General features: G+C 48.0%; 1 protein-coding gene and 1 long non-coding RNA gene across 3 annotated transcripts; one reads left to right on the top strand and one right to left on the bottom strand.

The window, feature by feature from the left end:
* Nucleotides 1-19505: 19505 nt before the first annotated feature.
* Nucleotides 19506-22967, bottom strand: LOC133373388 (uncharacterized). Its single transcript, XR_009759671.1, has 2 exons — nucleotides 22499-22967; nucleotides 19506-20007 (listed from the first exon to the last, which is right to left on the bottom strand). It is a non-coding gene; the product is annotated as an uncharacterized LOC133373388 (long non-coding RNA).
* Nucleotides 22872-34450, top strand: CIDEC (cell death inducing DFFA like effector c). 2 transcript variants are annotated; one of them, XM_061603036.1, is made up of 6 exons: nucleotides 22873-23024; nucleotides 28763-28846; nucleotides 31029-31170; nucleotides 31271-31420; nucleotides 32269-32456; nucleotides 33870-34450. In XM_061603036.1, exons 2-6 carry the CDS (start codon nucleotides 28794-28796, stop codon nucleotides 34036-34038), a joined length of 702 nt encoding a protein of 233 aa, XP_061459020.1. In that variant the 5' UTR covers nucleotides 22873-23024; nucleotides 28763-28793; the 3' UTR covers nucleotides 34039-34450. The 2 variants fall into 2 exon arrangements, with proteins under 2 accessions (XP_061459021.1, XP_061459020.1); XM_061603037.1 differs by lacking the exon at nucleotides 28763-28846 and having other exon boundaries at nucleotides 22872-23024.
* The last annotated feature ends 30701 nt before the right edge of the window (nucleotides 34451-65151 follow it).

The raw sequence follows: 65151 nt of genomic DNA on the forward strand, positions 1-65151 counted from the left end.
GACTCCACAACGGTCTCCCAAACACAAAGAATGTCCCTTTGCCTATTGACTCTTGTTCTTATGTTCATAGGATACTGAAGGATGGACCGCTGACTCCTCTGAAGGTCAATAAAGCCCCACAGAGCTTCCACAGAACAAGTCTCCACATCACAAAGCCCTGCTGCCTAGAAGGCACCAAAAGCTGCATCAAAGGATACTGGCCCTTTAACTGGCATGTTGTAGCACTCAGGAGCTTCAGTCCGGATCTTCCAGGCTGTGGCAGCTACAGCACGCCAGTGCTAGGACAACTTCTTTTCTCTGCTGAAGGATTGCTATCCATGGTCCTGAACCTCTTACTCCTGCAGTTTGTTCCTGTCCAAGGTTCTGACCTCACTGCAGCACAAAGCTGACTCAGGCAGCCCTGAGCCTGCCTCCTGCCCTCTCATTTGAACTGCAACCTGTTCCCAGCAATGAAGACTGCTACGGATCAGGACACCAAAGGTCCATTCAGCCAAGCATTATGTTTCCAATCAGGTGCCTTTAAGAAACCCACAAGTAGGCTACGTTAGCTAATTAAGAGTGTCAACTCTGAGCTGTCAGATATTGTAAATAATGAAAATAAATCATAGCATATTGAATATTCAGTAACTATCCATCAAACATTCAAGTGTTCAGAGAATACTGAATATCAAAAATTTACAGCAAGGATTTTGGGAAGGAACTTTCTTCAAAACCTTGTGCTGCTGAGGGGAGCCATGGATTCTCTTTGCAGGAGCACAATATTAGGCTTTTACCCAGAGCCCATTAGTTCGCACACACTGAACAAGCCGCTTCATATCCTACTCAGCCTGTCATCAAAGAGGACCTGAAAGTTAGACCTGGGAGTCCCTTGTGGCATCAGCTCCCAGTTGACAGCAGGAAGCGGCCCGTCTCATTTAACAGAGTGTTGGCTGGGTGCGGAAACAGCAGGCATTTTAACTGAGCTTTATAGTTTAACTGACTTTTATCTTCCTTGTACTGAGTTACTTCTACACTGCTTAGAACTGCTTGTCATTAAGTGGCATATAAATTCTCAGATCATTATTATTATTATTATTGCTCCCCCATCCCCAGATCGTTGCGACGTATATTTCCTCCCTCGCCGAGCGACCTACGATTAGGATGTTTTATTACAGTTGCTGACTTCAGATTGTTTTAGAGAGATGTACAGTTGTGCCTGGCTCTGGGATTTTACTCGACAGTGGCTCTCCAGGGTTTTGTCAGGTAGGGGACATTCTCAACCCTACCTGGAGATGCTTGGAATTGAACCGGGAACCTTCTGCATGCAAAGCAAGTGCTTCGCCACTGAGCTATGTCCCTTCCTTAGTTTACCAAGGGCAAAGAAGAAATAGTGTCAATGGCAATTCCCTGCCTGGGGCTAACAGCAACATGGGGGGGGGCTGTCAGGACTATGGTGGGAGAAGAAAAGGTTCTCACAGTGGCCAGCTGGATTTCCAATGGGAAGCTTGCAAGCAGGACTGAGCACATCAGCACTCTCCCCTCCTGAGCTATGCAGCAACTGGCATTCAGAAGCATACCGCCTTCGACAGTGGAGGTTCAATTTCAAGTTGATTCTCTAACATCTGGTTTTTATTCTGTAGGCTCTTTGGGCCTTTAATCTTAAAGGTTATGATTTGGGGAGGAGGAGGATGAAACTGTTCACATTCCATGGTGTATGTGTTTTGGCTTTTTAAAAAGTCTTCTTACCTAGGGAGGTGGTGGGCTCCCCAGCCCTGGAGGCCTTCAAGAGGCAACTAGGCAGCCACCTGTCGGGGATGCTTTAACTTGGATTCCTGCGTTGAGTAGGGGGTTGGACTGGATGGCCTTAGAGGCTCCTTCCAACTCTACGATTATATGATTCTAAGTATATTTTAATACTTCAGCACAGCAGGTTCTAACACTCTGAATGCTGGGGGGGGGGGAAAGGCCAAGGAGCATTTGGATGAACTTAAACTAAACCAGTCCCTTTTGCAAAGGGACAAAACATAAAGTAAAACAAGGTCCTTTTGCAGATAGGATGAGCTTGAACTAGAACTAGTTCCTTTTAAAAAATGAGCTTTCCGAGCCCTGATTCTGGGAAAGGTAGAGAACATAATTAATTAGTGGTGTCTCTGAGAATCCCCAAGATCTCATTTTCCCCTGAGGCTAGGAAGGACCATCGGTCCCCTCTCTGATTCCCATTCTTCTTCCCCCCATTGTGCCGGGGGAACAATACTCAGGGCAAAAAACAAAAGGACAAAGGCTGACAGGCGGCAGAGAGAAAAGGGATGGATCAAAGACAAGCTGGAACAGAGAAGGGAAGCAGATGGTGGCTTTGTCCCAAAAGATGTCAGCCCCCACCCCTTAGAATGGGAGAGGAAGACAGCAGCAGGAAGGGAGCATGAGAGGAATGAGACCTTCTATCCACGGGAACATACAACGGTGCTGAACAGTGGAATGGGCCAAGGAGTAACACGCAGCAGAGACGGGTGGCTCTGAGGTCAGGGGGGCAGTGAATCTGCGCTGGGTTTTCACCAGAACTTTCAAGGAGCTGTCCAAGGTGCTGAAAATGTGGACTAAAACCCAGAGCAGATTCCATTGACATCGGAGCCACGAGACTCCATTGGTAATACCTGTCCTCAGCTCTGGTGCAAACGAAAGCAGTTCCCTTTAGGCCATTTGGCATGGTGCTACTAGCCTCACAGGTTTCAGCCCACTTAGGGGCTAGGAAAGGGGGCTAAAGCCAGGAATCAAGAAGACATTATTTTCTGTTTGGCTCTGTATTTGTCACATGCGGCACTGCTTCTGTTCCGCTGCAGTTCTTCTGCCAAAATCTACGTTATTCATCTCACTGTCCACCGTGGCAAAATTGCGTATCTTAATTCAGTTATGTCAGTTACATTATTACATCATTCCGCCCCCTTCATTTCAATGCAAAGGAAACAGAATGCAAATGGAGGGGGGATGTAATCAATTATGAATCATTTGCAGGCTGAAAGCAGCAGCAGCAACAACAGTATTCACTGCAGTATCTTCCAGGCACGGGACAAAGAAGCCGCACATTGGCCATTTCTGCTCCTGTTTCTGTTTTCATCCAATTTCTCCAACAACCCGAACTGTAGCTCAGTTGGAGGGCACCTTATTTACGTATGCAAGGTCCTAGGTTCAATCCAAGGTTGGACTGGGGAAATCTCCTGTGTGAAAACCTGGAGAGCCACTGCTGGTCAGGGCAGACAACCCTGAGATTGAGAGACTGATGGTAGAAGGTGGCTTCCCATGTTACTGTTAAGTTATACCAAGGGACGTGGCCTCCCATTTGGGGAATAGGTTTCAGCACCATCGACAATTCCTTGAAAGTTCAGACTAAAACACAGAGCGGATTCCACTGCCCTGCTGACATGGAGTTGTCAGCTGCCACTGCTCCAATGAATTTTTATCATGGCTTACTGGCTCTATAACAGCCAAAATCTCCTCTTCTGCCCAAAATTTAAAGGTGCCATCAATAGCTACTAACCCTGCCCCCTGTGTTCTGCCTCCACTGTTGCAGGCAGTATGCTTTCAAATATCAGTTGCTGGAAACCACAGGAGGAGAGAGTGCTGCTGCGCTCAAGTCCTGCTTGGGTTTCCCATTGGGGCATCCTTTTTCAGATCAGGAAGAGCGGGCAGCTGGGGAGGCTGCTGCAGTGTGCTGGAGAAATGTTTACTGGAAAGAAAAAGATGCACATTACCCTTGGCCACTGTTGGAGTTTGGCATATATTGCGGCAGAGTGCAGAAATAAGTCTGATCAGACTGTTGGTTGAAAGAATCAAGAAAGTTAAGGTTTATTTTAAGTTGTTATATGCCTTCAAGTTGATCACGACTTTTGGCGACCCTGTGAATCAGTGACCCCCAATAGCATCTGTTATAAACCACCCTCTTCAGATCTTGTAAGTTCAGGTGTGTGGCTTCCTTTATGGAATCAACCCGTCTCTTGTTTGGTCTTCCTCTTTTTCTACTCCCTTCTGTTTTTCCCAGCATTATTGTCTTTTCTAGTGAATCAGGTCTTCTCATTATGTGTCCAAAGTGTGATAGCCTCAGTTTCATCATTTTAGCTTCCAGTGATTCTGGTTTAATTTGTTCTAACGCCCAATTATTTGTCTTTTTTGTAGTCCATGGTATGCGCAAAGCTCTCCTCCAATACCACTTTTCAAATGAGTTGATTTTTCTCTTATCTGCTTTTTTCACTGTCCAGCTTTCACATCCCTACATAGAGATTGGGAATACCATGGTCACTGCTGGGAAAATAAAGTCATTCTGACCACAGGCATACATGTGGCTATCACAGAGCCATGACACTTGCACTCACAGGAACTATCTCTGGCTAACTAGAAAGGAAGAGGAAGGAAGTAAAGCCTGAGAGGAAAAAACAAACCAGTAGATACTAAAGAAGGAATCAGCAAGGGAAGAATAGGCTGCCTTTCTGTCTATTGCCCCCCGTCCCAGGGTTCAGGTTACTTGTTACAAATGTTGGTCCTTTACTCCCAACAGTCACCTCATAATAATAAATTCAGGTGGTGGAGAGGTTCTGAAGTGTCCTGAGAAAGGGGCAGAAAAATTGAGCCCTCTTTTTCAAAGGAAAAAAAGCTTTCAAGAAATTGGAAGACAGATTCAGCACAGCACTGTCAGGAAAAGTACAGTGACCATCGCCAAAACAAACAAACAATAGCGAATATCTGGAGAAAATTCTGCAAAGTGGTGGTGGGAGAAGAGGAACATCTCAAAAACATTTCTCAGGGGGAAAAAAAGTCTCCTAACAAATTTCAGCTCAGCTCCAGAAGACCTTCATGTGTCTCTGTGCTGGGTGCAAAGGACAGGAGACTCTCTTCACTGACAGGCTAGCAAAGATTTCAGGAGAACATCTTCTACCGAGAGAAGCCAAGCAAAGGGAAGCGTTGGGTGACTGACAAGCCCAGGAGAACTCTCCACGAGTCTCACCTGGGAGAGCAGCTCTTTGAAGACGGCAAGAGACTCAGCTGCAGCTTTTGCATGGGTGGGGTGTGGGATGCGGGATGCGTGGGCGGCATATACAGAGAAGGATGGACAAGCAGGAAAGGAGCATTAATTGCCCGTGTGCTTGGGAAAGCTAGCAACAGCTGATGCCTCTTTCTTCGGCATCTCCCTTGGGGGGTAACTTCCTGGAGGGGAGCTCTTCAGATTTGAAGCTGCTCACCACGATTATTTTATTATTATTTATTATTTAATTTAATTTATATACTGCCCTAAGCCAAAAAGGCTCTCTGGGCGGTGTACATAGAAGATAAACAAGAAAATATATGAATAGAACAAATATAAGAAAATCAAAAAGCAAAACAAACAAAGAACAGAAACCAAACAACATCAGAACATACCAGCAATGAAACACTGTTTTAAAATACACTACAAAACAATTTCTTTAAAAAGAATATTTAAAATTTTTAAAATTTTTAAAATGCCTGGGAGTATAAAAAGGTTTTCACCTGGCGCCGAAAAGATAGCAGCGTCGGCGCCAGGCGTACCTGCACGGTTGGAGGCGGGATGCCATGGAATGCCAGTGGCTGAGAACCACATACAGGGAGAGTGCAGTTGCGCTCAGGTCCTGCCTGCGGGCTTCCCACAGGCACCCGGCTGGCCACTGTGAGAACGGGGTGCTGGACTAGATGGGTCCCTTTTGGGCTGATCCACGGTCGGAGGCAGTACGCTGAATCTCAGTTGCTGAGAATCGCAAGTGGGGAGTTGTGATCAGGTCAGCATTTGGGCTTCCCATAATGGGCATCTGGTTGGCCTGGGATGCTGGACTAGATGGGCCGCTGGCCTGATCCAGCCAGCTCATCTGATGTTCTTATGCTCTTCTTACACTCTTTGTGGCTTCCTCACTGGCAGTCCGACTCTCGCCTGTCTGATTTTCGTGGGGGAGCAGAGCAGCGGATGTCTCGGCCGCCACAGCCTGAGCGAGCGGGCAAAATATATAGGACAGCGGCAAGTTTGGCACATGAAAAATTCATAAGGTGGTGGCTGCCTTTTAAAATAACAAGGAAAAAGTATCAAATTAAAGGAGCTCAAGGTGGCATACAGCCATAGAATCATAGCAGAGCAGAGAGGGAAGGGTTCCTATAAGACCATCAAGTCCAACCCCCTGCTTGATCCAATTTCCCCTCCTCCTCCAGCTCCCAATTTATCTGGAGAATGTACCAAGGCCAGTTGGAGATTATGTAAACCGACTGGGAAATATGCACAATTGCCTCTTCATGAAAAGTTAATGTGCGCATTCTCCATGAAGCCCTGTGAACGTGCACAATGGCCGGTCACCATGCATGTTAACCACTCAAATTACATTCCCCTTAACGCACACACACACACACACACACACACACACACTACTGTACACAACAAGGTTCCCCCAAGCACATTGATATCATCTTCTTTGTCTAGTGCAGGGGTGGCCAAACTGCGGCTTGCGAGCCACATGCGGCTCTTTGACATATATGTGCGGCTCTTGCGGAAATATGTTGGCTGAGTTCCTTTTTGCATTACAATTAATATAAAAGGTAAATAAAAATTTTTCAAGCTTTATAATTGTGCTGGAGAATCAGTAATCGTACAAGCCGGTGCTGACAATGTTAGTTTTAGTGGCCGTGGCTTGCGATCGCGTGATTATGCCGTGTGTGGCTGTGTTGCGGACAGTGAAATTAGCGGAGTGTTAACGTGATACTGGGTGCTGTAGATTAAAATATCTCTAATTTTATTGGTTTACATATTTTCCTCCATGTTTTGACCAGATATTTACTAAGACAAATAAATATCATTAAAATATCTGTTTTTACCCCTTTTATTTGCATATTTTTCTTAAATGTTTCCGTAGTTCATTACTGTATTAAATATGTTCCATATAGTTAGAACAATAATCATTCAGGATTTTGAAAACATTTGGTATAGACATGTGTACTTTGTGATTATTGAAACAAATACAAATTAACAGTTTAAAAACTACATACATGAATAAATATTATTATGTACATATATTTCTTAATATTTATATAAAGTTTTTGTAACAAAATGTGCATATAACAATAAAAACGTGTGTGTAATATTTGTTCATGTCTTGTGGCTCTCAAATATCTGAAGTTTATTGTATGTGGCTCTTACTGTAAGCAAGTTTGGCCACCCCTGGCCTAGTGGCAGCGTTTGGGCTCCAAAACAGCCATCGGCACTCGCCACCCACTTTCACTATTATAAGGAATGATTTACACACTCACACATAAAGAAAAAAAATATCACTGGAGTGTCCAGGCCTGTCCTCTCGTGAGGAAACGTACTCTGCTATGAAAGACAGCTTCCAGAACGTTCTACTGCTCGGGGAAACCACAAAACCACAACAAAGTCTCTCACTTGCCCTGGCTTGTGTTCAGTAGGACTGACATAGCCGCTGAGGCTTAGAGGTGTACATTGGTACGCAGCTGGCACCTTGTCTTGTCGTTCGGGGGCCATTTGTCAAGAGCAATCAGCTCATTCCGGAGTGAATGGTATGCCGGTTCCCACATGCTGTAATGCCTTTGTTGTGTCCGATTGGCAAGAAATTGAGGGGCATTTTCCTTCCCTCTCCGCCCCCCCCATTCCTTTCCTTCCCTCTTTGGCTGTCCTGATTAATTTGTGTACTTACTGCAGGAGCCTGGGTGTGAGCAAAGAGCTGGCATAACAAACGAGTGGTGGGAATTGTGCAAGGTGAGCAATTCCTTACTGTACAGAAGATTAGCCCCTAACTAGACGTAATTGGACATGACGTTAGATGCCTCTGGTGAGGCATGCATTAGAAAAACCCACAAATGGAAGTGTTATGTCAGGGGGGTGAGATGAGAGAAGAAGCTCAGCCACACAGTCCGAGATAATAGACTGGACCAACTACAGCGATAGACAAGGAGCTGCACATTGTGCAATATCTATGCGCGGGTTGCCAGCTCATTAAGGAGCTTTCAGCTGACTAATTGGTCCATTATATGCATATGTATATCTCCAAATCCTCAACTGGTACCACAGCCAGGCTTTGAGAGGCACCTTTATTGGTAGCGATGCCAGGAAAACTCATGGCTCCAGCATGTGCCAGGACGCAACAGTTCAGTTGCCTTGGGAAATGCAGTTTTCCCAAGAGCCCCTGACCTTGTAGTTGCCCTTGGGGAAGATCACATTTCCAATGGTTCCCTGTGCCTTCTTTCCTGCTCTTAAGGATCTCTCAGTGTTGGTTCTCTCCACTTCTCATTCTTCCAATCTTAAATTCAGTTCTCCAGAATTCTTCATCAATTTGTTATTTTCTTTTTTAAAAACCCTCATGAAAATTCTCCAGGACTTTAGTGTAAATTTCTCATAATAAACACATTTTTGTACGCAGTTTTGACTAATCTACATCTTTTTTGCAGGCAATTTTCCCTGACGTAATGCATTTCAGAACGTTGTTTTCACTAATATGTTCATTTTTATGAGCACTTTCCCCTAACATATGCACTTCTGTAAACATTGATTGGAGAACTTCATCGCACAATCTGGGTAAGCGAGAAGTTTGAAGGATGGCTGTTTTTCAGTTCTTGTATCACTTTGGAAGGTGTGAACCTGATAGATTTAGCTTTGAATGAAAACTGAATCAAATTTGTCCCCCATCCCCTATCCATAGTTCTCCCAACTGCTTGCTGCAGTTGGATGAGTGACCGGGCAACAGGCTTCAGGGAGAAGAGGTAGGCGGAATAGAAACAGTGGTGGCTGGTCCATTAGGGGCTCACGGGGCACTGCCCTACCAACTTCAGCCTGCCCTCAGCCACCCCCACTTGCCCGCCTTCCTATTTGCAACCTGTACAACGGGTGCCCTGGCTGCCGCCTCCCGCCTCCTCAGTCCATTGTAGAACTCAGCAGGGAGGAAGATAGGGTCAATGCTAGCATTAATTGGCTCTGCCTGTAATTGGCTCTGGCTCCACCTCCCGTTGGGCTCTCTGCTTTCCGCCCCACCAGTCCCAATAGGCACCAGCCACCACCTAACTGATTAAGCAATGTGGTATACATTCAAAAACTCTATCCAAACACTGAGTTATGAATGCAGATGGTGTGTGCTTTGTGAATGATTTATAGGTACACATGCATGAGACTCACTTATGAAGTGCAAGTTATCCACTTCCAAATTTATTGAGCAACCTTGGTGAAATATGCAGAGAAATATATCCTTTCCCTCTGAAGGGCTCCAATCAGCAGGAAAGGACAAGGAAGCATGCTAGAAGACTCTTCTCAGTGGCTAACACACTCCCTGTTCATGCTAATTGGTTCATATGATGCTGGAGACTTAGGGACCCTGCTCCCCCCAAAAAGCAAGGGGCCTAAGACCCCTCGAGACCCCGGACAACTGCATCCCTGGTGTTAGCTGGGGAGAGGAGGGTTAACCCTTCTCACATACAGGCCCCGGAAAATTGCCCCTGTGCAGCAATTAGGTGCAGATAAAAAAGGTCTATGGCAGCTTTTCCCAATCTGTGGGTCCCCAGAAGATGCTGAACTACAATTCCCATCAGCCTCAGCCAGCATGGCCAATGGTCAAGGATGATGGTAACTGTAGTCCAGCAACATCTGGAGACCCAAAAGTTGGGAAAGGGTGGTATGCCCAATTGCTGCATGAGGGGTATTTTCAGTGGGGGGGGAGAGAGAGAGAAGGGAATGAGAGAAAGAAAATGGGAGGGGGTCTATATGAAATCTCACATTGCAATAAATTGACATAGGAAGCTGCCTTATACTGAGTCAAACCACTGCTCCATCTAGCACAATATTGTCTGCACTGGCTGGCAGAATCTCCCCAGGATTTCAGGCAGAAGTCTCTCCCAGCCCTACCTGGAAACTGAATATGGGATCTCCCACATGCAGAGGTGATGCTCTACCACTAAGTTACGGCCCTTCACACCATTGGTCTCTCTAGGTCAGCATTATCGACTCTGGCAGCAACTCTCTGCAGCTTCACATGGGAGGGTCTCTCCCAGCCCTACCTGGAGATGCCAGTGGGGACTGAACGGGGGGCCTCCTGCATGCAAGGCAGATGCTCTACCACTGAGCTACAGCCCTTCCCTATTTGTCAGTCTTGAAGACCCCATAAACAGTTCTTCATTGGCTTGGGGTTTTTGGTGGTTTGCTGCATCCGACTAACACAGTGACTCTTCTAGAAGCAAAAAGATGGCACTCACAGCCAAAGACCAGCCCTTCTCCAACCTGGGGCCCTCCAGATGTTGCACACGACAACTCCCATCAAGCCCCAACCAGCCCAGGAGGATACCAGGTTGCGGAAAGCTGCACTAGACATCAGAGAGCCCATAACTAACTAGCCGAAGTCGGCATTAGAATTTGCTAAGTGAATTAAATGGACTCAAGATTCCTTTTTTGTTGTTCCCAGAGGAAATGGTTCTCAACATTCATCAAAGGAAACCCAAGATTCACTTGACTCACCAGCTCGTGGACTATTGGCATGTTTTTCAGGCTGATTTGGCTTCCAGAGGAAATCAGGATCCGCTTCACCTTCAAACGGCACACTTTCCCAAATTTTGCCATGCAGTTCTTCCACCGAGCAAGGTTTACAAAAATGCATACATTCATGGAAATCATTTGTAAGGATGATTATATTCGTGAAAATAACCTACACGAATGCACGGCATTGGGGAAAATTGCTTTGCAAAAAAGTGTACCCTTGGCAAAATTGCTTACAAAGATGTGTCGACGAGGAGAAAGTTGCTCTAAAATGCTGATGGATTTTCATGAGGACTTGTTTTATTTTTTAAAAAATTGCAAACTTATGTGGAAAGGTGGAGAATGAAGTTAAGAGTGGAAAAATAAGAAAGGGAAAGAAACAAAACAGGTTTGTCCATCCCCAATGGTTAGACGCCTACAAGATGAGTTTCTTTTGATTTCAGCTCTGCAAAGAAAAATAAAACTCAAACCAGTTGCTTCTGCTTCCAGGCTAGCTACCTAGCCAGCCCAGACCCTGGCAGGATTCCCAGGCTATCTCTCTCCTCTCTCACACACACACCTATCTCCGTGGCTGGATTAGGAAGCAGCCAGGATTGTGTGACAGGTACTAAATCCTCTCTGTGTATGCACGTCTAGATTCAAGGGGGTGAGAATGTGTATAGGAATAAGTAATACATTCATAACCCACCTTTCCTCCAAGGGGTTTAAGGTGGCGGACATGGATTTTGCCCTCCTCATTTCATCCTCACAACAACCGTGCGAGGTAGGTTAGGCTGAGAGACAGCAACTGGCCCAAGGTCACCCATTGAGTTTCATGGCTACGCAAGGACAAGCGTCTCCCAGGCACTCTAACTATTATGTCACCCTGGCTTCCTAACTGCCACACCACACTTTCTCTCTTGCTGCCATGTTGTGCTTTGGACATGACTGGCGGCCCTTTTGAAAGGTGCCTCCCAAATCCCAGATTACTCAGACTGACAATGAGGTGATACCTCAAGAGGAATAAGGGAGAACAGAATTGGCACGATTGACACACAGCCCTGGTTACCTTGAGTAATGTTCTTTTATTCTCTTGCACACCCACCCACGTAGACGCACGTTCTGCTTGCCTTCTTGGCAGGTCCGCAGACACAGAACAGCCAGTTCTTTCATCCCCATGTCTTTCCTCTTTTAATGGGAGAGACATGAGCTGCCAGAGAAAGGCTGCATTGCCAGGGGTAGAGCCACCAGAGCAGGTCTCTTTCTGCATTACGCGTTGCAACCTTGCTATTAAAACCAGCCGTTGGGAAAGCATGTCAAGTGAAACGTGGTGCGGCCACACAGATTTATGTGTGTGGCATCATGCGCCAGAGCTAGATGTTCCTTTAAATTTTACTTGTCATTTTTACAAGAAATTACTCTTTAGCCTCCTTAAGATTGCCCTTCATAAAGGGTTGCGTGCCAACCCAAAACTCGTCGGGCTACAATAAATCATCTTCATTACTTTTCCAACCCTGCAGTTCGTTTTGTTTTGGCACCTCGAGGACTCCTCCCTCTCACTGGCCTGTGCGCACAGACTTGTGTGTCTGTTGCAATGTTTGTGCAGTTGCTGGATTCCAAGCCAGGTCACTTGTTGGTCAGGTTGAAGAGGGCCGTAATGTTTGGGGCTTTCAGAACCTTGGAGAGCTCCTACACAAGAAAGACATTGCTCCATTAAATGTCAGGCTACAACTGAGCACTTAAATACTGAAGTATGTCTTCTGATTAGTTCAGCCACACCCCAGGGCTGAGAGATAGCATGAATTTAAAGGGACACAGCCTAGTAATAGTAAGAGAAATAGTAATAGTAATAAAAGTGTGTTAATGTGTTGAGTTAACATCACGAGCTGTCTTGGGCAAAGGTGTAGTCATCAGCAGTCTCAAGGGGTCTTAAGACCCTTTGCTTTTTTGGGAGCAGGATTCCAGCAGGGTCCCTATGTCTCCAGCATCCTAAGAGCCAATCAGCATGAAAGGGGAGTGTGCTAGCCACTGAGAAGAGTCCTCTAGCATGCTTCCTTGTCCTTTCCTGCTGACGTTCCTGGGGGAAAGTTATATTTTTAAAGGGAAGCTAGAAATGGAATAAAATAACACCGCATCTTTCCTCCAGGAGCTCAAGGGGGCCCTAAATCGTTTAAAGCAAAAAGTTTAATATGATTGTGATATCAAGTGCCTACGTTTTTATGACCTATACATAAAAGATATTTCATTATACAGTGTTTTGCTTTTATCCATTAGCCATGTTCAGGCATTATAAAAGCAAGGTCCCCAATGGTGTGGCAGGTTCTACTCACGTTCAGGAAAATGCCCCCCAAATCCTCCTGCAGAGGTGTCCCATTCAAAACAGGAACGTTGGAGTTACTAGCTACAGGCCGGACACACATGGGAACATTGCATGATGCACCCCCTGTCCCCACTTGTAAACATTGCATGTTCTGGCAAACACTGAACCCAGCTATTGCAGATGAATATTGTAGAATTTGTCTGACATGGTTCAATAAGTTTGGCATTTTAGAGTGCACAGTGTTTGTACACTCCCTTGATGAGAAATGCCCCAAATGCTTCAGGAACCTACTCGGTTCTGCAGCAGTGCCCTTTCTTTTTCTGACTTTTTCTACAGTTTTTTTTTTATTCTCTCCATTGTGCATTTTTGAAGGACCTCCCCCCCAAACCTCCCCCCCACGTCCTGGGCGTTGCCTCATCAGCTACAGAATCGTTCTTTTCCTCTCCTATGCGTTATGATCCAACGCCAGTGTGGCTCAGTGGTTAGAGTGTCCGACTGGGACCTAGGAGGCCAGGATTCAAATCCCCACTAGGCTATGAAGCTCACTGGGTGACCTTGGGCCAGTCCCTGCCTCTCAGCATAACCAACCTCACAGGGTTATTGTGTGGATAAAGTGGGGAAGCGGAGAACCATGTTGGCACAGCACCTTGAGCTCCTTGGAGGAAAGGTGGGGATATACATGTGACAATAAAGAAATAAAATAAATATATAAATGTGTCCCACTGCCTCAATGTCTGTTTGGCCCCTTGCACACCTGGGCATGTTCCAGACACAGAGGTGCTGCCCAACGTCAGCGCAAAATCAAAACATTAACTCAAAATAAGGCCTGTTTTTATTATTGCATTTTTATGCAATGTCTACAGCTAGAATTCTGAGATGTGCTTCTGCATAAAAATGGAAATGGACAGCCTTCAAGTCGATTCTGACTAATGGCGCCCCTATGAATAGGGTTTTCATGGTAAGCGGTATTCTGAGGGGGTTTACCATTGCCTCCCTCTGTGGCTGAGAGGCAGTGACTGGCCCAAGCTCACCCAGGGAGATTCATGGCTGTCTGGGGATTCCAACCCTGGTCTCCTAGGTTGTAGTCCAACACCTTAACCACTACACCACACTGGCTGTCACAGGGCAGTTCTAACCCACAGCTGCTGCCTGGCTGGCTTAACAGAGGGGCAGGGCTGCCACCACCACATCTACAGGCCTGCCAAGCATGCCAGCTGGCGTGGGGGAAGGCTGGGGGGCAAGCGGTTTTCTGAGCCAGCCTGGAGCAGGGGCAATGAATAGACCCATTCCTGGGCTTTTTGCTGCCTGCTGGCAGCACATGAAACCCACCAGCGGGTACAGACGGAAGGATCTGTCCATTTTGGTTCCTCTTGTGCTCTCCTTTCTTCAATCTTTAATTCGGTTCTCCACCTTTCTGCAGCAATATGCAATTTTCTTTTAATCCTCTGAAAATCCTCCAGCATTTTGGCGCGAGTTGCTCATCGTAAACAAATTTTGGATGCAGTTTTATCTAATCTACATACATTTGCAAGCAATTTCTCCTAATAAAAATAATAATAATGCAGCCTTGTATGTTATTGTTGTCAATATATTAATTTTTTTGCACACACATCCCTAATATATGCATTTGTGTGAACATGGTTTCGTTGGAGAACTGCTTCACAAAATTCAGGTACGTGCGAATTTCAAAGGATGGCTCTGTTTCAGTTCAAGTATTGTTTTGGAATTTGTTAGATTCAGTGCTTTCAGTGTGAACTGAATTTAATGTCGCCCGCATCCCTACCAGTGGAACTTCCACCCACCGGCATGTTCAATTGGCAGGAAGGGGAGGTCCATACCAGCAAATGGAGCTGGCTGAAGCACTTTGGAGAGCTTCTTGAAAGTTTGGACTAAAACACAGAGTGGATTCCACTGCCCCACTGACACGGAGCAACCTGTCACCACTGCTAGCAGAGCAAAACTGGTGTCACTCTACAAGCAGAGGCTGGGTAAAGGACCCCTCTGCCCAACCCAACCCCCAGCCCAGTCCAAAGGCGGTTTGGATTGCTCTGTTATTTATTTCAATTTATAGACTTTAATTAAAAAAAGATCTAAGTGGTTTACAGAGTAAAAGTCATCAAATCACAAAGCTCAGTTACCAATACAACAAGATACAATATCGCAATAAAAATCTAGAGCCAAAAAAATTGGGAAAAAATACTACACATGAACCGCCAGGAACTGTCCGAACAAACAAATACATTTTTAATGGGGGCCTAAACGACATCATGGCTGGCGCCTCTCAGATTGTTTAAGCACCTTTGGAACTGTACCTCTCCGAGGGGAATAGGAGTCGCCCAATATCCCTCAGCACCCTTAACAAACTACAGTTCCCAGGATTCTCTGGAGGAAGCCATGAGTGTTAAAGTTGTATCATAGCGCTTTAAATGCTTAGTGTGGATGCACCCATTTTCAGAGATCAACGACACATTCCAGCCAGGCAAAAAGGGTCAAGGAGGGTGTGAAGTAAGGCCAGTGAGGGCTGATGCCTGGGGAGTGAGGGAATGGCCTCAGGAGAGACCCAAGGGCTAGAGAGAGGTGGAGATGCTTCAAGGGCTGTGTTCGGCCCCCTGGGCCCAAGGTTCAGCACCCCTGCAATATAAAACAGCTCCTTATGGTGTAGAGGTTATGGTGTTGGAGTAGGACCTGGGAGACCAGTGTTCGAATCCCCACACGCCGTGAAGCTCAATGGGTGACCTTGGGCCAGTCACTGCCTTTCAGCCACAGAGGAAGGCAATGGTAAACCCCCTCTGAATACCGCTTACCATGAAAACCCTATTCATAGGGTCGCCATTAGTCAGAATCGACTTGGAGGCAGTCCATTTAATTTTTTTTCATATATTCTCCAGGCATCTCCCTAGCACAGATCAGTAAGATAATCTCCTACATTTTTCTTGTCTCACCGCCTTCACTTTATATCCCCAGCTGAGTAATTAATGCTCATTTTTGTTTCTTTGCTTTAATTAACAAACATCACAAAGGCCCCCACCAGGCGGCCTTTGATCTGCGCCGATTCCAAGTCAGAAAGGCCCCCGAGGTCTCTCTACCCATCGAAAGGGAGGGCTTTGGTCACCAAAAGAACTGCAAAGGCATCGCAGCCTCTTCTGTGCTTTTTGACTCTGATCTGTGGTGCTTCCAGAGAAGTGAGCCCAGGAGAGCAAAAGAGGCCAGGCTCAGCCCTTGGTACACTCAGGTTCCAGGACAGCGACTGACTTGTCCTGTCAAAACGTGCCCTTGTGAAAAATCCAATGGAAAGATCCACTGGAAGAAGGGGAAAATTAGAATTCCCTCTGAAGCAAGAACAGGGTAGCATTAGGGCTAATGCATTTCAAAGGGTAGCTGCAAGGAGTGTGCATTAGGTAGGTTCACATTAAAATGTTAACCAAACCAAACCTCTCCCTCTGTCCTAGCTGCTCCTGGCCCAAGGTGGTTATGAGAGAGGCTGCTCTTAGCAGAGGCTGAAGACTGGGTCACCAGACCTCCCAGCTGAGAGCGCTGACCGGGACACTTGCTCCAGATCATCAACCTGCTCTCCACCTTATCTCCTGGACTTAAAACGTTTAGTCGCAGAAGTGCCGTGCGCTCTCAATTAACAGATCACACATTCCCCCCCTGCTCTTAAGTATCTTATATTATTGAAGACATTTTCAGAGCCCCAGGCTGAAGCAGGGGGAAAAAAGCCTCACACAATTGTACACCGAGGCAGAAATGGTGCCAATTCCAGGAATGATTGGGTCAGATAATCCATAAATCAAGTCAACTATTTCCTCATCTCTCCCTCTCATTGGCTGCTACCCTTCAGAACTGTCAGCAGAGCACGGCGGCTGGCCTCGGAGTGAGAGTAGGAGGCCCTGCAGGAAAGAGCCCTGGAGAGTCCTTGTTGCATCATCGGGAATGGGAGAGAGTTCACACGCACACGCACAGAGGGACTGAACCATTATTGGGGCAATGGCCATAGCTCAGTGGCAGAGCATCTGCCTTGCATGCAGAAGGCCCCAGGTTCAATCTCCAATGGCATCTCCATTCAGGGCTGGGAGAGAACCTGAAACCCTGGAGAGCTGCTGCCAGTCAGTGTAGACAAGACTGAGCTAGATGGACCAATGGTCGGACTGGGTGTAAGGCAGCTTGCTATGATCCCCTGATCCCCAGGCACATTGGGAAGCAGAAATAATCTTCAACTAGGGACAGAGGAGAAATTCAATTTGGTTTACATTTAAAGGTGATCTTACCTAATTTGCACTTTCCAAAAATAAATAAATATGCAACTCAGAGCACAGCAACCCTTCAAAATTCATAATTTTGCAGTGTAGTTCTTCAGCCAAGTAATTGCTGCCCTGGGCTCCTGCTGGAAGGAAGGGCAGGATATAAATCAAATAATAAATAAATAAAAATAAATAATGTGTACAAAAATGCAGATACTAGAGTGGAGTGTGCATCTGCTTCTGCTCACTGGGGCAGAGTATTGCCAGCATGTCACCCCACTGCTGAAAGGATTGCACTGGTTACCAGGCTAAGTTCACGGTTCTGGGTTTGGTGTACAAAGCCCTACAGAGCTTGGGACCAGGATACCTGAAAGACCGTCTTATCCCTTATAGATACCCAGTAAATCACTGCTCTCTGCAGGTGAGGGCCTCCTGCAGATACTGTCTTATCAGGAGGTCCGTTCCGCACAACATAGGAAATGGACCTTTAGTGTGGCGGCACTGACCCTGTGGAATTCCCTACCCTTAAATATTGGACAGGCTCCATCTCTGCTATTTTTTTGGTGCCTACTGAAGACCATTCTCTTTCAACAAGCCTTTTAAGTAGAGACCTTATCCCAGTCTGCATCTGTGCTAGAATTGCTTTTAAGATTTTTTTTAAGATGTTTTGTTTTAAAGGATGTTTTGTTGTAATATATTTTAAAGTCTGTTTTTATGAAGTTTTAGGGCGTTTTAGTGTTTTTGTTTGCTGCCCTAGGCTCCTGCTGGGAGGAAGGGCAGGATTATCAATCTAATAAATAAACGATAAATAAATATAAATGCATATATTTGTGAAAATAACACACACAAATGCATTATATTAGGGGAAATTGCTCTGCAAAACTGCACACGTTAGAGAAAGGTGCATATAAAAATGTGTACACAAGGAGAAATCTGCTCAAAATTGCTGATGAGAAATTTCATGAGAATTTTTTTTAAAAATTGCAGAATGAAGTGGACAAGCTGAACTTGAGACTGGAAAAATGAAAAGCCAAAATGGACAGATTTATCCATCCTTCTCTCACTGAGGGCACTGAGAATATCCAAGGCTACCGCTGAAATTTCCGTCTTTCTCAGGGAAACAGGGAGCAACCAGAAACATCCGCAGGCCAGATTACGAAGCTGGGAGCAGCCTTTAAGATGAAATCAAATGGAAACTGGGGGGGGGAGGGGGGGAGGTTTGAATATAATACATAACAAAAAGATTTCTTGGCTTGTCTCCTTAAGTTGTGTGTTTGCTGGCCATTGGCATGGTACTGTTTCTGACTCTATGGCTTGCTCTGGGAAGGAGCCAGGCTGTGTGTGTGTGTTCAATAATTAAATGCACTATGTCGGATGTGAGCCTTTGGGCAAGGAAGAGGTGTATTTCAATCAAGCGACTCTGCTCCCTCCAGTAGATCACGAAAAGAGACAACTCTCTCTCTCTCTCTCTCTCTCTCTCTCACACACACACACACACACACACACTCACACACACACTCACACACACACTCACACACACACACACACACACTCACACACACACTCACACACACACTCACACACACACTCACACACACACACACACACACACACACACACACACACACACACACACACACACACACACACACACACCTTAGCTCCCACTGAATCAGCAGTTGCTGGGGAACATCAGAAGAGCCTGCTGGATCAGGCCAAAGGGGGCCCATCTAACCCAATATCCTGCTCTCACAGTGGCCAACCAGATGTCCCAATAGGAAGCTCACACACACAATCCAAATGGAACAACACGCTTACCCTGCTCGCGATTCCCCGCAACTGGTATTCAGAAGCATCCTACTTCCAACCTTTGGAGAGGGTGATTGGTGAGCCTTGGGCAGGGGGAGGCTTTTTCAGCCTCAGGGCTGGATGGAGAACCGGCCCACCATCTGCAGACATCTGGCCGGGGCCACCCAGCTGCCAACCACCTGACACCATTATTATGACCTCAGATGAGAACTTCCATGGGCTCGCTGTCTGTGCTTATCAGCTGATCGACACTATCAGCAAGCCCTGCTTGCCAAGGACCAGTCAGGACTGCAGTTGAACCTTCCGAATGAACCTTCTGAATGAGCTTTTTTACCTGCCCCACACCTGACGTCGAATATCAGGTGTGGGGCAGGTGGACATGATATGGGAGGGGGAAATGGACTCATGGGGTTAATTAGGACCTCTGCCAGGCCAAATTAGACCCATGAGTTAGTATGGCCCTGCTAACAATAATAGTCAGAGGCCACATGTTCAAATATAAGGGGTTTTTGGGGGGGAGGGTGACACTTCTTTTAGACTCATCTTGTATCAAGGGCAAGAGTCCCCAAACTGTGATCTGTGAGCTTCATTCAGGTGGTCTGGCCTTGCCTGTGCATTTGGGGCAGAAGATGGGACTTTGCGCAGCCAATGCATTAAATCTTCGTTTTTATTTTTAATTGCCTGTTTATTGCTTCCTTTATTTCTTGCATTACAATCTGAATCCTGTGGTAAGATACCAGCCCGAGAAGCACCTTCTAAATGCCAACAGAGAGATCCGATGGATTGTGACATTGTCCCTTGCAACAGGCTGCATCCAAGGGCAGGAAGACTCACCTGTCGGGGAAATTGCTGTTATTTGAAAACCAGACACGAATCGCTGTCACTGGAGCTGACAGAGCAAAGGCAGAACCGGCGGAGAGTTATGGAGAAGCCACCGGTGACTCCGCGGTTAAAGGTGTGCAAAGAATTGTGGCTGAAGATTTACAAGGACAAGGAAATGACTGCCCCTTCTGAATCCGTCCTTGACACCCAGAGGGCTCTGATCGAAGGCGTGCAAAAGGGCTCAGGCGTATACTAGCCATAAGATACATTTTTGTGTGATTCACTCTCACTCTCTTGCCATCATATTCGAGAGAAATCCCTCGTCTCCCATGATTTACGATCACCTTCAGAAAGAAAGAAAAAAGGAACAGCTTTTTAAAAGTGCAAGGAATCCAGTAATGAAGTTCTGTATTAAATTTAAGAAGTAATGTCATCTTTCCAACATAAAGTGTAATATTAATACACACACACACGAAGTTAAGGACTGGGCTTGTTCAGTGCTATTGTATGGGTAAGAGTGCCTCCTAGCAAGCGATCCTAAGCTGCAAGCAATGGACTGTAGCTCAGTGGCAGAGCATAAGCTTCGCATCCCAAAGGTCCCTGGTTCATTCTCCAGCAGCATCTCTAGGTAGGGCTGGGCATGTCGCCTGCCCGATAGCTCGGAGAGCTGCTGCCAGTCAGAGTTGACAATACTAAGCTAGATGAACCTGTGGTCCAACTTGGGATAAGACAGCTTCCTCTGCTCCTGTGTGATAACAGAAGTGCCACAGCTCCATGACAGAGCATCTTTGCACACAGAAGGCCCCAGGTTCAACCCCCAATGGCATCTGCAGGCAGGGCTCAAACACTGCCAGCCAGTGAGGAAATTATTAAGCTAGATGGACTCAGTGTAGCGAGTGGCTTGGAAGCAGAGCAGCTGAGTTGCATGAAAAAGAGTCCAAGTTCAATCTCAAGCAGCCACAGGTAGGGCTGGGAATGCCCCCCTTGAAAGCATGCAGAGCTGCTGCCAGTCAGTGTAGACCACCCCGTGCAAGATGCATCAATGGTATGACTTGGGACAAGGCCACTTCCTATTTGTTTATTTTATTTTTATTTATTTAAAATATTTGTATCCTGCCCTTCTGCCCTACAATAGGACGCTCCGGGGGGCATAAATTCGCACACGTACATGATACACAAAACGTTACAGTAAATTAAAATACATAAAGTACAATTAAAATACATAAAATACAATATGCATATATATATATACACATAAACATACACGTATATATATATATGCATAGATACATGGGGGAGTGATCCTACGACAGGGGAAGGGTCATAGTTCAGTGGTAAAGAATCTGCTTGATATGCAGAACATCTCAGGTTCAGTCCTCAGCACCTGTAGGTAAAGCTGAGTGAGATGACCGTTTGAAACTCTGGGAAGCAGGTGCCAGTCAGTGGACAGTTCTGAGCTGGATGGGCCTGACTCAGTATAGTGAAAGGCCGCAGCTCAGTGGTCTTGTTGTTGTTATGTGCCTTCAAGTTGATTGCAACTTATGGCAACCCTATGAATCAGTGACCTCCAAGAGCATCTGTCATAAACCACCCTGTTCAGATCTTGTAAGTTCAGGTCTGTGGCTTCCTTTATGGAATCAATCCATCTCTTGTTTGGCCTTCCTCTCTTTCTGCTCCCTTCTGTTTTTCCCAGCATTATGGTCTTTTCTAGTGAATCTGGTCTTCTCATGATGTGTCCAAAGTATAATAACCTCAGTTTCATCATTTTAGCTTCTAGTGATAGTTCTGGTTTAATTTGTTCTAACGCCCAATTATTTGTCTTTTTCGCAGTCCATGGTATGCGCTCTCCTCCAGCACCACATTTCAAATGAGTTGATTTTTCTCTTGGCTGCTTTTTTCACTGTCCAACTGTCACATCCATACATAGATATCGGGAATGCCATGGTCTGAATGATCCTGACTTTAGTGTTCAGTGATACACAGTGAAATGCACAGGATGATAGGGAATCTTTAAGAGTTTTGTAGAAAAAGAGTGAATTTTGGCAGATGCAGCTACAGGGGTGATTAAAAAAACTGCCACGCCCAAAATTCCCTCAGCTACAAAAACTCTTAAAGGTAAATGGAGACTCCAGCATGACTTGGCCAAATTATAACTAACAAATACAAAAGTTTGATTGGATTCATTTGGGTCTGAATAGAGACAATGGGTTTCCTGTCCCTCATCAATGTTCATTCATTTAGCAATTTTCTATTATGAATTAAATTTCTCTCTTGCCCGTCCTCCCAAAGGAAGCTCAGGGTGGCAAATAGATGATAAAGCAGTAAATGCTAAGATGATTATATTATCACCAACAACTGCAGCTCTTGTAAAAGGTCCCTGTAAGCTTACTTGCTTACTTTTAAGCACTAACTTCATTGATTGCTTTTTGCATTTCAATGTCACTTATTTTATTTCTTTATATTTAAATCTCATTTATAGACCACTTACTATCTACAGATGTCAAAGCAGTTTATATAGTAGATGAAGATATAAACACACAATATGTACAATAGGTTATAGTCAATGTCTGTCCTACTCAGCGTAGACCCATCAAAATCAATAAACATGAGTAAGGCACATTAATTTCCATAGGTCTACTCTGAGCAGAACTTAGTTTGATCCAACCCAATTAAAAATGCCAACAATATCCATTTGTGTAACAACATCCATATCTATGAATGCAATATCAATATAAATAAAATTCAGAGAGCATCACAAGGCATGATGTAAAACCACAACCAACGTAAAACACACTACAGTATTCATTCATACATACTAGTCAATAAAAAACTTACGGAATCTCTGTGTGTCTCAGGTATACACTGATGTGCTTCATGCATCTGATTAGTAGACTACGTAGCCCATTTACACCCCAATAAACCTGTTAGTCTTTCACTAAGATGCAGCAAGATAGCCTGTGCTCTTTTCCTCAAGAGACTTACAGTCCCTCTGTTAAGTCTTAAAGGCCAAGGAGCCCTCCACATCTGGGGACCATCTCCTGAGTGCCGGTTCCTTTTCTCTAAGTTGCTCCTTAATCCCTGCTCAGGGCCATCTTTTGAAAGGGCCAGGTGTTCCTTATCCTCTGACACTGCCTAGACATCCCTGCATGGGAAACAGGTTTAAAGTACTGGTAATCCTTTCCACTTTGAGATGAAGTAGCCTTGCCCTGCCCTAGATTTCACCCTGTTTGTTTACAGGAGATTAGCTTCAAGGGGGTGGGGAGGTAGGGCTTGTCTGGGGATAAAAACCAAGCCTCTCTCCATCCTTTTGAGTAATCAGCTAAATATTCTAGGTAGAAGCAGCACCAGTAGCAGTGGCTTGGTAAGTAGGGGGCTGCTGTGTGTATGAGTTACAGAAGGTGAATAATTTGTGAGTTTCCTAAGCTCCAGTGATTTCTTGTTCTTACAGCATTGCTAGTTGACTACAGAGATGGTGTTTTTTTTTTTACTTCTGGGCCTGTTTTGGGGCTGATAGCCAGACCTTTAGTAAAGCTGGAGTACAAGCTGCCAGTGCTCTTTCCACTAGTGTGAGGGCTCTAGCTGGTGGCCTTCATGAAGATATTTGTTGTTGTTATGTGCCTTCAAGTCAATCATGACTTATGGCAACCCTATGAATCACTGACATCCAACAGCATCTATTGTGAACTAACCTGTTCAGATCTTGTGCGTTCAGGTCTGTGGCTTCCTTTATGGAATCAATCCATCTCTTGTTTGGCTGTCCTCTTTTTCTACTCCCTTCTGTTTTTCCCAGCATTATTGTCTTTTCTAGTGAATCATGTCTTCTCATGATGTGTCCAAAGTATGATAACCTCAGTTTCATCATTTCAGCTTCTGGTGACAGTTCTGGTTTGATTTGTTCTAACACCCAATTATTTGTCTTTTTCTCTGTTTCAAGAAGTTAAAATATTCAACAAAGTCCTACTAAGAGGAGACCCATTGAAATTAATGAACCTAAATAGCCATGTCTGTTAACTTCAATGGGTCTACTCTGAGTAGGGTAAGCACTGAGTATCACCCACAATTTAAAACAAAGCAAAAGAATGGGGGGGGGATGCTCCTGAACATCTTCATCTTGTGTGTCACAGGCAAGGGTTAAGAGGTGTGTCTTCAGCAGGCGACAGAAACTGCATAATAAAAGTAGTTGTTGTTACATTTATCTCCCACTTTTCCTCCAAAGAGCTCAAGGTGGAGTACAAACACAGTTCTCCCACTCCTGATTTTATCCTCACAACAACCCTGTGAGGTAGTTCAGGCTGAGAGGCAGTGACTGGCCCAAGGTCACCCAGTGAGCTTCATGGCTGAGCCGGGGATTTGAACCCTGGTCTCCCAGGTTCCAGCCAAACACTAACCACTACACCACACTGGCTCAGGGTGGCAATCACTGCCTCTTTCCATAGCTTAACACTGTGCTGTGTGTAGAAGTGTTTTCTCTTGCCTGTCTTGAATCTTCCAACACTCAGCTTCACTGGATGTCCCCAAGCTCTAGTGTAATATGAGGGGGAGGAAAAAAATATCCCTACCCACTTTCTCTGCGCCGTTCATAACTTTTAAATTAAATTTTAAAATGCACTATATATTGGATGTCTTTGAGTCATACACATCCTGAATTATTTCACCATTTCGTATCTTCTTTCCTTTATGATGATGCTTTTTGCAATTACCTGTCTCCAGTGACCTGGCATTAACCTTATGCGGTGGCTGTGTGTGAATTCTACCAAAATGAAGTGCAATCTATATAGATTGTGCCATTTGCATAACTGCTGCTTCTTTTATTCATGGCTTACTTGCTGGTACTTACAGCGGAGGGGAACACTGCGACTTTGGCCCTAAAGCACTCAGAACCTGCTGGGATTTAGGAACATCAGAAGAGCCTGCTGGATGAGGTCAGTGGCCCGTCTAGTCCAGCATCCTGTTCTCATACCTGCCAACCAGATGTGCCAATGGGAAGCCTGCAAGCAAGACCTGAGTGCAAAAGCACTCTCTCCCTCCCCCTCCTGTGGCTTCCAGCTACTGGTGGTCGGAAGCATGCTGCTTCCATCCAGGCAGAGCCCTCACATTTCCGAGGTTATCTCTTTCAGCCATTAGGACTAGAAACTTGACTTTAGTTTATTTATTAAATTTATATCCCACCTTTCCTTCCAGATGGAGCCCAGGGCAGCAAAAACTGTAGTTCTTAGCACAACAGCTGTGATTCTGAGGTCTGTAGCCAATACCACATTCTGTATCCTTCGTGGAATTTCAAGCCTGATACCTTTTATTTAAAGGGGGGGGAATTGTTGCATATCAAAATGCATGCAGAAGAGGGCTATTGCTGAAGTTGGGCAAATGAAGAATGTTAACACACGTCCTTCTCTGAGACAGTGTCTGGCTAAAGTTTGAGGAGTACATAGTTCACGGCCCTCCTGTGACGGGGAAGGAAGGAGTCTACAAGTCAGGACTTGTGTGTTGGCTTTAAGTAATCTGGAAGTGGTAGCTCAGCTTCCCAGGGTGTAAACAGAGGTCTCATTCTTGCAAGAAGCAGACAAGCGGATAAGGCTGAGTTTGCACACTGCACCGTCCTCAGGCTGCAGGTAAGGGCAATGGTAAAGAAAGTTTTTAGACTCTGGACTAGATCTTATATTCCTGCCCACCCTAGATAGTAATGTGCAGGACTGAATCCAGTTTTTTGTGAATCCTTGGGCAACAGAGAAATCGCGGGCAGGGGGTGTTTACATTACCTCTTTCTGGGGAGGAGGAGAAATTTGATTCCATTCACATTTAAGACACAAACTTACCTAATTCTCACTTTTCAACACAATAGGCGAACCGAAACCCAGCCATCCTGTGAAATATGCACGCCTCTGAATTTCTGCAAAGTTCTCTAGCCAAGGAATATGTACCAAAGAAATTGCATATACTAGGGTAAACTGTGCATATAAAGTTAGATATTAAAGAAGAATAACGTTTAAAATGTATTGGAGGAAATTGCTTTGCAAAAATATGTATATTAGGAAAAATGGCATACCAAGACGTGTATATTGGGCAAAACTTGCACTAAAATGGTGATGAATTTTCATGAGGAGTCTCACCCCAAGTCTGCCTTGAAAGTGCCTCTAGCTGAAGCAGCCTTTGCCAACCCGGTGCCCTCCAGACTCTTTGCCCGGCCGTGCTAGCTGATGGGCATTGTAGACCAGAGGACACCTGGTTAATGCCGGCTGAACTAAAGGCTTGCATAAATGAATGCTCCTTTATATGGAAGAGATTTGCTACAGATATCTAGCATGTTGAAGATAAGCCCTGGCTGCTGTTTGTTTTAATTTCTGACTTGCCCCCTTTACCCTAAGGTCCCCAGGGCACAGCTTTCATTGTGCAATTTACACATAAGTAGACCTACATGGTAGTCTTTTTACAAAGTGTCATCTGTACAATCCCAAATTTCAGCCAGTTACCACTTACTGTTTTCCTTCTGGAAATGCAAGAAACCACTTGGGGCATAAAACGTCCCAGGAATGCATTTGGGGGTGTATCTACTACCCCAGCCAACGTTAGCAGATTGGGGTAGTAAAAACACCCCATAGTTTTTCATAGAAAAATGATCGGGGAGAGGTCAACAAAGAGCTCTGGAGTCAAATGCACAGAAATATTTCTTTCTCCTCTGAATAAGCGTTTCTGGCTCAGGGTGTTTGGATATTGTCAAGCACACTTCATCAGACACCCCAGCCACAAATGTTATCTGCAGTCAAGATATCAGCCTGCCACACTTTAGAAATCTCATTGGAGTAGAAAATAACCCCCCCCCTCAACATTGGGTGAAGGTTAAAACAAATCTAGGCTTTGGTTTCTCAGTCCTGTAGTGGATATGTCTTGTGTGGTCAAGTGTGGGAATGGCTGCCTGAATAGTTTGTGGCACAGGGCTGGACTAGATGCCCTTGCGATGCCTCATGTAGCTATGCAATGACTCTTCCTTCACCTCCACCTGGAACTGGGGAATGCTGCTTTGTATGATGTCACCACCAGCTCAGCAGTCTTCTCCTTTGGCCTAATTTCCCAACGGCTTCTGACTCTTCCAGAGCTCAGGCAGCCTGACACAACAGGCTGGCAAGGCCTTCTGGCCCTGTTGGCAACCCCACCCTTTCCTGTTCAAAGGGCAGCTGAGGCCTTGGCTCTTTATAACTGGAGGGAGGACTTGGCACAAATCAGATATAACTGGGAACGGCAGAACAGCTGGTGAAAGTAAGTAAAACGACACGAGTGCTGCTCCCTTCTGGGATTGTGGGTGCTAGGCCAGATGGCCAGGCAGGAGTTATTTTTAAGAGAATGGGCTGTAGCTCAGTGGCAGAGCACCTGCTTTGCATGCAGAAGGTTCCAGGTTCAGTCCCCAGCATCTCCAGGTAGGGCTAGGAATGTGCTCCTGCCAGTCAGTGTAGATGATATTGAGCTTGATGGCCCAATGGTTTGACTCAGTATAAGGCAGCTTTCTATGTTCCTATTTGGGGTGGGATAGCATGTGCCCCCTCATTTTTATTGGCTGTTCTAAAGGAGACTACCTTATCATGAAACGTTCACTTGTTTTTTGGTGTTGGCTGGAGAGAATTTCTCTCTTCTGGCATGCACAGATAAATTTGGGGGTGCACAACAGTGTGGTGTAGTGGTTAGAGTGTTGAAGTATGACCTGGGAGACCAGGGTTTGAATCCACACCCATCCGTGAAGCTCACCGGGTGGCCTTGGGCCAGTCACTGCCTCTCAGCCTCAGAGGAAGGCAATGGTGAACCCCCTCTGAATACCGCCTACCATGAAAACCCTATTCAGAGGGTCACCATAAGTCTGGATCGACTTGAAGGCAGTCCATATCTTTTTTTGCACAACAGGCAGTCTTTCTACCTGAAAAGGCTGCGTGTTGCATTTTTGAACACTAATGCTGCCCCACTGAAGGACTGGACTGACCTTGATTTATTTTTTTTAATATGAATGCATTTCTCTTGCTGTTCCGACATCTCTCTCTTTCCTTTTACCATCTTTGTTTTTAATGTTTTTAATTGTTGTAAACTGCCCAGAGAGCTTTGGCTGTGGGGCGGTATACAGATGTAATAAATAATAATAATAATAATCTTGTACACTTATTGAAACAATATATTATTGGGTTAGTAAGCCAGTACCTGTGTCTGAGAGCAGTTGTTCGTGGAAATGACTTCCTGTATTAATATGAATTTGTTATGCTTATCCTCAAACTTTTTGACTGCTTTTCCAATTTATCTCAATTGGCTATGTGCCCCCCCCCTCGGGTGGCCCTAATAATGTGTCAGTACAGGGCTGGGGAACCTTTTTTGGCCTGCTGGGCCAGATCGTTACCTTACCACCACCATGGGCCAGCTTTGACAGATGGGCAGGGACACCCGCCTGCCAATCACTTGATGTTGTAAATTACATAAAGATCATCAAGAGTTTAACAACAACCCTGGAAGGTAGACCAGCAACTGTTAAAACTTAGCACGGGGAAGGCTGTTAGCAGCAGCTATTCTGTAGCATCCTGGCAAGTGCCAGATTTCCTGGTTCTTGGCTCATGTTTTCAGCTTGCTTCTTCTTCTTCTTTGATTTATATCCCGCCCTTCCTCCCAGCAGGCAAACAAAAGCACTAAAAACATTAAAAACATCATAACAACAAAAGTTAAAACACATTAAAACAAAACATCTTCAGAAACATTACTCAAGAAAAGCTATAAAACATCTTCTAAGATTAAAAACATTTTAGAAAAAGAAAGTTTAAGAACATATTAAAAAGCAATTCCAACACAGATGCAGACTTCTTATCTCTACAGCGGCTCTGTAGGCTTGGCCGCGTGCCATCTAGGAGCTATCCTCCCAAAGGGGACGTCGCAGATAGATGGTAGGTAATTCCTTTTTCCATGCAGAAGGTCCCAGGTGCAATCCACAGCCGCTCCAGGGAGGGCTGCCTGAAATCCTGGAGAGATGCTGCCAGTCAGTGTGGACAATACTGAGCTAGCTGGACCAATGGTCTGACTCCTGTTTAAGGCAGCTTCCTATGGACATCTGCTAAGCAAGCCTTTTCTCTCTCCCTAAAGCTTGAGCCAGCAACTCCGCACTTTCTCAAGGATGGACTACGCAAAGAAGTCTCTGTGCCTGCTGTCTCCACGGTCCCTCTCCAAGTAAGTACCTGTAGGGTGGTCCTCCTGATTGAAGGTAGCTGGCTAGGACTCTGCCCTGAGCAGCAATTGGAGGAGATGGCCCAAGGACTTGTGTGATCAGCACAGCATCGGTGGGGATTGCCTGAGATTTTTATGTGTGTGAGATTTTGGAACACTGCAAAAGGGAACGCGGAATATACCATGGAGATGTTGGACTTGCAGCATTCATGATGCTTCTCGTCCGACGTGGAGGTCTCTGCACATTTTACCAGGCACAGAGTGCATGTTGCCTCCTTGAGTGATTACTCGAATTTTCAGCAGATGGGCCAGATGCAACGTCTGTGAACTTCAACATCGACCGAAGCTGTCCAAGATTTTCACACATGAGCTGCCAATATTTCTCTGTTGGGCAGATAATGCTCTTGGAGTTGAAAACTGCCACAGCAGTTACCATGTAGAGGAGTGGTTTTTCTCGCCCCTTGTCACTTGATTGCTTTGCTTTTGCTTTTTAAAAAACTGTCCCAGGATTCTAGGGACAGGGTGGGGAGAGTTTGGTTCCCACTGAAATGCAAAGCTACCTAATCCAAACCAAAGACTCAGACCCAACCGCAGCTCTGCTTTTGAAATGTTGCTTTGCAATGCTGTTCTCTTCCAAACTGTCTGCAAAATGTGTATGTTAAGAAGGAAACGGGCTTCAAAAACAGTTCAGCAGAAATGTGTGTTGTGCAGCAATATAAATGTTTACAAATATTTCAATAACATGATTGCTTTCGATGCATTGTATCCCTTTCCAACCATAATATAAATATATCAATATTAGATTTAGAGTAGAATTATTCTGGGCTATCTTCCAAGGGCAAAAGTGGGCAGAGTAACAAATGTGGAGGACAAGGCTTTAGTGGCTACTAGCCACAATGGCTATGTTCCGCCTCCACTATCTGAGGCTTCTGAACACCATTTCTGGAAACTGCAGGAGGGGAGTGCGCTGTTGCTTGTGGGCTTCCCTTAATGAGTATCTGGTTGGCCACTGTGAGAACTAGATGGACCGTTGGCCTCATCCAAACAAAACTCTGTATATTGAAAGAACAGTGGTTGCAGACCAGGGTTCAAATCCCACTGAACTGGAAAGCTCACTGGCTGACCTTGGGCCAGTCACACTCTCTCAGCCTAACCTACCTCATGGGGTTGTTGTAAGGGTAAGATGAGGAGTGAGAACCATGTATGCCACCATGAGCTCCTTGGAGGAAAATGGGGTATAAATGTGATTATTCATAAATGGTACACTAAAATCCTGGTGAATTTTTATGAGGACTTCTTTTTCATTATAATAGGTTGCACCCAGCTAACTTTTACTCAGAGTAGACTTATTGAAATTTATTTTATTTATTATTTCATTAAACTTATAGACCGCCCCATAGCCGAAGCTCTCTGGGCGGTTCACAAGACAAGAAACATCAGAAGTACAATAAACCTATAACAGTATAAACACATTAAAAATTTAAAATGTTAAAAAAATTAAAACAATATCCACACATACAAGCAAGTTAAGAGCATGTTAAAGCATGTTAAAAGCATGTTAAAAAGCCCGGGCGAAGAGAAAAGTTTTAACCTGGCGCCGAAAAGACAGCAACGTTGGTGCCAGGCGTATCTCCTCTGGGAGATCATTCCACAGTTCGGGGGCCACCACAGAAAAAGCCTTTTTCCGCGTCGCCACCCTCCGAGCGGGAACTCGGAGGAGGGTCTTTGATGATGAACGTAGTGTACGGGCAGGTTCGTAATGGGGGAGGCGTTCCAACAGGTATTGTGGTCCTGTGCCGTGTAAGGCTTTATAGGTCAAAACCAGCACTTTGAACCGGGCCCGGAAACAGATAGGCAGCCAGTGCAAGCGAGCCAGAATTGGTGTTATGTGGTCAAACCGTCTGGTCCCCGTGAGCAGTCTGGCCACTGCATTCTGCACCAGCTGCACTTTCCGAACCGTCTTCATAGGCAGCCCCACGTAGAGCGCATTGCAGTAATCTAATTTGAGGTTACCAGCGCATGAACTACTGAAGCAAGTCATATCCATTAATTTTAATAGGTCTACTCTGTGTGTGACTAAGGTGGATACAGCTCAGTCATCTCAAACCCATGCACATGGTGGCAAATGGCACTTAAGCCTGGAAAATGAGCAACTGCAATTGACACATTCTGTCCATCCTTACAGGTGCGTCTCCGCTAGTGCTTCCATGACTCAGCAGCTCTTGACCAGCCCTGCTCCTCGTGCCCGGCCTTACCGAGTGAGCAACTGCGATCGCACCGTGCGCAAGGGGATCATGGCCGATAGCCTGAGGGATCTGCAGGAGAAGGTGAGTGATTCTGAAGCCCTCTTCCCGAAGCTAGGTGGTGGTGATGGAGGCAAAATGTGGCAGCAGGTGGCTTTTCAACCCCAGTGTTTTCTCTACCTAGGTATGCAGTGCTCTGCTCTTAGCAGGCGACATCTCTGTGGTCCTGGATGAAGATGGCACCATCGTAGAGACAGAGGATTTCTTTCAGATGCTGGAGGAGGGCACAGTCTTGCTGGTGTTGACCAAGGGACAAACATGGAGGCCAGCCAAGGTGAGCTGGTGGGCCTGAGCCCTCTGCTTTTAAGGCCTGAATAGGGAATTCTTTCCCTGTTCTCCTAGGTCATAAACAGTAGAGTGGTGACAAATCCAGAAGTGCAGTGTTCCTTCATACTAGTCATGCTGCACCCCTGTCATGCCATGCCCCCTTTTCCACTTTCTCTCATCCCCTTATGAGCCCACACTCTGCTACAACAGACATCCCTAGTAGCCAATCAGCATGAAAGGGGAGGCTGTGTTAGCTACTGAGAAGAGTCTTCTCAGTGGCTGACTCGCCTCCTTTCACTCTGATTGGCTCCAATCTGCACAAAATGGCAAGAACTCTTCTCAGTGGCTCACATGTTCCCTTTTCATGCTGATTGGCTCCTACATAGGTACCTGGTTGGGACCCCGCTCCCAAAAAGGTATCAGGTCTACAACCCTGGATGACTATACCACTGGTCATAAATTGAAGGGTGGCATTTTTTAAAAGCAAACACTGAAGAGATTTTATCAAAACCAGGCATGCTCTTTAATATATGAAATAGCAGAGAAGAAAATAAGCATGCATGAGGTGTTGCAATGCTGAAAATGGATACTAGTTAATGCCAAGTTTGATTTTCTAGCTTTTCATTTGTACAAAATGTGTACTCTTTGCTCTGTAATCGTGAGGGCTAGATACCTGACTTCTGTGAAATGAAAGCTGTGACTTTGGAAAAGAGTGAAATCTAAACAGTGGGTGCTTTCAGACTGAAGGTGTGGACTATAAAATGGCTCAGCTTGCAACATCTGGCTGGGGTTGTCATAGGCGTTGATGGTTCTGAGGGTTATTGTATTCATTTCTGCTTTTTTTCCCCTTGGCAGACGGCAGGCTACCAGCTTTCGCTGTCCCACAAACCCAGGCGGAGGATTGATGTGGCCTGTGTAACCTTTGATCTCTACAAGACCAACCCCCAGGACTTCATTGGCTGTCTGAATGTCAAGGCCACCCTCTATGGCACTTACAGCATGTCTTATGATGTACGATGCTATGGAGCCAAGAGGATAATGAAGTGAGTTATCTTTCTGTCTTTCAGCCCTGCTGGATTACGTGTGCCAGGGATGGAAAGTAATTCAATTCAGTTTGCATTTAAAGGCAAATCTACCCAATCCACACTTTCTGAAACAATGTGTGAACTAGGGATGGGATCAGTTGGCCGGTGCCTGTTTGAAAGCATTCCATCGACCTACCAGGCTGGCATCGATTAGAGTTTGTTCTGTAGCTGTTAGCCAATGCTTGTGCAAAAAATATTGACATTATCAATTTTAAAAGGAAATATCGATAAATTATTCTCATAATCAGTGCTTTAAAGACAGACTTTTCAAAAAGTCGGTGTTCAAAATTTTATTTTATTTATTAGATTTCTATCCCGCCCTTCCTCACAGCAGGAGCCCAGAAAAATAGCCACAGAAATTCGCTACATTAAAATCTGATCCTCGGCAATTCAGAATAAGTGAATTAATGGAAAATTCAGTACCAAATATGAATGGGGTGGGATTCCAGCACATCCCTGGTGTGAACTGAAGCACAGCCTTCCTTTGAAATTTGGACTCCAAATTTTGGGATGCAATTCTCCAGTCAAGTAATGTGTACAAAAATGTGCATATTTGGGGCAAAGCGTGCATACAGATGAGCTGTTATGGAAAATGGCATGCAGACACACATTCTGTTGGGGAAAGTTGCTTTGTAAAAATGTGTATATTAAGCCAAACCGCATACTAAAATGTGCATAGTAAGGGAAATTTCACTGATGAATTTTCATGAGGACTTTTTTTAAAAACTGTCAACTGACATGGAAAACTGAATTTAAGATTGGAAAACAGAGAAATTAAAATGGGACAGATTTGCTGAACTCTGACGTCTGGCCATTGACCCTGATGGTATTAACCCTATTGGAGAAACTTTGTTTTTAGTTATCCATTTTTACTTTGCACTTCCCTGCCTCCTGTTTAAAAACAGGGCTCAAGATGGTTTCTGAAATGTGGGCATCAGAATGTTGCAAATGTAAAGAGAACATCTTCCTCAAACACTTGAGCTATTAGTGCTTGAATTGTATGGAGAAATGTTTAGGGGGGAGGCTTATTGAAATCCACCGACACCCCCCCCCCAGTTTTAGCCAAACCATGGTCTTCCTGTAGCGTTCTTGAAAAACAGTCGCTAAGGGGCCCCCTTCTGGCATTTTTGTTGCACAAGCATTGGAAGATAATTGAATCCAGTGTGGTTGCACCCCTGTCCCCTTTATAAAAACTGAGCTTGAACTTGAAGCGTAGAATTGTGTCCTGAACATGCATATACAAACTCTCCATTCCAGTGTATCTCACCTGTTCTGAATTCCATCTGAATGTAAGCTTAAATGTAAAAGCCCCCCCCACTTTATATAACCAAGTCCCTAACAATCTCCCCCCTGCGGTTTTGGTCTTTCCAGGGAGGCTTTACGCTGGACCCTCTTCACCATGCAAGCGACGGGTCATGTGCTGCTTGGCACTTCCTGTTATGTGCAGCAGTTGCTGGATGCCACAGAGGAGCAGAAACAGGAAGATGCGTCGCCTGCATGCCTCCTCCAGCCTCCTCTCATCAGAAGGATGCTCCAGTGACGGTGGGCATCTGTCCCGCTGCTGTTTTTATAGACTCTTTAAGCTGACAACTTTTTGCATTCCCCCACACGCACATGTAACCACATGGACTCGGGTGATGTGGGACCGTGAACACTCATATCCCTGCCTGAGTGCCTGGCAGAAAGTGTTGGGACATCCAGGCAGTCTCACTGCTGCTGTATTATCTCGTTGACTCACGGATGTATATAATGCTGTAATGTACTATTATTATTTGCCAAGAGGCCCTGCTTCAACTCCTGCACGTATGCTGGCTGCTGGGTAGGGCCCAGGTTCTCCTTCACTTACACATATTTATATAGAGATGGGATGTTAAAACTGCATGCTGCCAAGTCTTGTTTGCATAGGGTTGTGTTGCATTGTCAATAAGTGCATTAAAAAGAATTTTCTTAAACCCGTGACTCTTTTTCTTCTGGCGTTCGTACTGCAGCGGCAGCCAAGGTGGTGCCCTTCAGATGTTGTGGGCCACACTTCCCATCGCCCCTGACTCTGTTGGCCATGCTTGCTAGGGATGGTGGGAGTTGTAGTCTACAGCATCTGGAGGGGGCCACCTTGGCTACCCCTGTTTTACAGAGTCGCATGTTGCTGCCAACTGGCATGATCACCAAGGAGTAGGTAGGGGTGAACCGGCTTTTGTGATCTGTGCCACTTTGTAATTGACCTAATAAGTGTGTGTGTGTGTGGGGTGAATCTATCAATTTTGGGGTGTCTCTTTTTCCCCTCCCCCCAAAAATTATCCTTGGGAGGGAATAGTGATTGCTTTGCAGCTCCAACTGTTTCTCTCCAATGCTACTAGGTGGGTGGGATATGTCTGTGTCTTAACTAGTAGCCACCAGGTCCTCAAAAGCCATTGATGAAACATGTTCTAGACTTAGTTAAGCCAGCTTCAGCTAAAGAACAATGGAATGCAGGACAAGGCCACATCTTCTGTGGGTAGCCCTTGCCCTGTGGTTTGCCAGAGGCTAACTGTTGCTACATCTGTAAGTCAGCTATTCTTCCAGCTGTGTCAGAGAAGCACCATGTTCTTCCCCCCAAGGAAATGCATTCAGTGCATCCAAAGGATATATAAACTTATTTATGGCAGGGGAAGCACACTGTGTCCAACATGGATTATTTTTGCCTAATGGGTTAATGTTGGCCAGTCTTGCTTCATTTAGAGGTGGTTAAGGGTGATGTAGTTAAGGGTGATGTAGTGGTTAAGGTGTTGGACTACGACCTGGGAGACCAGGGTTTGAATCCCCACACAGCCATGAAGCTCACTGGGTGACCTTGGGCCAGTCACTGCCTCTCAACCTCAGAGGAAGGCAACGGTAAACCACCTCTGAATACCGCTTACCATGAAAACACTATTCATAGGGTCGCCATAAGTCAGGATCAACTTGAAGGCAGTCCATTTCCAAGGATGATATCGCTCTTGGTGGGCAATTTCTGCTTGCAAAATGCAAAACATGCAAGCTCACCAAAAGGGTTTATACAAACTGGGCAATTGTGGCAGCCATAAGAGTTGAGTCAATAGATATTTTAGCTGGCATCTAGGTGATAAACCTATGATTTTAAATTTGCTTCAGTTTGGTTCCTTTTGCAAAAAGGCTGCTTGAGACCTGATGGAAAGAACAGCTGAAAGAGTCAAGTTCGTCATCTCAGCTGAGATAAAGGTGCCAGTCATATGCCCAGGACACGACCTTAGGCAATCCAATTAGGTCGATCCAAAAGTAACTGTAATCATTTGGTCCTCGGGAGAGGAGCCCATTCTTTAATGCTTTCTCTTATCAAGCTAACTGAACAGTGAATACCACCATCTGTCTCCACAAAAGAAAAGCCCATCACCCTGACCACAAGACTCATCATCAGTATGGAAATTGAGGAACAACACGTCCCTGCTCCAATCTATTTTGTTTTAAGGCTTTTGTTCAGGAAGGTATAAAAACTGGATGCCTAGAACCATTTTCTGTTCTGGCCGCTGTTTGCTCAGTTCCACTATGAAATTGCTTGCTAAATCTGTTCAGCAGCCAGAACGCAGGGGTCCACTCCCCTGCTTTTCCTTCACTATCTCTGGCCCCCTGCCTGCTGAAACAAAGGCCAGGTGATTGATGTTGGGTAATGGCCGAGATTAGCTGTGGTGCAGTACTGGCAGCGGAATGGAGAGGGGATGATTTACCTGTAAAGGAGCAGCCTGTTCCCCTGCTTTAAATCACTGAGACTTCAGGCTTGGTAGAAAATAAATAAAGGTACTTTATTTATAGAAATACACAGTTGACAGGAAAGGCAATTTGGTTCTAACTAAGTTGGAGGTTGAAATAGCCAGGGTTGGTCATTGCCCCCATGCTACAGGAGAGAGAGACTCAAAGGCAAGATGTCTCCGCTCCTTTTGGTGGTCAGAGAAAAAGGAGGAAGGTGAGGTTGGAAGGAGTGCTCAGCTTCCCTGAGGGTATCAGTTTACCAGTAGTGTAGTGGCAAATTCAGAAGTGTGGGGTCCCTTTGCGACAGTCATAGCCACACCCTCCCCCCTTTTCCTTTTGCTGCTGGGTTGAGAATGAGACCCTCGTTAATCCGTTCTCCCAGAACAACACACATCCCTAGGGGCCAATTAGCATGAGAATGTTAGCTACTGAAAAGAGTCTTCTCAGTGGCTGACTCACTTCCTTTCACTCTGATTGGCTCCAAGCAGCAGGAAAGGACAAGGAAGCATGTTAGAAGACACTTATCACTGGCGAACACACTCCCCTCTCGTGCTGATTGGCTCGCAGGATGCTGAAGACATAGGGGCCCTGCTGAGACCCTGCTCCCCAAAAAGTAAAGGGTCTAAGACCCCCCCAAGATCCTGGATGACTACACCCCTGCAGTTTACAAGGATGGAAGATTGGCAGATAAGCACAGGCCAGATGGACAGACTATCTGGCATGCAGACTTCAACCCCCCAAATCTGAGTTGCAATCTTCCACACCTCCAGCAACTGACAGGCAAAATTTAAAAGGGATGGCCATAATAGCTGATGGGTGTTTATAGGGACCTGCTTTGAAGGTGGGCTCCCAGTGTCAATCACCTGACTGGGGAGCGTGAGGCATACCTTCAAAGAAGCTTGCTCTGTTAGTGCAAAGAGGTCTGCATTGAAACCCCTGGCTTAAAGATTTTTAGCAAGCGGTTTCAAGACAAATCACTTCGTGCCAATGGTGCAAGCCTCTCTGAAGGTATGGATCCCACCACCGTCAGCGATGAACCCTGCACTGCATGCTAACTGCTGATGAGGGATGATTGGAGGGGGAATGGAGAAAGCAGCCTTATATACCAAGTAGGGATGTGCGAGAATTTTGATTCAGTTTGCATTTCAAGCAGAATTTATCAAATTTGCAATTTCCGAAACAATATGAGAATCAAAACACAACCATCCTTCGAAATTTGCATTTATTAGAATTTTGGAATGCAGTTCGCCAACTAAACAACATTTACAAAAATGCATATATTAGGGGAAAGTGTGCATAAAAATGAATACACAAGTGACAATAACAGGCAAAAAGGCATGATGTGATGAGAAAAGGCTTGCAAAAACATGTATCTTTGTCAAAACTGCTTACAAAAATGTGTTTATTTGGAGAAATTTGCACTAAAATGGTGGAGAATTTTCATGAGGATTTTTTTTTTAAATAATATTTGCAGATTGCTGTCGGAATGTAGAGAACTGAATTTAACGTTGGAAAAATGAGAAAGAGAGAGTACCAAGACAGACAGATCTTCCCGTCTCTGGAGGGGAGTGCTTCAAGGGGCTGGCAAGCTGGCTGGCATCCTTACCAAAAGCACTTCTGTTATCAGGGAAGCTATGCTGCACCATTTTGTTGCAGGTTCTACTAATAGTTCTTCCTAAGTGTTCTCAGTTGCACAAACAGCCACTAAGAATCAAGAGGTAGTTTGGAGGGAGCAGAGAGAGAGAGAGCTGGCTAAATTGAGCCTCCTTCCCTAGTAGCTTCAGAAAGCAGAATTCACTCAGGCTGTTTAACACAGCCCTGGATTTCTCTTCCCCGTGAAGCCCTTCACTCAGACAGACACAACCCTCTCCTCTAGAACCGCTACAGCAAAAAGCTTCCAAGCATTATCCTGTTTACCAAGCCAGGGAGAGGAAATTTCCACCTACAAATCCACCCTTGCATATCTTCCCCCCTGCTCCCTTAATTCAATTTACATGCAAGGCAAGCCCCACCCATCGCTGACTACTAGGCAATCAAAATTCTCACAGGTGGCTGGGGAATTAAGCCAGGGTTGGTGAAAGGTAAAATCTAGGTTTTCTTAATCTAGGTGCCATGATGATGGTAGTTTATGGCCTAATCCTAGCCTTGTTTGCTCGGAAGGAAGACGTAATCCTAACCCCACTTACCTGGGAGGAAGAAGCCCCACTGAATTCAATAGGACTTACTTGTGAGTAAGCACGTTTAGGATTTCATTTTTACATCAGGGGTGTTTAATTTGCTGGCTGAACTGCTTTTAACTTCCTAGTCTGCGGCTGTTCTTAACTATTTTTTCCATGCTGTTTTTATATTACTTTTACGATTATTAATTTTTTAATACAGTTTAATGCCAAAACAGGTACTAAGTACTTCATCCAGCACATTTATTGCTAGGGAATTTGCTCCCACAGGAGGCAGTGATGGACGCCAGCTGGGCTGGCTTTCAAAGAAGATGAGACAAAATCATCAAAGATAAGGCTGTCAACGGTTACTAGTCATGATGGCTCTGGGCTCTCCAACGCTGGAGGCATTCAAGAGGCAGCTGGACAGCGACCTGCCGGGGGATGCTTTAAGTTGGATTCCTGCACTGAGCAGGAGGTTGGACTAGATGGCCTTGTTGTCTCCTTCCAACTCTATTATTCTATGATTCTAAGCTCTGCCTCTACTGTTGGAGGCAATATGTCTTTGGACACCAGTAATGTAGCGGCAAATTCCATCCAAGCAAGCAAGAGGCCTGATCACAGTTCAAGGAGACATTCCAGCCACGAAAAAAAAATTAGGAGTGCAAAGCAGGGCCCACAAGGGGTGTGCCTTGGGGAGAATTCTGGGGGCCTGATAAAGAAGCCTGGAAGGTTGCATTTGAGCCCCGAGCCTGAGATCTGTCTCTTGGAACACATGTTGAAGCACGGGTACGCAAGCTTTCACCTTTTACAAAAATCTTTTCCAGACAGGAGGGCGAGCTGGCGAGCTGCCTGTCTTTGCCGGGCATATCCTTCAAGGACTCTCTTCTGCTGATCTCCAGCAGACCTGCTTGCTCTGGGGGAACAGAGTCAGGGCTTCTCTGCCTAACCGAAGGATGCATCCTCCACACATTCCAGGAAGTGTTATTAACATTCATTAGTGCCAAGGGTGGACTTTGCCTAGCAGGACAAGACAAGTCACCAGCGAGGCAGATTAAGATCTCCCTCAGCCCTGCCTTCAGCCTTCTGCTGTACGTTACCCGCAAGGGCTTTAACAGTTACCTCACTCATTTCCAGCATCTTGAATGCCTTGGAGAGCTCTAGAGGTACATAGCCGCTAAGCAACAGCAGGGCCTTTCCCGATTCCTCTCGTTTGGTGGGGATTGATTTTTTTTTAACCTCTCGGGATGTAATTTGTTCTTTTCTGGTTCACGCAACACAAGGGCAGTATATCTAAATAGACAAACTTTAGCCAACCTGGGCCTGCCAGATGTTTTGCATGACAACTGTCGGCTACTGCTGGCACAGCTAACGGTCTGAGAATTGTTTTTGTTTTCTTACATTTATATCCCACTTTTCTTTCATTAAGGAACCCAAGGCGGCATGCATGTAGTTCCCAGGTGGTCTCCAGGCACTGACCCCAACCTGCTTAGCTTCAGCAATGTGGTGGCCTCATGCGCCTTCAGAAAAAACCCTGTGGCCAACTATGATGGGAGGCGGAGTCCAGCAACATCTGGAGGGCCACAGGTGAACCTCATTCCCACTATACTTTGGCTATGGGGCGGTATATAAATACAATAAATAAATAAATAAATTTAGGGATGGGTGAGAATTTCGATTCAGTTTGCATTTCAAGCAGAATTTATCAAATTTGCAATTTCTGAAACAATATTAGAACTGAAACAAGGCCAGCCTTCGAAATCTGCATTTATTAGAATTTTGGGATGCAGTTTGCCAACTAAACAACATTTACAAAAATGCACATATTAGGGGAAAGTGTGCATAAAAATGAATACATGAGTGAAAATAACACGCAAAAAGGCATGAAATGATGAGAAATGGCTTGCGAAAATTTGTACCTTTGTTAAAACTGCTTACAAAAATGTGTTTATTTGGAGAAATTCGCACTGAAATGGTGGAGAATTTTCATGAGGATTTTTTTTAAAATCGCAGATCGCTGTAGAAATGTAGAGAACTGAATTTAACATTGGAAAAATGAGAAACTGAGAGAACCGAAACAGACAGATCTTTCCATTCCTAACGCCATTGCATGTCATCTATGAAACACCAAAATGAAACCGCAGATGGCTTCAAATACAAACACCCAACATTCAGGGATGATCTGACAAACCACCAGGCTTTCAGGAAATCTCTGGGCAAATCAACATTGTCAGAGGAGGATTTCAGGGACCAGATTGGTTTCAGGGTAGTCCAAATGGAATCCTGTTATGCCGGTGAATCTGCCTCATTTGCATGCTTTGTTCTTATTGTCAGACTCAAGGGGTGTTTGGCTTGCTGGATTCAGGCCTTCATTTGGACTGCAAATTTCTTGTAACCTCTCTACCCTGCCCCCGCCCCCGGGGAGACTTTAGGAACAGCTGTGAGCAGCCAACAGGTTAAAGGAGACCTCATTCATTCCACTGCGGCTGAGTGCTGATTGCACAGGTGTCTCCCCATTGGAGCAATTAATTGAGTGAAACGTGAAGCTAATTTTAGCATGTTGATACAAAACAAAGGCTCTCAGACAAGGGGTGGGCGGAGAGAGAGATGATATGACATGACATGCTGGCAGCATTTTAGCTGAGCGATGGTGGCTCTGGGCTCATGGACGGAGGAGGAGGGGCGTCTGGTGCCCACCGGGACTAGTGGGGTGGAAAGCAGGGAGCCCAACAGTAGGTGGAGCTGGAGCCAATGAAAGGCGGAGCCAACTAATGCAGATGGGCGAGTGGGGAGTCTGCAGGGAGAGAAGAGGGGTGAGAGCAGGCTTGGAACAGTTACTTTTTGAACTACAACTGCCATCAGCCCCAGCCAGCATCACCACTGGATTGGGCTGATGGGAGTTGTAGTTCAAAAAAGTAACTTTTCCAAGCTCTGGGTGAGAGGGCAGGGAAATCACACGGGGAGAGGAAATGAATGGAGCAATGGGAGACAGATAGGGAAGCCTTCTATAAACGATCACTTTAGAACCTCTCTTTCATAGGATCTTGAATTGGCTTTTTAAAAAATCGTTATTGACTTTGGCTGCAGTCTAACACGTGCTCACTCAGAAGTAAGCTCCACTGGGTCCAATGGGACTTACTTCCATGAAAGTGTGTATTAGATTGCAGCCTTTGTTAGATAAATCCATGGAGGAAAAGACCACCCAGGGATGGCTGGTGCTCACTGAGACTGGAAGGGCGGAAGGCAGGCAGCCCAACAAGTAGGCGGAGCCAGTGCCAATTGGAGGTGGAGCCAGCTAATTGTAGTTCTGTCCCCATCCTCCACCCTGCTGAGTTCTACAAGGGGAACACTGAGACTGGCAAGGCCACCCCCTGGACCTGCTGTAAGTATGAAGACAGGCAGCTGGGAGCTGGCTGAGGGCAGACTGAGGTTAATGGGAGCAGTACCTCATCCGCCCGACTGGGCAAGCCATTACTGACTGAGACACTGTCCCCCCAAGGAACCAGGCTCATACACATCACTGGATCCAGGGGGCAGGCTAACCACCCAAGCGCTGGTTTGCACCTCCGCACAAGTTACGTGATGACTGCAACACCAGGCTGCAGTCATTTGCAAGCAGATTTTATTTTTTAATATGGCTTCATATCTCATCCACGACAATGCTTTGCAGCTGAGTCATTTCAAACACCCAATGCCCGGTTGGGTAGCGTGCTGTAAAGCAATCCAAAGACACCTCGGAACTCTCCAGCACCCCTCCCAAACGACAGTTCCCAAGATTCTTCGGTGAAGGAGTGGCGTCACTAGGGTTGGTGTCACTCGGTGCGGTAACTCATGGTGTCACCCCCATGGACCTCCTCCCATACCAGACCATACAGAATCCTTAGTAATGTTTTTTGTACTAATGTTACTCGTAAATCATAATTCCTGTATATCACTGAATGTAATGGCAATAGTATTGACATAAATAACTAGCAAAATTAAAATTACACCTTTAAATTACAATATCATATGCACAGCCTAAATGTATTTACATTTATACATAGTTTCATGTGGTTAAAGTGAAAATTCGGTAAGAAAACAATAGAATTCAAAGTAAAAACGTTTAAGAACTACATCAAAATTATGTTCATTTTAACACAAACACAATTCTTTGTTATGTTTACTCAGAAGTCCCATTAATTTACAGCACAATCCTAACCATGTCTACTCAAAAGTAAGTCCTAATGAATTCAATGGGGTTCACTCTAGGTACATGGGATCAGCATTCCTTTACTCCCAGAAAAGCAAGTATTGGATTAAAGCTTTCATATTGGAAAGGTTTTCAAAGCACTGCCCTCTCCAACAGCCCAGGGTCTGACTGCATGCTACACACAAGAGAAAAAACACCTTTAACCCATATTCTCATTATGTGGCCCTAGGAAGATCTATTGCCTTGTTAAGCTGAGTTGGGACTCTGAAAAATGCTTGTCAAAGTTGACTTTGAAAACTGGGCAGCACTGTTCCTTCCCACTATACCACAACCCATGTGTCTGCGGGTATAGTAGGTCAGAGAGCTCTCAAACACTACAACAGCCTTCCCCAACTTGATGCCCTCCAGATTTCTTTGCACTACAGCCGTGGTGGCTGGGGCTGATGGACTCAGCACAGAGACCAAGTGAAGTCTCTGTGTTTTCCCAGCTCAAGACCAGACTAACCAAGGCTAGCTCCTGGGCTGTTGCTCTCCTACCTACAAGATGATTTCCACCCAGGTGAGCAAGGGAGGCCTAACCCCTCCTGAAAGGGCATCAGCAGCCAGCTGTTCCTATGGCACTATGACCAACTCTTTAGTCATACAGATGGGTTGCTTCTTGACAGACTTGGCCAGAGCTATTACATTAACAAAAATACTGGTTTGGCCAAGGCAGCAGGTTCCTTCTGCTATAGATTCCAACCTTACAGATACAGAATCACAGGCTTGGAGGGGACCCAAACACATCATCCAGTCATCATACTAGCCTATCCAGCTATACAGAGAGGGGGGTTGTCAATGGGTTATCATAGGGAGCAGCTAAAAGTGCTTATTGACCCATGCACCAGCTATGTCACTGGCCCTGATTGGCTCAGCTATGCCTGGTGTGGGATTACCCCAACTTTCCTAGCATGGCATATACTGAATTTGAACCTGGGATGCTTGCATGTAAAATATGAGCTGTTCCACCTCACTAGGGATTCTCCTGCAGCCCCTATGCTCCTAGCATCTATGACTAGGTCTTGTGGCTGGATGAAAACAAATGCCCCATCATAAGTCTGCTGCTGTGGCTGAGTGATTAGGGAATGCTCTGTGGAGCTTGTAGTGTGGGTTCAAGCCCTTGAAGGGCCCTCTATTTTGCCTCTGACATTGTTTTTGCCAGGTGCATAAAGTGTGCATTTTCCCCCATCTCTTTTTTTTGGGGGGGGGGGCTCAAGTTGGGATTTCCACCTGACAAAACACTCTGGAAAGACAGCCTGGAGAGAATGGTTTCTCCAGAGGGGCATACGCCTGTCACCTACCTTGATGTCCTTCTAGTGCCAAGTAAATATGTTTTTCTAACAACGCTGTGAGGTAGGGTTGGTGACTGGAAACCAAGGCAGCTCACATTAAGAAATAAATCCCTTTAAAATCCAATAAAACAAACATAAATAGTTGCAAAACAGCTTAAAGAGGCATGATTCTGAATTTTGGGTTGGTTGAATGAAGTTAATTTTTTTATTTTTAAAAAATATTTTATTAAATTTTCACAAAAGACAACATATAGCAGGTTGTATTAACTTGTACAAACTTCTCTAAGGTAAACAACAATGTAAAATACAAATTTATGCAGTGTGGTTCTTTGAAAATGTAAAGTTATCAAATTCATTGGAGAACATTATTCATATTGTAAGCATCTTGCTGACATCAACGTTTTTCTCATAATACATGTACATAACCTCTCCACATAGTCCCATGTGTACATGGAGGATGAACGGTCCCTTCTTTCTTGTTAACAAAATTGATGAAAGGAGACCATATACATCCTCTCGTATACAAGAGGCAGTAATCAAAACCTTATTAAGATGGCACTGGACCCCAGTTAGACTCTCTCGTATTACAGGTCAAATGTCACCCAGAGCTTGGAAGATTACTTTTAAAAAGTAATAAATTACAGTTACAATTACTTGACCAAAAAAGTAGTAAATACTGTTACAATTACAATTGCTCTGAAAGTAACTGATTACTTTACTTTTTCTCAAAAGTAATCACTACAGTTACATTTCAGTTGCTTTAAAAAAAAAGCCTACAATGTGCTGGCCTTGGCTGCTGCACATCTAAGTAGCCTAAAACAATATTAAAAATAAACACACACACACACACACACACAGAGGGGGTAGTAGAATAATTTGTTTTATCCATAAGATTAACAGAATGGCATAACAGAATCTCACTGATACCCCAACACTTGAAATCAAATTTTACACTTGAAATGCTGCTTTTATAATACATTCTCACAATACTGCTCACTCAGAACTCAACAAAACCACATATTAGTTGCTAATTAAGATTGTACATCCGGTCAGCTTGAATGATGACTCATAAGTCCCCCCCCTTTCCCCCCCCATAGTAAATTGTGGCATACTTCACCTGTTTGGGCAATTTGTCCTAGAAGCTTATAGGCGGCAAATGAACTTTGGAGCCTTTGCCTTGTAAAAGAATCTAATGTGGTCTGATGACAGCAGGCCTTGTTGTTCCAAGAAAGACTTCAGGGTTCTGTTGCACGTGGTGGGTCCTGCCACTGAGAAGGGTTTTTGAACTAGATGTCTCTTTCAAGCCCCCACATCCCCCATTACTACACTTCTATTAATCACTTCCTCTTCAACCCAATCAGTTACTGCTAATGACTGTGCACTTTTTCCTGTAAGTTAAAATCACCTCGTGGCTCATGCCTTTTCCGTGGCAAGTAGGAGGGGCAGGGGGTGGGAAAAGGAGAGTAGCACTATTTGCTCAAAGCAGCTGGGAAGAGACAGGAGCAAACTTAAGGAAAATGGAGGGGGGCAGGGAGAGAGAGGAGCTGCACACCAAACCATTGAATAAGGAGAAACAAAACAGAGAGAAAGATGGGGAGGACAAGAAAAGGGGAAAGAGCAGGCCAAGTGAAGAGCTGAGGCAGAAGGAGAGAAAACTTTAGGGCAGTTGTACTTAGGAAAACTCATACAGTATCCAAGGGCTTGAGGTGGGGAATTCACACTACAAGAAAATGGCCTGGCTGGCCTGCTGCTGCACTTTTAACAGTCTGATCTGCAGGCATCAGCAGGTGTAATTTTTGATGGCATAACAATTAACCTGATTAGCAGATGGAAATATTTCAGGCACAAACACAAGGGCAGTTTTTTTAAAAGCTGCTAAATCTAGAGGTGTATCTTTCATCACTGATCTCTGGAAAAATATTCTCTAACACTTAAGCCCAAACAGCAATGCTGTGGCACCATCCCAGTGATTTGTAGAGGCTGGGCTGTGACTCCACAACCATTTAAAACAGGCAAAGTTCTACTTAAAGTCAGTTGCTCTAAAGTTACTTTCAGCTGAAAGTGCACACCTTGATCCTAAAGCTATAATTGGAAGAAAGACTCCTAGATCTTTTCTTACACATTCATAGGATAGTGGACTACAGTCTGAGCTTAAGCACAGTCAGGTCAGGATGCACCAGGGCTCAACCCTGGAAATTTCTTCTCTGAGGCCAAATCCTGGACACAGAACATGTTCATTATTATTATTTATATCCTATCATACAAAATGCTTGCAGCAAGTTGCAAACGTCATTAATCAGTTCTATTTAAAATAGGGAAGGAGCATAAGGTGCAAAAATATTTTACAAAAATATGTAAAAAGGAATGCCTCTGAGTATTATAGAGTGTCTGTATCTCACCTGAGGTCAGCTACACATATTACATAGCAAAAGCATATGTCCTCCTCCGCTCTACATACTGTGGGAAGATATGATCAATCCTATTTCCCTGGCACAGGTACCTGCAACCATACATACGCATAGACATAAGTAGCCCTAAAATAAAGCAAAGTAGTTGCCTAGGGCAGTGAATTTAGGCATCACTAAAGATAACTGAGAAGGAAATAAGTCTAAAGCAAAGGCAGATCTCTTGCGAGATCCCACTGAAGTTAATGATATCTGTGCAGGAGAAGTTTGCAGTCATTTTCTAGAAGGAGATGGGAAAGGGGAGAGTTTTACATGAAAGGTTATGCCTCATTAAAGAGATCCATATTTTTCTTCAACTGGTTCTGACAGAAGTGAACGTAGTTTTCTTTCTCTCTCACTTCCTTTACCATTTTGTGCCATTCCTTCATTTACCAAAATGAGCTTATTTTTTCTGCTAATTTCTTTTAGGCAAACTTGCACCCCCCCATCCAATCCCAATGATCTTAGAGCCCCCAGCTGTTTCACCATTCTGTCTTGTGGCTCACCCCACTGTTCAGAACAGTTTTGCCTAAAATATAATAGGATATACATGGGTGCAATGGCACCAATTCATGATCTTTTAAAATTTTCCAATAAAAATCTGAGCCTGCTTATGGAAAGCTTAGTACTGGATGAGGCACAAAACTGAACTGATAAGAAAAGCAAGTGTCCTGGCGAGGATACCTTTTTATTCTCAAGGCAAGTCTGGGGCATTTTGGATGCATTCATGCCTTGTTGTGAGGAAATTACAGAGGCTTGTACTTTCAGTTATTTTACAGCCCGTTCCATACTTAAGTGTTTGAAGGTAATCCAATTTATTCTAAGTGGTGTTAAATTGACTCAGATCCTAGTATTCATTTAAAATGGGTTGCAGTTTGAGCTGTTGGCATCATTCTCTCATGAGGTTTGAAACTCTTCCTGCTTTATTGCTAGATGATAAAACAGGGCAGGATTTGATCCTTTAGAAATGCTGCTTGACGCTGCTCATCTAGCTCAATGGTAATGTCTTTTTTTCTTTTGGCGGTTTGTGCTTTTATGTTGCACATCTTGCCTGGGATCTTTGCCCATCATTGCACTCCCCACAATTACAAACATCCAAATGGAATGTAAAGTAGACATCAGTGTGCTGTTCTGTCATTGTACACCAACAAATGAATTTTGCATGTGTGTTTGTTAAGAGTTCAGTTCTGTTTGCTCAGGTATAAGATTTGACTCTTCTGTAAATGCACAGCTATAGATGACAATGCACACGTCTTCAGTGTATTTTGTTTGCTCCCCCCCTCCCCGGAATCATTAAAGTTATCAAGACAAAGGATCATTGTTGGACTTTTTCCCATCCACCCTTAGGATATCAACTATGATGTATCCTCATCTTTAAATGTGGGTATGCCACAAATCACACACAAAGTGGAGGGCAGGGGGAAATTTAAGCAGCAAATGTTACATGAGTCACAGGGGCTAGATACATAGGAAGCTGCCATATACAGAGTCAATGGCTGCTAGCCACAATAGCTTCATTCTGCCTTCACTGGTGAAAGCAGTATGTTTCTGAATACCAATAGCTGGGAATCACAGGTGCAGAGAGTGCTGTCGCACCCAGGTGCTGCTCAAAACCTTCCCATGGGCACCTAGTTGGCCCGTGAGAACAGAATTCTGGACTAGATGGGTCTTTGGCCTGAACCAGCAGGGCTCTTTGTACGTTCTTAGGCCATGGGTCCATCTAGCTCAGTACTGTCTACACTGACTGGCAGTAGCTCTCTATGGTTTTAGTCGGGACATTTCCAGGCCTACCTGGAGATGCTGGGGACCGAACCTGGAGTTTTCTGAATGTAAAGCAGATGCTCTTACCACTGAGCTATGGTACTACCTCCCCTGCTCACAGCTTACCTCCCTGTGGTGGGTCCCTCATCTAGCATTTATCCACCCGGCTTCTGTTACCACAAATAAGTCCAACTCAGAAAAAAGAATTAGGACAAAACAAAAAGAGGGGGCAAGTTCTGGTGCTCAATGAAGCAAAATGCTTTATTGTAGGTCTTTACATTTCTAAGGTAAGAACTCCTTTAGGAGCTATTGACAGAAACAATGGACCACAATAGTACAGTGATTCTCAAAAATACAAGTTACATACATACTATAGGAAGTTTACATGTTCCAAAAACCTTTTACAACTAAAATCTAGCCATCCTGAACATTTAAACACATCAGGCTTTTAAATTTCAAAATAAGAACGGGGGGGGGGGAAGGAAACATTTACCAGGTACTAAAATCAAACCTTAGGCATTAAATGTAACAAATCTTACATTTTTCTAAGTATTATACAGCCTAACATTTGCCAAATGAACAGAAAAAACTGCCTGAAATGAAGGTAGGTACATGGTGCGGCGGCGGCAGGAGGGGCGCTGGCGGCGGCGGCGGCGGCAGGAGGGGCGCTGGCGGCGGCGGCGGCGGCAGGAGGGGCGCTGGCGGCGGCGGCGGCGGCAGGAGGGGCGCTGGCGGCGGCGGCGGCGGCAGGAGGGGCGCTGGCGGCGGCGGCGGCGGCAGGAGGGGCGCTGGCGGCGGCGGCGGCGGCAGGAGGGGCGCTGGCGGCGGCGGCGGCGGCAGGAGGGGCGCTGGCGGCGGCGGCGGCGGCAGGAGGGGCGCTGGCGGCGGCAGGAGGGGCGCTGGCGGCGGCAGGAGGGGCGCTGGCGGCGGCAGGAGGGGCGCTGGCGGCGGCAGGAGGGGCGCTGGCGGCGGCAGGAGGGGCGCTGGCGGCGGCGGCGGCGGCAGGAGGGGCGCTGGCGGCGGCGGCGGCGGCAGGAGGGGCGCTGGCGGCGGCGGCGGCGGCAGGAGGGGCGCTGGCGGCGGCGGCGGCGGCAGGAGGGGCGCTGGCGGCGGCGGCGGCGGCAGGAGGGGCGCTGGCGGCGGCGGCGGCGGCAGGAGGGGCGCTGGCGGCGGCGGCGGCGGCAGGAGGGGCGCTGGCGGCGGCGGCGGCGGCAGGAGGGGCGCTGGCGGCGGCGGCGGCGGCAGGAGGGGCGCTGGCGGCGGCGGCGGCGGCAGGAGGGGCGCTGGCGGCGGCGGCGGCGGCAGGAGGGGCGCTGGCGGCGGCGGCGGCGGCAGGAGGGGCGCTGGCGGCGGCGGCGGCGGCAGGAGGGGCGCTGGCGGCGGCGGCGGCGGCAGGAGGGGCGCTGGCGGCGGCGGCGGCGGCAGGAGGGGCGCTGGCGGCGGCGGCAGGAGGGGCGCTGGCGGCGGCGGCAGGAGGGGCGCTGGCGGCGGCGGCAGGAGGGGCGCTGGCGGCGGCGGCAGGAGGGGCGCTGGCGGCGGCGGCAGGAGGGGCGCTGGCGGCGGCGGCGGCGGCAGGAGGGGCGCTGGCGGTGGTGGCGGCGGCAGGAGGGGCGCTGGCGGTGGTGGCGGCGGCAAGAGGGGCGCTGGCGGCGGCGGCAGGAGGGGTGGCGGCGACGGCAGCGGAATGAGAGGCGGGGTGGTGGGTGGCAGGAGATGTGGCAGCGGCAGCAGGGGAATGAGAGGTGGGGTGGTGCCGGGGGGCAGCAGGAGGTGTGGTGGTAGCAGTAGTGGCGGCAGCGGGGGAACAAGAGGTGGGGGGTGGCAGGCAGTGCAGCAGCAGGGGAACGAGAGGCAGGGGTGGCAGGAGGTGCGGCTGGGGAATGAGAGGTGGGGTGGGGGCGGCAGGAGGTGCAGCGGCAGCAGGGGGAATGAGAGGCAGGTGGGGGGCCACAGGAACTGCAGCAACGGTGGGGGAATGAGAGGCAGGGTGGGGGTGGGGGTGGTGGGGGCGGTAGGACGGGTGGTGGTGGTGATGGTGGTGGAATGAGAGGTGTGGTGGCGGGGGCAGCAGAACATGCTGTGGGGACAGTGGGGGGCACAAGCAGCGGTGGGGGGTGGCATTCCCTCTGGGGTATCTGTGCCATTTGAGATCGGATCCGTATTACAAGGGCTATTAAGACGAAGACCAAAAAAACTTGCCATATTAGAATCACCACAATGGGGTGCATTAAAAGGTTTAGACCTCCTTTGGCGCCTTCTCCCCAGCCAAACAGGGAATCCCACCATTTATGTGCCCCTATCTGTTTGATCTTGGCTGCTATATTGGTAATTGTATGGCACTCGTGTTTTATCTGGAGTGTAGGTTGCTCTCCCATTTGTTTAACTGCTTCTAATTATTTCTGTAACATAGGATGAGAAAGTAACTTCTGGAGATCAGCTAGGCCATACCCTAATGCAATGGGTTTGAGGTACTGAAACAAATCTGGATTAACTAATTCTCTGGATGGTCCATACAGGGACTTTAAATGAAAATCACATCCTACTATTTCCTCAATACCACAAAAGCATCTATTGATATATCTTAGCATAGTTTGTATATAATACTTATCAATAACAGCATAATCACAAAACATTCTAAGGCACACACACCCATGTCCAGAATACACAATGGTTGAACTTGACTCATTTCTTAGCATGAAAGAGCAATACAATACATTAATTGTTCTGAGAGAAAAGCAATCTTGATGGGATTCCAAACTATCATCTTCACAAACAAATCCTAACTTCTTATGATGTTGACAACCTTTCACATTAATGGTTACCCATCTTGCATGATTAATTATGGCCCACTGATGAACTTCCTGGGCATAAAGAACTAAATCTTGATCTACAGTGATTCGCAATGGAATTACAGGATATACAGTAATGATTTCAGACGCTTCTACCATTACAATAGACAATCTTAATGCATGATTTTGCTTATCATATGTGGCATTGACAAGGCTCCACCAGTCTTCCAATTTTCTTTCTCCCTTGGACACTTGACGTCAAATTAGGAACCTAATTTCCCCGGGTATAAACCCACTATCTGTCATGTGAATAAGTTCCAAAGCCACTGTATGGGCCCAGTTCTACATTTGGGTGCATGTAATGGCCAAGGAAATATTCTGTTGTAAGGACTGCATGGTATTTCCCATGTCATGATAATCTTTTTCCATTCTCTGTTCCCACATTGGAAGTAAACTGGCTATGATTTGGGGGGTTTCAGTAGTCTTTTCCAGAGCCCTATTGATAGGTTCTGTCATCTTACTTATTTCTTCAGTGGTATAATGTAATTTGTTGGCTAATATTTCAATATTGGTAGCATCCAGAAAAGCAGCTTCAGTACCCAGCCACCCTGACAAATCCCGCTTATTTCTCTTCCCATTCTCCCCCTCCCATAATTTAACCCAATGATCCCATCCTCTATTACTCATCTCTAAATAGGATGCACAAACAGGGAATTCCTTTGCAATGTTTAATTTCTCAAATGAGACTACCACTTCTTTAAGTGCAGTCGCTGGTTTTATCAATAATTGCTGGGGGGGGTTCAATTTAATCACATGAGATCCGACAAGAGGGCTCCTCAAATGGCTTAATTCATTAATTTTTTTAATAAGGGGATTCAGTGTTATGATTTTCTTAAATGACAAACCTACTTCCAATCTATAAAACCCTGGTGTGCTATATTTCTCAATAATAGAAACATAACCTATTGACTTAAAAGGAATATGATATTGTCCATAATGGCAGTACTTTTCCTGGATAGGCATTATTCAGTCTAGAGGACCGACAGTGTGTATTTTGGTCACGTCCACAAGTCCACTGTACCTGTTCCAGTTTGTTATAGTTCTGGGATATTCTTGCCCTTTTGATGAAATAAGGACAAGAGCCAGTTCATCAGTAGGTCCTCTTTTCTTGGCACTTGCCACAAAAACCTGGAAGTGCAAAGGTGATCCCTCCCCCCGAGTGACCATAGAAATCCATAAAATGTTGCAAACGTCTTCATATATCATGTCGCTGCCTTGGGACATTTCACCAAATCGTGGGGTGCAAGAAATCTTGGTGTCCACAGAAGAATCATGGCAAAAATGAACTTGCTGCTTCTGGTGCATTTAATTAATCGTGACTCCTCACAAGCTGCACTCTGTGAGACAGGTAGCTGATGGAGGATATCTTTTTCCAGTTGTTGTCTCCTGGAAGCATTACTCAATAACCCTGGAAATCGACAGGCCATCTCCACCTCTGGGTCCTGATAACAGATCCAAGCATTTGCGGTGATGGGCTCGATGCCAGTATACTCCAGGACACCTGCCTTCCACTCTGCATGTGCTCCTAAGATTCCCCATATCATCAACAGGATAGTGGGCATGTTCTGGTGCTTTAAGAAAATAACACAAAAATTATTATGTTCCCTCCCCCTCCCATGAGTCAATCCATTAATTTGCCCAAGACATTCCTTACCCAACACAAATAGTCACTGACTCCTTAACCTTTCCACTGTTTTTCTACGTTTCTCAAACCTTCTGTCTATATCCTGTATGCCTCAATCTTAAAACTACCCCTGTCCAATGGGAACTGGGGTTCCTTCCACATACCACCCTTTACTAAAGGTTATGTCACTATGCTTTTACCTGCTATAGGGAAGCTTAAAACTTGCATCTGGCCCATAAAGGACCCCGCTTCTGGCCCATAAAGGACCCCGCTTCTGGCCCATAAAGGACCCCGCTTCTGCCCATAAAGGACCCCGCTTCTGGCCCATAAAGGACCCCGCATCTGGCCCATAAAGGACCCCGCATCTGGCCCATAAAGGACCCCGCATCTGGCCCATAAAGGACCCCGCATCTGGCCCATAAAGGACCCCGCATCTGGCCCATAAAGGACCCCGCATCTGGCCCATAAAGGACCCCGCATCTGGCCCATAAAGGACCCCGCATCTGGCCCATAAAGGACCCCGCATCTGGCCCATAAAGGACCCCGCATCTGGCCCATAAAGGACCCCGCATCTGGCCCATAAAGGACCCCGCATCTGGCCCATAAAGGACCCCGCATCTGGCCCATAAAGGACCCCGCATCTGGCCCATAAAGGACCTTGCATCTGGCCCATAAAGGACCCTGCATCTGGCCCATAAAGGACCCTGCATCTGGCCCATAAAGGACCTTGCTACTGGCCCATAAAGGACCTTGCTACTGGCCCATAAAGGACCTTGCTACTGGCCCATAAAGGACCTTGCTACTGGCCCATAAAGGACCTTGCTACTGGCCCATAAAGGACCCCGCTTCTGGCCCATAAAGGACCCCGCTTCTGGCCCATAAAGGACCCCGCTTCTGGCCCATAAAGGACCCCGCTTCTGCCTCATAAAGGACCCCGCTTCTCACCCATAAAGGACCCCGCTTCTCGCCCATAAATGACTTTGCATCTGGCCCATACAGGACGCCGCTTCTGGCCCATACAGGACGCCGCTTCTGGCCCATACAGGACGCCGCTTCTGGCCCATACAGGACGCCGCTTCTGGCCCATACAGGACGCCGCTTCTGGCCCATACAGGACGCCGCTTCTGGCCCATACAGGACGCCGCTTCTGGCCCATACAGGACGCCGCTTCTGGCCCATACAGGACGCCGCTTCTGGCCCATACAGGACCCCGCATCTGGCCCATACAGGACCCCGCATCTGGCCCATACAGGACCCCGCATCTGGCCCATACAGGACCCCGCTACTGGCCCATACAGGGCCCCGCTACTGGCCCATAAAGGGCCCCGCTACTGGCCCATAAAGGGCCCCGCTACTGGCCCATAAAGGGCCCCGCTACTGGCCCATAAAGGGCCCCGCTACTGGCCCATAAAGGGCCCCGCTTCTGGCCCATAAAGGGCCCCGCTTCTGGCCCATAAAGGGCCCCGCTTCTGGCCCATAAAGGGCCCCGCTTCTGGCCCATAAAGGGCCCCGCTTCTGGCCCATAAAGGGCCCCGCTTCTGGCCCATAAAGGACCTTCCTAATGGCCCATAAAGGACCCCGCTTCTGGCCCATAAAGGACCCCGCTTCTGGCCCATAAAGGACCCTGCATCTGGCCCATAAATTATGCTGCATCTGGCCCACAAAGGGCCCTGCTTCTGGCCCATAAAGGGCCCTGCATCTGGCCCATAAATTATGCTGCATCTCGCTCATAAAGGACCCTATATCTGGCCCATAAAGGACCCCGTTTCTGGCCCATAAAGGACCCCGTTTCTGGCAAATAAAGGACTCTGCTTCTGGCCCATAAAGGGCCCTGCATCTGGCCCATAAATTATGCTGCATCTCGCTCATAAAGGACCCTATATCTGGCCCATAAAGGACCCTGTTTCTGGCCCATAAAGGACCACGTTTCTGGCAAATAAAGGACTCTGCTTCTGGCCCATAAAGGACCTTCCATCTGGCCCATAAAGGACCCCGCTTCTGGTCCATAAAGGACCTTCCCACTGGCCCATAAAGGACTCTGCTTCTGGCCCATAAAGGACTCTGCATCTGGCCCATAAAGGACCTTCCATCTGCCCCTTAAAGGACCTTCCCACTGGCCCATAAAGGACCCCGCTTCTGGGCCATAAAGGACCCCGATTCTGGGCCATAAAGGATTCCCCCTACTGGCCCATAAATGACTTTGCTATGGCCCGTAAAGGACCCTGCATCTGGCCCGTAAAGGACCCTGCATCTGGCCCGTAAAGGACCTTGCATCTGGCCCGTAAAGGACCTTGCATCTGGCCCATAAAGGGCCCTGCTTCTGGCCCATAAAGGGCCCTGCTTCTGGCCCATAAAGGGCCCTGCTTCTGGCCCATAAAGGGCCCTGCTTCTGGCCCATAAAGGGCCCTGCTTCTGGCCCATAAAGGGCCCTGCTTCTGGCCCATAAAAGACACTGCATCTGGCCCATAAAGGATCCCGCTTCTGGCCCACAAAGGACCCCGCTCCTGGCCAATACAGGACCTTGCTTCTAGCCCATAAAGGACCTTCCTAATGGCCCATAAAGGACCTTGCTTCTGGCCCATAAAGGACCCTACATCTGGCCCATAAAGGACCCTGCTTCTGGCCCATAAAGGACCCTGCATCTGGCCCATAAAGGACCCTGCAGCTGGCCCATAAAGGACCCTGCAGCTGGCCCATAAAGGACCCTGCAGCTGGCCCATAAAGGACCCTGCAGCTGGCCCATAAAGGACCCCGCTTCTGGCCCATAAAGGACCCCGCTTCTGGCCCATAAAGGACCCCGCTTCTGGCCCATAAAGGACCCCGCTTCTGGCCCATAAAGGACCCCGCTTCTGGCCCATAAAGGACCCCGCTTCTGGCCCATAAAGGACCCCGCTTCTGGCCCATAAAGGACCCCGCTTCTGGCCCATAAAGGACCCCGCTTCTGGCCCATAAAGGACCCCGCTACTGGCCCATAAAGGACCCCGCTACTGGCCCATAAAGGACCCCGCTACTGGCCCATAAAGGACCTTCCATCTGGCCCATAAAGGACCCCGCTTCTGGTCCATAAAGGACCTTCCATCTGGCCCATAAAGGACCTTCCCACTGGCCCATAAAGGACCCCGCTACTGGCCCATAAATGACTTTGCTATGGCCCATAAAGGACCCTGCATCTGGCCCATAAAGGACCTTCCCTCTGGCCCATAAAGGACCTTCCCTCTGGCCCATAAAGGACCTTGCATCTGGCCCATAAAGGACCTTGCATCTGGCCCATAAAGGACTTTGCTACTGGCCCATAAAGGACCTTGCTTCTGGCCCATAAAGGACCCTGCATCTGACCCATAAAGGGCACTGCATCTGGCCCATAAAGGACCCCGCTTCTGGCCCATAAAGGACCCCGCTTCTGGCCCACAAAGGACCCCGCTCCTGGCCAATACAGGACCTTGCATCTGGCCCATAAAGAACCTTGCATCTGGCCCATAAAGGACCTTGCATCTGGCCCATAAAGGACCTTGCATCTGGCCCATAAAGGACCTTGCATCTGGCCCATAAAGGACCTTGTTTCTGGCCCATAAAGGACCCTGCATCTGGCCCATAAAGGACCCTGCATCTGGCCCATAACGGACCCTGCTTCTGGCCCATAATAAACCTTGCATCTGGCCCATAAAGGACCCTGCATCTGGCCCATAAAGGACCTTGCTACTGGCCCATAAAGGACCTTGCTACTGGCCCATAAAGGACCTTGCTACTGGCCCATAAAGGACCTTGCTACTGGCCCATAAAGGACCTTGCTACTGGCCCATAAAGGACCTTGCTACTGGCCCATAAAGGAAACTGCTTCTGGGCCATAAAAGACCTTCCTGCATCCGGCCCATAAAGGACCCCGCATCCAGCCCATAAAGGACCCCGCATCCGGCCCATAAAGGACCCCGCATCCGGCCCATAAAGGACCCCGCATCCGGCCCATAAAGGACCTTCCTACCGGCCCATAAAGGACCTTCCTACCGGCCCATAAAGGACCTTCCTACCGGCCCATAAAGGACCTTCCTACCGGCCCATAAAGGACCTTCCTACCGGCCCATAAAGGACCCCGCTTCTGGCCCATAAAGGACCTTGCTACTGGCCCATAAAGGACCTTGCTACTGGCCCATAAAGGACCTTGCTACTGGCCCATAAAGGACCTTGCTACTGGCCCATAAAGGAAACTGCTTCTGGGCCATAAAAGACCTTCCCTCTGGCCCATAAAGGACCTTCCCTCTGGCCCATAAGGACCCCGCTTCCGGGCCATAAAGGACCCCGCTTCCGGGCCATAAAGGACCCCGCTTCCGGGCCATAAAGGACCCCGCTTCCGGGCCATAAAGGACCCCGCTTCCGGGCCATAAAGGACCCTGCATCTGGCCCATAAAGGACCCTGCATCTGGCCCATAAAGGACCCTGCATCTGGCCCATAAAGGACCCTGCATCTGGCCCATAAAGGACCCTGCATCTGGCCCATAAAGGGCCCTTCTTCTGGTCCATAAAGGGCCCTTTCTTCTGGCCCATAAAGGACACTGCATCTGGCCCATAAAGGACCTTGCTACTGGCCCATAAAGGGCCCTTCTTCTGACCCATAAAGGACACTGCATCTGGCCCACAAAGGACCCCGCTCCTGGCCAATACAGGGACCCCGCTCCTGGCCAATACAGGACCCCGCTTTCTGGCCCATAAAGGACCTTCCTAATGGCCCATAAAGGACCTTCCTAATGGCCCATAAAGGACCTTGCATCTGGCCCATAAAGGACTTTGCTACTGGCCCATAAAGGACCTTGCTTCTGGCCCATAACGGACCCTGCATCTGACCCATAAAGGGCACTGCATCTGGCCCATAAAGGACCCCGCTTCTGGCCCACAAAGTACCCCCGCTCCTGGCCAATACAGGACCTTGCATCTGGCCCATAAAGGACCTTGCATCTGGCCCATAAAGGACCTTGCTACTGGCCCATAACGGACCCTGCATCTGGCCCATAACGGACCCTGCATCTGGCCCATAACGGACCCTGCATCTGGCCCATAAAGGACCCTGCTACTGGCCCATAAAGGACCTGCTACTGGCCCATAAAGGACCCTGCTACTGGCCCATAAAGGACCTTGCTACTGGCCCATAAAGGACCTTGCTACTGGCCCATAAAGGACCTTGCTACTGGCCCATAAAGGACCTTGCTACTGGCCCATAAAGGACCTTGCTACTGGCCCATAAAGGACCTTGCTACTGGCCCATAAAGGACCTTGCTACTGGCCCATAAAGGACCTTGCATCTGGCCCATAAAGGAAACTGCTTCTGGGCCATAAAAGACCTTCCTGCATCCGGCCCATAAAGGACCCCGCATCCGGCCCATAAAGGACCCCGCATCCGGCCCATAAAGGACCCCGCATCCGGCCCATAAAGGACCCCGCATCCGGCCCATAAAGGACCCCGCATCCGGCCCATAAAGGACCTTCCTACCGGCCCATAAAGGACCTTCCTACCGGCCCATAAAGGACCTTCCTACCGGCCCATAAAGGACCTTCCTACCGGCCCATAAAGGACCTTCCTACCGGCCCATAAAGGACCTTCCTACCGGCCCATAAAGGACCTTCCTACCGGCCCATAAAGGACCCCGCTTCTGGCCCATAAAGGACCCCGCTTCTGGCCCATAAAGGACCCCGCTTCTGGCCCATAAAGGACCCCGCTTCTGGCCCATAAAGGACCTTCCCTCTGGCCCATAAAGGACCTTCCCTCTGGCCCATAAAGGACCTTCCCTCTGGCCCATAAAGGACCTTCCCTCTGGCCCATAAAGGACCCCGCATCAGACCCACAAAGGGCCCCGCATCTGGCCCACAAAGGACCCCGCTTCTGGCCCACAAAGGACCCCGCTTCTGGCCCACAAAGGACCCCGCTCCTGGCCCATACAGGACCTTGCATCTGGCCCATACAGGACCTTGCTACTTGGCCCATAAAGGACCTTGCTACTGGCCCATAAAGGACTTTGCTACTGGCCCATAAAGGACCCTGCATCTGGCCCATAACGGACCCTGCATCTGGCCCATAACGGACCCCCGCTTCCGGCCCATAACGGACCCCGCTTCCGGCCCATAAAGGGCCCCGCTTCCGGCCCATAAAGGGCCCCGCTTCCGGCCCATAAAGGGCCCCGCTTCCGGCCCATAAAGGGCCCCGCTTCCGGCCCATAAAGGGCCCCGCTTTCCGGCCCATAAAGGGCCCCGCTTCCGGCCCATAAAGGGCCCCGCTTCCGGCCCATATAGGGCCCCGCATCCGGCCCATATAGGACCCCGCTTCCGGCCCATATAGGACCCCGCTTCCGGCCCATATAGGACCCCGCTTCCGGCCCATATAGGACCCCGCTTCCGGCCCATATAGGACCCCGCTTCCGGCCCATATAGGACCCCGCTTCCGGCCCATAAAGGACCCCGCTTCCGGCCCATAAAGGACCCCGCTTCCGGCCCATAAAGGACCCCGCTTCCGGCCCATAAAGGACCCCGCTTCCGGCCCATAAAGGACCCCGCTTCCGGCCCATAAAGGACCTTCCCGCTGGCCCATAAAGGACCTTCCCGCTGGCCATAAAGGACCTTCCCGCTGGCCCCATAAAGGACCTTCCCGCTGGCCCATAAAGGACCTTCCGCTGGCCCATAAAGGACCTTCCCGCTGGCCCATAAAGGACCTTCCCGCTGGCCCATAAAGGACCTTCCCGCTGGCCCATAAAGGACCTTCCCGCTGGCCCATAAAGGACCTTCCCGCTGGCCCATAAAGGACCTTCCCGCTGGCCCATAAAGGACCTTCCCGCTGGCCCATAAAGGGACCCCCGCTGCTGGCCCATAAAGGACCCCGCTGCTGGCCCATAAAGGACCCCGCTGCTGGCCCATAAAGGACCCCGCTGCTGGCCCATAAAGGACCCCGCTGCTGGCCCATAAAGGACCCCGCTGCTGGCCCATAAAGGACCCCGCTGCTGGCCCATAAAGGACCCCCAGCCTTCGGGCCCAGAAAGGAACTTCCATCTGGCCCATAAAGGACTCTGCTGATGGCCCATAAAGGACCCTGCTTCTCGCCCATAAAGGACCCTGCTTCTCGCCCATAAAGGACCCTGCTTCTCGCCCATAAAGGACCTTCCTAATGGCCCATATAGGACCCCGCTCCTGGCCCACACAGGACCGTGCATCTGGCCCACACAGGGGCCCCGCTCCTGGCCCACACAGGGCCCCGCTCCTGGCCCACACAGGGCCCCGCTCCTGGCCCACACAGGGCCCCGCTCCTGGCCCACACAGGGCCCCGCTCCTGGCCCACACAGGGCCCCGCTCCTGGCCCACACAGGGCCCCGCTCCTGGCCCACACAGGGCCCCGCTCCTGGCCCACACAGGGCCCCGCTCCTGGCCCACACAGGGCCCCGCTCCTGGCCCACACAGGGCCCCGCTCCTGGCCCACACAGGGCCCCGCTCCTGGCCCACACAGGGCCCCGCTCCTGGCCCACACAGGGCCCCGCTCCTGGCCCACACAGGGCCCCGCTCCTGGCCCATAAATTATGCTGCATTTGGCCCATAAAGGACCCTACATGTGGCCCATAAAGGACCCTACATGTGGCCCATAAAGGACCCTACATGTGGCCCATAAAGGACCCTACATGTGGCCCATAAAGGACCCTACATGTGGCCCATAAAGGACCCTACATGTGGCCCATACAGGACCCCGCTTCTGGCCCATAAATCATGCTGCAGCTGGCCCATACAGGACCCCGCAGCTGGCCCATACAGGACCCCGCAGCTGGCCCATACAGGACCCCGCAGCTGGCCCATACAGGACCCCGCAGCTGGCCCATACAGGACCCCGCAGCTGGCCCGTAACGGACCCCGCAGCTGGCCCGTAACGGACCCCGCAGCTGGCCCGTAACGGACCCCGCAGCTGGCCCGTAACGGACCCCGCAGCTGGCCCGTAACGGACCCGGCTCCTGGCCCGTAACGGACCCGGCTCCTGGCCCGTAACGGACCCCGCAGCTGGCCCGTAACGGACCCCGCAGCTGGCCCGTAACGGACCCGGCTCCTGGCCCGTAACGGACCCGGCTCCTGGCCCGTAACGGACCCGGCTCCTGGCCCGTAACGGACCCGGCTCCTGGCCCGTAACGGACCCGGCTCCTGGCCCGTAACGGACCCGGCTCCTGGCCCGTAACGGACCCGGCTCCTGGCCCGTAACGGACCCGGCTCCTGGCCCGTAACGGACCCGGCTCCTGGCCCGTAACGGACCCGGCTCCTGGCCCGTAACGGACCCGGCTCCTGGCCCGTAACGGACCCGGCTCCTGGCCCGTAACGGACCCGGCTCCTGGCCCGTAACGGACCCGGCTCCTGGCCCGTAACGGACCCGGCTCCTGGCCCGTAACGGACCCGGCTCCTGGCCCGTAACGGACCCGGCTCCTGGCCCGTAACGGACCCGGCTCCTGGCCCGTAACGGACCCGGCTCCTGGCCCGTAACGGACCCGGCTCCTGGCCCGTAACGGACCCGGCTCCTGGCCCGTAACGGACCCGGCTCCTGGCCCGTAACGGACCCCGCTCCTGGCCCGTAACGGACCCCGCTCCTGGCCCGTAACGGACCCCGCTCCTGGCCCGTAACGGACCCCGCTCCTGGCCCATACTTGCTCCTGGCCCGTAACGGACCCCGCTCCTGGCCCATACTTGCTCCTGGCCCGTAACGGACCCCGCTCCTGGCCCATACTTGCTCCTGGCCCGTAACGGACCCCGCTCCTGGCCCATACTTGCTCCTGGCCCGTAACGGACCCCGCTCCTGGCCCATACTTGCTCCTGGCCCGTAAAGGACCCCGCTCCTGGCCCATACTTGCTCCTGGCCCGTAAAGGACCCCGCACCTGGCCCATACTTGCTCCTGGCCCGTAAAGGACCCCGCACCTGGCCCATACTTGCTCCTGGCCCGTAAAGGACCCCGCACCTGGCCCATACTTGCTCCTGGCCCGTAAAGGACCCCGCACCTGGCCCATACTTGCTCCTGGCCCGTAAAGGACCCCGCACCTGGCCCATACTTGCTCCTGGCCCGTAAAGGACCCCGCACCTGGCCCATACTTGCTCCTGGCCCGTAAAGGACCCCGCACCTGGCCCATACTTGCTCCTGGCCCGTAAAGGACCCCGCACCTGGCCCATACTTGCTCCTGGCCCGTAAAGGACCCCGCACCTGGCCCATACTTGCTCCTGGCCCGTAAAGGACCCCGCACCTGGCCCATACTTGCTCCTGGCCCGTAAAGGACCCCGCACCTGGCCCATACTTGCTCCTGGCCCGTAAAGGACCCCGCACCTGGCCCATACTTGCTCCTGGCCCGTAAAGGACCCCGCACCTGGCCCATACTTGCTCCTGGCCCGTAAAGGACCCCGCACCTGGCCCATACTTGCTCCTGGCCCGTAAAGGACCCCGCACCTGGCCCATACTTGCTCCTGGCCCGTAAAGGACCCCGCACCTGGCCCATACTTGCTCCTGGCCCGTAAAGGACCCCGCACCTGGCCCATACTTGCTCCTGGCCCGTAAAGGACCCCGCACCTGGCCCATACTTGCTCCTGGCCCGTAAAGGACCCCGCACCTGGCCCATACTTGCTCCTGGCCCGTAAAGGACCCCGCACCTGGCCCATACTTGCTCCTGGCCCGTAAAGGACCCCGCACCTGGCCCATACTTGCTCCTGGCCCGTAAAGGACCCCGCACCTGGCCCATACTTGCTCCTGGCCCGTAAAGGACCCCGCACCTGGCCCATACTTGCTCCTGGCCCGTAAAGGACCCCGCACCTGGCCCATACTTGCTCCTGGCCCGTAAAGGACCCCGCACCTGGCCCATACTTGCTCCTGGCCCGTAAAGGACCCCGCACCTGGCCCATACTTGCTCCTGGCCCGTAAAGGACCCCGCACCTGGCCCGTAAAGGACCCCGCACCTGGCCCGTAAAGGACCCCGCACCTGGCCCGTAAAGGACCCCGCACCTGGCCCGTAAAGGACCCCGCACCTGGCCCATAAAGGACCCCGCACCTGGCCCATAAAGGACCCCGCACCTGGCCCATAAAGGACCCCGCACCTGGCCCATAAAGGACCCCGCACCTGGCCCATAAAGGACCCCGCACCTGGCCCATAAAGGACCCCGCACCTGGCCCATAAAGGACCCCGCACCTGGCCCATAAAGGACCCCGCACCTGGCCCATAAAGGACCCCGCACCTGGCCCATAAAGGACCCCGCACCTGACCCATAAAGGATCCAGCTTCTGGCCCATAAAGGATCCCGCTTCTGGCCTAGGGAGGAACCAGGTTTTTGCCCCTGCACTAAGTATTATTCAAGCTAAACCATTGTGGGGCAGTTAACCACCAACATTGTCCTCTTCGCCTCACCCTGGCAACTTACCTTTGCAGGCTCGCCCTGGTCCAGCAGGGCAGCGGGTGCAGCTTCTCCGAAAAGATTGTCATCGTCATCATCAATAACAGCATCAACAACAACATCAACATGAGCATCGACATCGACATAAACAAGAACATGTCATCGTCTTTATCATTGTCATTGTCATAGTCAGCAATATTGACATCAACATTAACAACAGATCATTGTCATCATCATTATTGACATCATCATCAATATCAAGACGGGGAATAAATAAACTACAACATCCTCAACAACATCCTCAACAACAACATCAAGAACATCAACATCAACGTCAAGGCGGGGCATAAACAAACTATAATAATAATAGCATCATCATCATCATCGACAACAACAACATTAGCATCAATATCATCAAGATAAATAAACTATGACAATAATAATAATAACATCTTCAACTTACCTTTGCAGGCTCACCCTCGTCCAGCAGGGCAGCGGGTGCAGCTTCTCCGAGAAGATCGTCATCGTCATTATCAATAACAGCATCAACAACATGAACATGAGCATCGACATCGACATCGACAACAACATGTCATCGTCATTATCATCGTCATTGTCATAGTCATCAAAATTGCCATCAACATCAACATTAACAGATAATTGTCATCATCGTCATTGACATCATCATCAACATCAAGACGGGGAATAAATAAACTATAACATCCTCAACCCGATCCTCAACCAGATCCTCAACAACATCAACAACAACATCAACAACAATGTCAAGGCGGGGCATAAACAAACTATAATAATAATAGCATCATCATCATCATCGACAACAACAACATTAGCATCAATATCATCAAGATAAATAAACTATGACAATAATAATAATAACATCTTCAACTTACCTTTGCAGGCTCACCCTCGTCCAGCAGGGCAGCAGGTGCAGCTTCTCCGAAAAGATCGTCATCGTCATCATCAATAACAGCATCAACAACAACATCAACATGAGCATCGACATCGACATAAACAAGAACATGTCATTGTCTTTATCATTGTCGTTGTCATAGTCAGCAATATTGACATCAACATTAACAACAGATCATTGTCATCATCATTATTGACATCATCATCAATATCAAGACGGGGCATAAATAAACTACAACATCCTCAACAACATCCTCAACAACAACATCAACATCAAGGCGGGGCATAAACAAACTATAATAATAATAGCATCATCATCATCATCGACAACAACAACATTAGCATCAATATCATCAAGATAAATAAACTATGACAATAATAATAATAACATCTTCAGCTTACCTTTGCAGGCTCACCCTCGTCCAGCAGGGCAGCGGGTGCAGCTTCTCCGAGAAGATCGTCATCGTCATTATCAATAACAGCATCAACATGAACATGAGCATCGACATCGACAACAACACGTCATCGTCATTATCATCGTCATTGTCATAGTCATCAAAATTGCCATCAACATCAACATTAACAGATAATTGTCATCATCGTCATTGACATCATCATCATCAACATCAAGACGGGGAATAAATAAACTATAACATCCTCAACCAGATCCTCAACCAGATCCTCAACCAGATCCTCAACCAGATCCTCAACCAGATCCTCAACCAGATCCTCAACAACAGCATCAACAACAGCATCAACAACAGCATCAACAACAGCATCAAGGCGGAGCATAAACAATCTATAATAATAATAGCATCATCATCATCATCAACAACAATAACAACATTAGCATCAATATCATCAAGATAAATAAACTATGACAATAATAATAACATCATCAACTTACCTTTGCAGGCTTGCCCTCGTCCAGCAGGGCAGCGGGTGCAGCTTCTCCGAGAAGATCGTCATCGTCATTATCAATAACAGCATCAACAACATGAACATGAGCATCGACATCGACATCGACAACAACACGTCATCGTCATTGTCATAGTCATCAAAATTGCCATCAACATCAACATTAACAACAGATAATTGTCATCATCATCATTGACATCATCATCAACATCAACACGGGGAATAAATAAACTATAACATCCTCAACCCGATCCTCAACCCGATCCTCAACCCGATCCTCAACCCGATCCTCAACAACATCAACAACAACATCAACAACAACATCAACAACAACATCAACA

The sequence above is a fragment of the Rhineura floridana genome, chromosome 19 (genome assembly GCF_030035675.1).
Source record: "Rhineura floridana isolate rRhiFlo1 chromosome 19, rRhiFlo1.hap2, whole genome shotgun sequence".
In the NCBI taxonomy this organism is placed as follows: Eukaryota; Metazoa; Chordata; class Lepidosauria; order Squamata; family Rhineuridae; genus Rhineura; species Rhineura floridana.

What these genes read in the sequence shown, in the direction of transcription:
- CIDEC (XM_061603036.1), top strand. Translation starts at nt 28,794, where the DNA reads ATGGACTACGCAAAGAAGTCTCTGTGCCTGCTGTCTCCACGGTCCCTC. An exon ending in TCTCCACGGTCCCTCTCCAA is followed by an intron (nt 28,847 to 31,028) that starts GTAAGTACCTGT and finishes CCATCCTTACAG; the next exon opens with GTGCGTCTCCGCTAGTGCTT. An exon ending in GGAGCCAAGAGGATAATGAA is followed by an intron (nt 32,457 to 33,869) that starts GTGAGTTATCTT and finishes TGGTCTTTCCAG; the next exon opens with GGAGGCTTTACGCTGGACCC.